Source organism: Leptosomus discolor, chromosome 7 (genome assembly GCF_034619465.1).
Source record: "Leptosomus discolor isolate bLepDis1 chromosome 7, bLepDis1.hap2, whole genome shotgun sequence".
NCBI classification, from domain to species: domain Eukaryota; kingdom Metazoa; phylum Chordata; class Aves; order Leptosomiformes; family Leptosomidae; genus Leptosomus; species Leptosomus discolor.
Genome location: NC_141397.1, coordinates 50,170,740 through 50,236,804, shown reverse-complemented (window position 1 = coordinate 50,236,804; position 66,065 = coordinate 50,170,740). Strand labels below are relative to the sequence as shown.

The following is a 66,065-nucleotide window of genomic DNA, read 5'->3' as shown; positions in this document are numbered from 1 at the left end:
TGGCCATTTTAGTGTTAAAGGTCTGAATCTGTCCTGCTCTCACACTTACCCTACCAGTCATGGAATTAGGTGATTAAGTACGCTGGTGTGGGTTAACAGTTGTGAGCCCTGCTCTGCACAGAAAGTTTTCTAGTAGTGATCCGAAGGTAACCTCCCTTCATATCCCTTTTTACCAAATAAAACTATGTGCACATGCAGTGCAAGATGGAGAAGAGGATGAGAAAAAAACCCTCAAAGGCAGTGTTTACCTTCTAAATGTTTCTAAGCTTGAAAACATATTCTACTACTGATTCAGTCATGAGATTTTCTTGCTTTCTTGCTTGTGTCAGGGACACTGCTCAGAACCTCAGCTTTCCTGGTAACTGTATTTAACTGTTCATTTAACGATAGTATTTTTACTTTCCACGCCTTGTTTTTATTGGCTGCCACCTCTTTTTCCCTGTAAAAGGTTTTCTTGTCAAGAGGCAAAATAGTTAGTTATTGCAAATCCGTATGATATTTTGACCAACCAGAGAGGCACTAAATTAAGTAAGAACTGTGGCTCTTAGCTTTTCCTCACCTTTCCTGCAGTTGCTTTTTCACACAATGCCTGATGAAAAGTAGAATTTGGAAAGCTCTCTACAAGGGGACCTTAGCAGCAGCAAAATAATGGCCAGCCCATCTCCTTTCTTTCTCTCTCGAATCCAGCACTCCAGAAACGCTGCCAGAAGTTGGTCTGGGGCCATTTGGGATTCCTCATTTAGATCATACAGGAAGTAGGAAATAAGACTAATTTAATGGCAATTTTGTTATAAATCAAACTAAATTGCTAAAAAGACCTACCTGTCAAAATTAGGTTTTAGCAGACAGCAGTTTCTATTTACCTTATACAAGTCAGCTGGAGAGAATGAGATCATTGTGGACAGGCAGAACAGTCATAAAACTCCCAGAGCATAGGCAGGAAAAGAAACTTCAACCAAAACCATCCCAGTAACAGAATATGAAATCTGATGTCTTCCCATAGGGGAATACTTGTGGGACATGCTTCTCTGCTCCAGCCGTTTTCCCAAATTGCCTCTCTAGGAGTCTGCATTCAGCTTCTGAAATCACAAAAAAAGTAGGCTTTAGGGTAACTCTTGTAAAACACATACTGACCTCCCTTCCTCTATTGGTCATACACGTGACACACTTCAGTCTGTTTAATACCACAGGCTTATTTCAGAGGAACATTTTTTACATTACGATAGTTTGTTGACACAAACACAAACACTCCCATAGACTCCCAGCTTCAGACAATTTCATAAACACATAGTTCCTATTAATCCCCCAGTAAATGTTTAAAAATATTTTTCTTTTTGTCAGTTTTCTTGAATGTCAATTCCTTTTCCATTATATTCTTTTCTGCATCCCTAAACTATAACAAAAGCAAGACTTTAAATTAGTCATTATGATTAATTGTCCATTTCAACACCTCTCATTTGAGGCTCTGGGAAGCATTTTATAGTTTATTGGGTGATGGGACTAAAATCTTTACAAGATCAACCCTGATCAGCAGGGTTTACAATATACACTCTGCAGGATTTAATTCTCATTTTCTTGTGCCTATATAAATCACATAAAAATGAATGCAGTGAAAGCAAAAAATGGGGATCAGACCTTTGCGTCCACCAGAAGCAGTGACAGAAGTCTGAAGCATCTGGTTTAAGGCAGGGTCATCGGGATTTATTCTCTTATGATGCTCACTGACTTCCGTAGTGCAGGGTAGAACCTTGAGGCTGGAGCAATCATGTCATAAATGCCAAAGGATGGACCACAGACTAAAACTTAGCATGGCTTTTCATGGGCACTCATGTCTTGCTGCTCAACCTCAGTAAAGGAATGTAACTCTCCTTGTAATTTCAAAGCCACTCATTCAATCTTTTGAGTAATTATGGGATGACAGCTGATTATACCCTGGAAATGCTTGCTAACAGTATTAATCTTTTGCTCATATGGGCTGTTTATAGCTGTAATTATAAATGAGTGAATGAAGCAAACTGTAATTCCTGATTGGGTGGCTTAGGAAAGAAACTATGACTATAGCACAAAGGATTCACTCAGCACTCAATAATAAAAGGTGCTGAGCATCCGCTGAAACCAGTGGGGTCCCAGCACCCCTGAGGAGTGCTCAGCACATCTCAGCAACAGGCTGGATCACCCCCACAATAACAAGACTGGGGTGGCAAATCAAAGACATGTTCTTATTGAATTTGAGGATAAATTAAAGGGAGGCAACCCAAGAGAAAATATTTTCAGACAGTAAGAGCAGAATTTCAGGAACATTTAGCCTGATTCCTTGGAAATAAAATATCTATGGAAGATTTCTTATTAGTGTTGAAGTACTTAAGAGGCCCTTATTAAAGGCTCACATACACATACTATGTCAGGCAATTTAACACATATTTTAATGCCATATTATTGCCAGATGTGTCTTCACTTTCATATTGACGTATTTTTGCAAAAAATACACATACCTATTTTTTTTGGTTCTAGTTTAGTTCTAGTGTTTCATTGGCTTGATGTCAAAACAGCCACAAGCATCTAAACAAAACATAACTGAAGAACATTTTTTCCTATTACCAAAAAGGGATTTTTTAAGCTTTCTATTACTTTGGAATGTTAATTTCTATTAGTATTATTCTATAATCACAAACTTCTATTTTCAGCTACGCCTGACTTATGTAAAATACTGACACATGTTGAATTCATAATTCAGAACCAGTATTTTCTTTTTTGGAATTACACAAGGTAAATCATTTAACTGGAAAAAAAAAGTATGACTTACTAACTCAAAGGTGTTTTACTAAGCTAATCTCAAAGCTAAACTCAGGGTTACTCCTTTGATACAATAAACTAGATCAGTGATATAACCACATGAAGCCAAAAACTTCGTTTTAATTCTACAGTTTGTATGCACTTGACCTAGGCAGGGAGATTAAAGGGCTATGGTATTACCTCTGTAACACAAAGAGAGGACAAATTTTATGAAACTAGAAAAATATTTGAGGGGACAAGCTAGGATAGAATGGGACAGGAATTAATTCATTCTTCATAACAAATGACTAATGACTGTTAGTATTGAAAATACATGGGGAATGACTGACTTTTGCCTGGACAAAATAGACTTTTAAGTGTTATATGTCAAATTCATTATCTGCTAGAAAACTCTTTATGATCTTTATTGAGCTAAGGGTCTTAGGATCCTTGCATGAATTTTTTTTTTTTAATTCTTGGAATACTGTTGCTGGTGAATTGTTGACAATTTCTTCTGTCCCATGGCTTTCCACAGACCAATCCTGTTATTTTGCTTTTCTTTTGATTTTATTACTGTATAATGAACAATTTCAGTGTTGCAAGATTAGGGAAGGAAGTTCATGTAACCAACACTGCTCCATTTTATCATCTGTGGAGAGGTATTCTAGCAGGGCTTGAAAATAAAAAAAAAGAGATTTTGAGGCCTAGATGCAAGGTGGGGTGAGTTCAAGGACAGGCACAGCACAGCAGCAGCACAGACTGTGTTCTTCTTAAAGACAGTAAAATGAAGAGTAATTAGAGGATGTGAAAAAGATCTCTTATAAGAAGCTTCTGTAATTTGGAAAGCAGATTCCTACAACGGGACCTAGTTCTCGCTGCCTGCAGTGACAGGCTGGTGATGCAATGAACTATGTCTGTTTCCATTCCACGTGGCAACAGCTATATGCATTTTGAAATATAAAATTGTTGGTGGTTTGGGGAAGTTGCCAACCCCATGATGATTTCCTACAGACAATTAGGAAAGAGATGGGGAAAAGGAGGTAGGAATAAGCAGATACAGACAGGGAGTTACCAAGACTACAAAAGAACTATCTAGACATCTGAGGAAAAGGCACTGAAGGGATGGAGATTACTAACAATTCAAGAAGCTGTAGTCTCCTGCAGAGGTCCTGTAGAATTTTGCCCAAATATCTGCCAGCTGAATTCTAGATATTATTGCTGATCTGTTGAAAATGCACTGGGTATGAAAAAAATAGTGAAAATTAGTTTGGCAACTTATTGTGAGGTTACAGAAAATCACTTTTCATAAAGACTTTCTGAAGCAAGGACTGCTTGCAGTTGCTCCCTTTCTGGTTTTGCTCACTATTGCTGGGGTTATAGGACAAGAAAAGTCCTTGGGATTCCATGTTCAGAGCCTCACAACTAACAGTAATGAACTCTCTCCCCTCCTCCATGCTTACTTGACCAAACTGAGTCACTTCCAATGAAGAAATTGCCTTGTTGCAGAGGAAAAGGAAGATTTTATTCTTTATGAATAAGGTTTGATAAAGTTGTAAGTCAAGGGAGCAAATATTGACAACAGCAAGAATATAAGACTGTTTCTTGGGACATTTGTAGGAATTGTTTCTGGAGTTAACCTCTGTGGTATAACATGCATACATGCACATTGTATTACACACTGCCTATGTTATTAAAATGATTTTGATTTGGGGGTAAGTTCCTACTTAGCAGTCCAGAGATTTAACTGTTGAGTACGGTCTAACAGTTGCAACAGCACCAGGAGAGCTGAAGACCCTGCTAACAACCAACTGCCCATTCAGGACTTGAAGTCAGTATTTCTGGACAAAACTAGCATTTCTAATCCAAGTGTCTGTGGAGGCAGGGTGAGACACAGCCCTTGGGCACCACACAGCTGACAGAACTCAGTTCTGAAGTTGCACAAGTATTTTCCCTTCCATCGGCCAGTGTCCGAATGAAGCCTCTGGGGATAGGAGATGTCACGGCCACATCTGTCACTTTGAAAGCAGTGTTTTGGGTAGATTTCAGCTCTGTTTTCTCTCTGCGGGCAAAGCTTGCATTTTTTAAGAATAGTTGAAAATTAAATTAGCTTTCAAGAGACCAAGGAAAATGACAGAAAATGTAAAAGTTTCTAGTCAAAGTCTGGACTTGCACTTACAGGAATGAGCTGTGTTTTAATCATAGTTCTCTCAACTCATTTCCCTCATACATTAGAAATCTGTCTTTGCCAGCTATTTTCTTTTCTTTCATTATTGAATATTTACAGCCTTCTTTCATTAATTCTTTTCATTCTTCCCTGCTGCTGTTTACATGTACTTTTTGATAACAAAATGCCTCTTAGGGTTTCTCTCAGATGCTCCCTGCTCTACTGGTTTCCACGTAACAGTGCTGTTTCAGGACCTGTGTACTAGTCTCTGGTGAAACTAGCTGCTGCTTCTGACAGGAGTGAGGTGGCAAGCTGTGATTTCTCAAAGCACTGTGTGTGTATGTGACACTCAGCTGCTGATTTTACTCTCAGTTCTCAGGGCTGAAGCTTCGTCTGCTTCCCACCCCCTCCGTGGGAGCCGTGACATCATCTGCATGGTATTTTGAAATGATGCCCAACAGTCCTGTCTTCTCCCCTCACTTTATTGAAGTAGTCTGTCACTTCTTTCATGCTTGATGGTATTAAGCGTGCTCTACATGTCTCTTGTGATTTAATTCCTTCTCGATGAGTTCTTATTTTTTTCAGCTCTTAAATTAAACTTTCTTTGTATCTCCGAGTACAAGTGCTACTGTTAAGCGTGTTCTGGATTTGAGGTGCAGTTCAATCTGTTGAGGACCTCTTTTGAAATGCTTTTTACCTGTTTTCTACCTTAAAACTATAGCTGTAATATAGTAACTATGTTTTCCATTTTCATTTTTCATAGGCGAAATTTCTTATTCAACATCTTGAATTTGTTTTTAAAAAAACATGAAGCTAGAACTACTTGCAGTACCATTGCAGTGATAGCATTGCTTGCTTTCAGCTAACGCAGTCTATGTACCTATGTAGGTTGATCAGCAGCAGTAGTGCTGGTTCTTGGAAGAGTGAGCAGAGGCTGTTCATGGATGCGCGCATAAACCTGGTCATACTGTCTGCATGCAAAAGATATTTGTTCTCTGGCGAAACTCTGTGTGCCTGACAGAGGTGGCAGGAGAAAGTAGGTAGTGAGTAATTGCCCAAGAACTGGAGGGTCTTTTCCGTTTCTCCTATATTTGGGAACCACAGCTTCATCATTGCAGGAATGCATTTTCAGTATTTCCCAACTGCTGCTTTCCTAGGCCTTCTCTCTTTTGGGAGCTCCTTGGGACCAAGGGCCCAGTCTTCTTTGTTTTGCTCTGCTTCCCTCTTTGCTGTGTGTGCGCTGTCTGGTCCAGAATGAGCTCTCCTAATTAACCTTAAAAAGCGTCTGGGCACCTAATGCAGGCTCTGGTTTCTGCTCTGGGTTCCAAATAAAAGCATGCAGTTCTTACAGTTGCAGTAGCCAAGGTCAAGTTTTCCCTTCTTTCCCCCTTTTCTCTTTCCAATGTGGCTCCAAAAAAAGCACATCTGTTAGGTGCATAGAGATGTTTAGGATAAAAAAATGAAGTGTCTATTTGATGACTAAATAGGTGGATCTCAAATAGATGAATCCTGCTTTCAGCACTAATTTTTGTTTTGGATTATGCCTTTGCTTCTCAAATAATATTTCCAAGGTGTAAATCCATACTGACTCCAATAGGCTGCCATTTGCTTTTATAATGTTACATGACTTTTAAATATTTAAGCTATTGTTTACAGTATTTTTTCGAATATACTCTGTATCTCAATAGGAAAAAGAGTGGAGGTGGGCCCGTACATCTCCTTTGTCATCACCGTGCTTGCCTTCAGGAATTTAGTGATTTGTTTGGTGTTCCATTAGTGATAACAGTGTAATAGTTCTGTGTGTCCAGATCAGGCAAACAAACTCTGTTCCTTTATGGAAATCGGAATGATAGAATGATGGAGCGTTTGACAGGTGTGCCGTTGACAAGCAGATGGGATGCGCAGCGCGGTCCCGATGCCCACAGCAGTACGCCCATACACGGAAGGGCTGGATTGTTTTCTGTTGGCTCATGGAGTAACGGCTTCAGTCCCTCACCATCTCCCGAACACCATTACATTTTCAGGAATACCTTTACCGGGACGTAATGTTGGCCAACGAAAGTGGGAAGCGAGTACAACTCCCCGTGCGGCCAGCACCGTCGAGAACGTTTCCAGGAGCGGGTCGCTACCGCCAGCTCGGCCCCGCACCCGCGCAGCCACTGAGCGCGGACACACCGCGCTGGGCCCAGCCAGACTGGACCCGCGGCCACGGCTGGGCCCCCGCTCCCGAGCGCGCCGCCCGCCCCGGACCGCTCCACCCCCGCGGCGGCGCCCGGCCCGGCGCAGCGCCGCGCACCTACGGAGGCGGCCGGCGGGGGCGGGGGCCGGGGCGGGGCTTGGCCGCCCGCCCCTCCCCCGGCCGCGGCGGCGGCGGCGGCAGCAGCAGCGTGCGCCGGGGCGCGGCGGCCACAAGCGGCTCCTGTTGCGCCGCCGGGTGCTCTCGCTGCCCGGGTCCTCCCACCGCCGTATAAAGCCTGGGGCAGGCGGCAGCGCCCTTCGCTCCTGCCCGCAGCGGAGGAGGAGCGGCACCCCGGGTGCGCCGGCTCCCCAGGCACCGGGTTTTCCCCGCGTTTTCCACCCCCCGCCCCCTTTCCCCCCGCTCTCGGGGGCTGGCGGCGCGGGGAGCGGCGGCAGGCCGGCGGGTGCGGAGGGGGAAGATGGCGTGGAGCGGCGCCCGGCCGCCGCGCCGCCTCCTGCTACTGCTGGTGGCCCTGGCGCTGCCGGCGGCGGCGGAGCGGCGCCCCGGGCCCGCAGGTGAGGCGCGAGGCGGTGCGGGGGTTGGGGATGCGATGGCGGAGCCCCGCGGCGCGGTCCCGCCGGCTGCGGGAGGTGCGTTGGGGCGCGGTGAGGGCGGCCGCGGCGGGGATGCGCTGCCGGCCGGGCGGTACCGGCGCCTTTGTGCCTCCCGGCTCGGTAACATCCGCCGGCAGGGGAATACCCTCCCGTCGCCTGTGCGATGTCTGGGAACCGCCGCTTTCCCGATTTATTTTATTTTATTTTTTTTTTTTTCCCATCCCCCTTCTCAGCCCCGCACTTTAAAATGCCGCGCTGGGTGCCGGTGCGGGGGGAAGCTGCGACGCCGGCCAGGACAGGGCTCCCCACGTCGCTGTCGAGCGGAACCGCTCGGCTGAAAGTGCTTTAACCTGCCGGAGTGAGTCATGCAGAAGTAGATGCATAACCCCTCTCGAAAAAGATTCCTTAATGGGAAGTGAGTCTCCCTATCCCCCCCCCCCCCCCCTTCCTTCCGTTTCTCTGAGACAAGGTGTTGATGAACATGTTTTTCCAAGGCTGGGAAAAGCGTACCGTCATTCGCTTCTTCCCTAGGCTGTAGCGACGGATGATGAAGTTTCCTGCTTCACGCAAAAGTCATTGAGTGTCCCTTCCCGACCCGCAGAGACTTGCTTGCTTTTTGCTCGTTGTGTTTTAGTCACTCGGTTTTTTTTAGTCACTTAAGCTTTAAGGACCCAGAAGACAGGAAGAAATCTTATCTTCAGTGTGTAAAATAAAAGAATGCTTACAGGAAATTGCCTCAGAGAGAGGTGTCCAAGCACATGTATGTACAACTCTATGCCAAAACATATTTCTTGCTCTCATAGAGTTTTAGAATCTTCTGATTTCTATTCTACGCATAGAAAGATATTTCATGCCACTAGATCATTACCACATGAAATCCAAAATAGTTTAATTTCTTGGCTTGTTTACTCAAGAGTGTAATCAAGTTATTTTTAATAATTAGCTTAATTTTCTTCTGGTGTGCAGAAGGAAGCTCCTTTTTTTGAGAAGCAAGTTTTGTCAGCAAGTTCTAATTTTGATAGCAAAACTGCTGACTTGGTTGATAGCTAGTGTCAAAAAAAAAAAAAAAAAAAAGTGGATGAATACCAGACTCTACTCAATGAGCTTCTCGCGTCCACTTTTCTTAATGCTTTGCTGCTTTTAGTGGTTCAGAGGATTTCACTGAAGGTTGTGGTGTGCACTGTAGTTTGCAGTCTGTCGGGTGTGTGTGAGCATTGAAGTTCAGCCTTCACTGTCTCTCGGAGGAGCAGCCTACAGGGGCATGTTTTGAGTAAAAAGTTGAGCTCCTATTCCTGTCTTCAGGGCAGGGATATTGCAAGTCATCTCCTTTGGAAATCCGTTATTGCAATCACAGTTCTAGTTTCTCAAACATACCTATTCAAATGATTCTTTTTCTTTAACCATGTACTTGAGATGTGGGATCTCAAGCTGATAAAAGCTAATAGCTGGCATGGTAAGGAATTTTCTTTAATCCTGATGGTGTTCAAAGGTGTGAAAAGAAAAGACTGTGTAGTCCAGGCAGCACTGTATGATTCAGCAAACCAAAACTAGACTGCTATGTTTATATAAATAATAAAAATGGTGCCACACAAATTACAGCGCTAGAAAGGGCTGATACATTTATATATAGGTGTTCACACAGGAAGATCTTGATTCTTTTTAATTTAAACGTGAGTAGTCTGAATTGTAGCAGTCTCTGCTGAGTTCAAACCACTGCTTGGGTAGTTTCGTGACCTCAGACACTGCCTGCTGTGTTACTTGTTTTTATTCCAGGTTTAACCCTTAAATGTTTTCCTTGAGCCTGTGCTGTATTGCTTGAAGAGAGGCAGACCTTACTGTGCCTTCAGTTCTAGAAGTCTGTTTTTTAATTTCTAGTCTCTTGATACTTTGTACGAGTCTGTGTAAAGCAGCAGGCAAAGATGTGATTTGCCTGTCAGATTTTAAAGCGGTCCATTAGCATTACTTGCTTCAGAAATAAGCTGTAACAAGAGTGTCTGAAACAGACTGCCAAGCTGCATCTTTATTTCTTAGTAAGACTTTACTGCTTTACTCAGAAAGGCTTGGAAAAGTTCTAGCAAGAGAACTGCCTGTTGCACAGCCATGGTTACTTGAGCAATGAGGGATCAGTGCAGCCCTGTGGCAAACCATGTTTGCAGAAATCCCTCCTGTGCTCCTTTGCCTCAGCTTTGTGTTTCAAACGATCAGAGAAGAGCACCGTTGAGCTCTGAAATACTGACTCCTGTATGGTGAAGGTACAATACTTTCTGCATTAAAAAGAATGTGTTAAAATATTCCTGTTGTACCATACTTGCTGCGTGCGTGTTGTTTACCATGTAATGCAGTCCGGGGCGTGTGGAGGGTGAGTGGAAAAGACATTTGTCATCACACTAGAAGCAGACCCTGCTGTTGGTGACAGACGTGAATGATGTTACCACCTAAAATGTTTCATGAATCAGCTGTTTGCATGGGAGATGGCCTTTGAGTCTGTTCCTCAGAGCGGCTGGGGGCACTTGGCTGGCTGGAGCGCAGCTGTGCTGAGGCGTTGGGCCGCCGGTTGTGGTGGTGGCAAGCGGGCAGGTTTTGAGGTGGGCCCCATGGTTCATTGCTGTTTGTGTGTGCTTCCCGAATGTGAGGGGTGGGTTGGGACGATGTTTGTCATGGAGAGGGCCTCAGCAGCGTGGGTGGGTTTCTAAAGCCAGCCCGGCTGGGAGGTGCGGGCAGCCTGGCAGGCTGTGGGAGCAGTCTGAGTCAGCAGGCTTTCATCCATGCCAGCATCCATCAAATACTGGTCACAAATGCGTCAAGCAGCAGTTGCTGACTGCTCTAGCTATGCAAGGACTTACTTGGAGTTACAGCATGTACTGTTGCCATTTCTGACTTTTTTGGGCTCAGCCAAAATGGTCTCTGTGAGTGACCATGAGTGATCAGTAAACCTTTCATTCTGACATGCCTGTGGTGCACCAACAAGGGAATTTGGTCATTCAGCCACCTTGACATACTTAGTAGAAGTGCTGAAAGACTTGGCCTTCTTGGTGGAGGAGAGGCTGTAAGTACAGCGCTCCATGGCTGCCTCCATCTCTCTGTCTGATTTTTTGTTTTTTGCTTCTCTACTGATGCTAATTTTGTCCTTTCTGGTCACCACAGTATCTAAAAACGCTGCATAAACCTACGTTTGGGAAAAACCTCCTCTAGGTCTCTTGGGAGCCTTGTGCCCTTTTTCTGAGGACTGTACAAGAAAGCTGCCACCTGCTTCTCATAGGTAGAGAGTGACGTACCCAGGACCTGACTCAGCAGGAGGCAGCGCTTGGGTTACCTGTGTCCCGAGGGTACCATAATCCTAGCTCCCCAGGGGATATTTCAGAGTGCATGTAGCGTTTGGGTACACTGCTTCATACGGGTAATGATCACTCATGTAGATCTCTTTAGGCTCCAGCTTTGAAATAAATGGTGAATAACAAATGAAACAGTGTGTAGTGGCGGGTGTGTTTGTTTGGAAATTAGTTAAAAGTATGTGAATGTGGCTGTGGAGGTGCAAAGCAGCAAAGCTGTTCTTTCATCACATATTTTTCTTTTGAAAATACTTGTCCTTGAAGTCACCCAAAGTTGGCAGTCTGAGTTCTTCATAGCACCTCGTTTAGAGGTGGCAGAATGCCAGTTGCTGTTGCAAAATTTAAAAAAAAAAAAATTTTAGAGGTTTTTTTTTCACCAGGCTTTTCATTTTTTCCTTAGGTGAATCTCAGCTGTGGAAGTAGACCACAGTGGTGGATGTGACATCGCTTCTTTCTGTGATATGCAGTGCAGTTGGAGAAGATCACTGCAACTTTGACTGTAAAGTGCATTTCTAATTAAAATCAGAAAAAGTAAAGCAGTTGTGACCGTTATCATCAGCACTTGATGCTGTAAATTACAGCGTAAAGGTACAGTGGAATGATGACCATGGTTATCTGAGCCAGGGAGGTTTTGTGTGAAATGTGTTCCTGTTGAGGATCTAAACTTAGATTATTTCTCAAAGTTCTCTTTACGTTGGTGGCATATGCTGGAGAGTAGTGATTTATGTTGGAATTCTTGGCTTTTTCCTCTCACTGCTGCTTACTTAAGCAAAAGTGACTCAGTCTCTTCTTGGGGAAGTGTTTAGTTTGTCTGTTGAATTAGCACTATTGCATTGTGTAATAAAAAGCAGTATCTTTCCATTTGTGTAGAGCTGCTAGTCTGAAATGGAATTACTTGACATGCTGCTCAAATTTCTTTGTCATGAAGAGTAAGTATGGTTGCAAAAAGGGCATTTTTGTTTTCATTTATAATGCCAGGTTTTTTTCTAGTTTTTGAGAGACCAGTTGCAAGGCAAACAAATTTGAAAGTAAAATATATTTTTGTTGCCTCTTAATTTAAACATAGGGTGTGGTTGGCCAGCACAAAACACAACTTGACCAAACAAATCAGTAGCAGGAATGTGTCTGTATGTGTGGGAATGTTGTAGCTCTAGAGAATAAATGACACTTAATCATCAAGGAATACGTGCTTGCAAGCACAGCCTGACAGCACAAGTGACTTTAGGTGGTTTAATAGAACTGCTTCTAGAGTATTTCCTTAAGGTGAACTCAGTTTTCGAAATATGGATTTTACTGGTCATGAGGAGACTATGTAGAGTTGATATTTCATCCCAGATATATTTTTTTTTTTTTTCTCCAAGAGCTAGAATTCCTTTTACAATTTGTAGTAGAAGGTAAAACAAGCAAATGACAAGTCCACTAAAGAAACAGGGTAAATCTTTTATTTGATGATGAGAGTAATGTCGTCTTCATGTTCTCAGTGTGTGTATATACCAGTGTGCCTTTTTTAAGATAATAGTTGAGTGATACTGGTTCCAATGGAGCAGTGAGACTGCAGAAACTTAGGTATCTACTAATTGTTCAAATATTTAGATTATTGACAAAATGTACAGTTGACATTTTTTATAATTTCACTCTGTTTCTGCTTGAACCAAAATTAAAGATACTGTGGACTACTGTATAATTTCTTTTAAAACACATGACTACTTTTATAGCAGGGTGCAAACTAATTACAGACCAGTTTTTTAATAGTTTAAGGCTAAACAGTAGAACTCTACCTTGGCTTAAAACATTACATTCAAATTTATAGGACAATTCTGAAGAACCCCCCTTTATTTTAGTGGTTGGCTCACCAGCTCTATGGTCTGCCCTTTGAAAGTATTCTAGGGTTCCTTTTTGGGCAAGTTGCAAATCTGTTGATCCACTGTGGACTTTCTTAGCAAATAGACATGGGGGGGAAAAAAAAAAGGCAGGTGAGGTGTCCTTTTTGATGGTAGTACTGATTCTTGCAATGTAACTGCAAGTATGTTTTTGAAGCTGACATGTATGCAGTATTTGTAGTTAATGCAAACAAACTGTAAGGAAAAAAGATGGAAAAATGCTAAACAAAAATAGGTTTGGCATTTAAGTGCCATTCCTCTGAGAATTAATTCTGTGGTTGTGGGTGTGGTAATGTACTGAATGAGCTCATTAGGGGTTCTTGCTGAAATCAACTGTGCAGAAAAGAATCAGTATCTAATAGAACTGCTTTTGTAATTTTTTTTACTTTTTTCGAAAAAGTAGAAATGGATTGTTTACCTTTATTATTTGTAGTTCACATGAAACTTTTAATACAGCAAAAGTGTTTTGTTTGGCTGTCCTCATAAGAAATTTACTAATTCTGTTTTACATCACTGTAAAGCTGTTGTACATGTTAGATCAGAACCAGGCCCATAAACTTAGTAACTGAAGTTGCTCGGTCAACTGTTTGATGTTAAAAGCATCTTTGAATATACATCATATATGATGTCTCATGGTGTCTTGTGTCAAAAGTAGGACAGAAGTTTTTGGTGCTATTTCATGGTTTGAAGGACTGAGTTGTTCAAGGCAGGGCACTACCTGTATCTCACAAGTGTGGAGTTTAAGTTGCTTTTTTGCACAGAAAAGGAACTTTGAAAAGTTTGGGTTTTTCCTTTTTCCAGGGTTGCTTGGCCTGTGTTTCTGTTTGGAGAAATTTACATGTCCGATATATGGACATAAGGCCAGATGTGAAGCTGTAGGGCAGCTTTTTCAAATGAACTGAGTAATCAGGGTGGGAGCGTCTGCTGACATCATGAACCATGGTGCAGGTGTGAAGGACAGTTTAGAGTCTTCAGGACGGCTCCAGTTCTAGCTCCAGTTTCTCTTTTTTTTTTAAGCAAAGTCTAGTCTAAGGAGAAACTTTATTGCAGATCTTAACTACTGAGTTTCATTGATGGATTGATTAGCTGTCGGAAAATGGACTTTAACAATGCCTGGTGCTGTGTGTGACTGCTTCTGTTTAAACAGCTGGATTTGCTAAACAACAGCTTAAGAAGCAGCATTTCTAGATACATATTTATGAGAGAGACAGAGAGGGCAAGGCTACAAAAAGGCAGAAGCTGAGTAAACTTTCTCACTTAGACAGCTGATGTTAATTGTATCCTGCTCTCAGTTGCACAGCCCTGATGACAGTTTATAGCAGGGCCATCCAATTGGCATGTTCAAGCAAGACCCAGCCTGTGCCATGACACCATCCACTCCCACTCTCAAGAAGATTTTTGTGGTTTGATTGCTATCTGGGCACTAATAAACAGCTGTAACCAGATCTGTTCCTCACTTGTCAGGAAGTTAGGCAGCTCTTGTTGGAGGAGTTGCTTCATGCATGGCAATGATGTCATTTACAAACAGTTAATTTTGATTTTTTTCTTATCTGAGAACTAGGGAACGTGTCATGTCTTTCCTTTACTAAAGAATAACTGATTCAGTAAACAGGGTCTCGTCCAAGTTCACTGCAGCTGGTGGAGAAACTCTTTACTGCTGCTTGTATCTGGTTTGATTCAGCTATCAAAACGAGGAAATCTTGTGTTAGAGTGAGTGCAAGCCTGTGCATCGGCCAGTGCTGCACCCAGGGCTGACACGGGTGATTGATGAGTGCACATACAGGTCTTAATGAGCTCTTGTTGACCGTTTATTCAGTACTACTAAATTAAAAGAAAGTAAATCAAGAGCTGAGACAGAATCAGTTTTCAAATGTTTTCTGAAATCAGTTATGTATTAATTTTGGGAGTAATTGCTTATCTTTGTCTGAAAGTACGTGTACGTATACATGCATCTACAGAAAGATAGTTACAGAGATAGAGTCTGTGGGTGGCAGGGTTTTTTAATTTATTTTTAGCACTGGCTTTATTCAACAGTTGGTCATTTCCATGTAGACATTTTAGATGCTGTACCTATGTAACATCAGAAATTATGTAAAAGACAGGCAGTAAGCAGCACCCCAGCAAGCTTGCCATTTCAGTCAGCATGCATGGAAGAGGGAATTGCCTGTTCATAACCCTGTGGGTTGCAGATTAAAGCACAAGAAAATTTCTTTGCATGAGAAGCCTTCAGTATTTTCATAACAAACTTTAGATTCTGAAATGCACAGTTGCTACAGCATTGTTCACCTCTTTGTGCGTGAATTTAGATTGCAGATGGTGTTTAACAGTAATGGGACTCTTGAATGGTAAATTTATTTCTAAGTCTGGGAAAACTTCAGTTTGGATTCAGTTAGTAGAAAACAAAACAAAACAAATTTTAGTATCCTGTCTAGGGGCTGTGTGTTAGCAAGTGCTAATCTAGCATAAATTCTATATTACGAGAAAATTCAGAGCAGCTTTTGCTTAATATAAGCATGTATTTCTGCTAACCCGTCGTCTTTGTTCCTTTAATAGACAGAGGGAGAATCCTGTAATGGGCAATGCTTGCTATGGCTAAGGAAGTTGCAACCGTACCACCTATTCAAAAGTAACTGAAACTGGGAAATTATACATTTTTTATTTCTTTCCCTAGACAGCTTTTGAAAACTTCCTGCCTTTGCTAGTTCCATTTGCTGGCTCAGGACAGCATTGGGAGTTTTGATACCAGTAGCTATTGCTCTCTTACTTCAGCAAGGTCTACAAATAACCTGAAGGAGCACAGGAAGGATTATCCGCAGGCAGCCCATGGACTGAGTGATCCCTGATAACCATAAATGCCAGTTGTGGTCATAAACTGTTTGCATCAGTTTAAAGGCAAGAGTATTTTGTTTATTCCTGCAGGTTGAACCATTTTGAGGATCAGGTGGTAGCAGAGGTGATACCTGTGTACCTACATTAGTTCTGCAATAACTATGCTTATACCATCAAAAGACAGACTTCTATTTACTTTGTTTTAATTTGTCTGGTTTAAAGTGGAGAAGGTACAAGTCTGCTATTAGCTGGCCAAGAAACATTCTTACTTTTTGGAAATTACGTAAATAATGTTTGTACTGCTCTTTGTATTTTGCAGTAAGACATGTAGGTATTGAAGTGCAGTGATTGACAGCAGGTTTGTGATACAGAGGAAAACACAGCAAACTTTCAGGAGAACTCTGTACAGGAAGGTCTGCTTCTTCAAAATCGGGCCTTTAAAATTTATTTGAAGCATTGGTTCTTAGAAATCCATCTCTCTCACACAAGAATGTGTATTGGTATAGAAATCCAGTATGTACTATATGTTTAGCAACCCATGGCTGTTCTTAACTTGCTATCGGTTAATTCTGGTATCATCTTTTATTTTAAATCTTATGACTTTCCAATCTTCCATGAGTTTTTCAAGCATATTTTGTCTCCCCTCCAAGGATATTTTTTCTAACAGCAATCCAACCATGCTATTGAACTGCAGAGGATCTGATCTTACAAGGTGATCATGGCTACAGTTACTGGGACTTTGAAACCAATCTGCCTCTCTGGGAAGCTGTAAGCTGTGGGATGAGTGAAGGCATGCAGCAAAATATTCCATGTGAAACAGAAGTTGACTGTATAATATAAAGATTGGATTAAAAAAACCCCATAACTTCCAAATACGAAGTAGTATTGTTTATGCGTCAGTCATCTTTCCTCCTCCTGGAGAGTAATGCACGTTTGCTTCCTGAGAAAAGATGATGACCATGTTTGCTATTTCAGCACATTGTCGTATTTCTAAAGAATCCTGGGGGAAAATAAACAGCTGTTGGATGGCTCTGTCTTTTCCCTTTTTGTGCCAAAAGTTTTATTTGACCAGAAATTCTTCCGTTAGCTTACTACTTTCTTTGACCATATGTATGTCATATAAACTGACACTGGCTAAATATGTATGTTTAGAGTTTGTTTTTCACATTGTGTACTGAAGACTGTCTACTGCTGGATTACGTTAACTGAGTATATGTATATAGGTATAACTTATAATCATGGTTACAGTGCATATGATGGGTTTTTCCTGTCTCCAGCTTTTTGACGTCTTTTCAGAGTGTGTGGATTTTGAAAAGTTTTATTTGATGTAGAATCTTAAGTTTAGGCTGTAACTCCTCTTTATAGGGAAAAAAAATCAATTTTCCTTTTGAGGAGTCTAATATTACCTTCTGGAGTGATAGGTGAAACATTATGTTGAGTTAAAAATCTGTATTTTGAAAGTGCTCTTTGATATTTCAGCTTTTAGTTGGCTTAACAATTCCTTGGGTTTTGATCCCAAAAGAACCCAACCCAGTCTGAGTCCATATAAATAGGGAAGGGAAGTTGTTGCTGGCATCGTCGGTGACCCTCTAGTTATGTACAGAGCTTCAGCATGGCTCAGAAGTATGTGGAAGAATTGATTTTGTGAAGTCATCAAAACTATGTGCAGAGAGATTTGTTTGTTATGACTGTATTGACTCCATATAGTATTGTGTAGCCTAATAATCCATTTCAGGTTTTTGAATGCTTTCTTTGCTATTATGGGCTTAAATTTCATGCTGCATTCACTTTAAAAGCTCTTTCACAGTTTTGTAATTAGTTGGGAAGTCAGGCTGTGATGATGTTCAGTTTTATGGAGGAAACGGCAATTGAGCCTATAAATAACATTTTCCAACAGCCATTTTTTTTGGATCTCACTGTTTCATCTTGTTCAGAAGATATTGTAGAGTATTTTACATTTTCTAGGATATCTTCCAGAAATAGAACTCATCTGTTAGAGAAATTACAGGAGGTTAGTTGTATGGTATTCCTAAATAGTGTTTAAAATTTTATTCTTCTAAAATTTACCAGTTTTATCATGAAGTTATGAGAAACTCTAGATCTTGAATCAGAGTTGTTGGTCATGCCTTGACATACTGTAAGCTGACCTGCACACAGCTCAACCTGCACTATTATTTGCTAACTGAAATGTGTTATGCTTAATATGCTTATCAGGGCAATGTTATTAAAATGGCATGTTCTCCAAACCAGGCTGGTGACATACTGGAAAGCACCCACCAGGAGCTTCTGGTGTGCAAGCAGCTATGCTGAGGGCAGAGCTGAGGACTGTGATTATTTTTTTTTTTTTTTTTTCCTCCAGGCACAGAAATATTTCTCTTTTAGGGGGGAGCAGAGTGGATGGGAAGGTCAAGGAAACTGCTAATTACTTTTGTTTCTAAATCAGGCTACTGTCTCAGAACATGGATTTTATTGATGGAGTGTGTACTTTAGGTGAGATGTGTAAGGAAGGAAAATAGAACTTGTTGAGGACAATTCCTCTAGTTCATCTTCTCACTAGGCTGAGTAAAGAAGTTGGAAGGGAAAGTGGCATGGCCAAGTCAGGACTCATAAATTTGAGATGATTATACATGGGATAGGTTGCCTGCCTTGGAAATAAACAGGCGTACTGAAAACTTTAATCCAAACCCAAGCAAGCTTCCCCCCCCCCCCCCCCCCTTTTTTCTTTTTCCTTTTTTTTTTTTTTAACAATTAAACTGTGGAAACAATAAATAATAACAGAAATGCAGTCAGAAGCCTGCAGTTAGTTGGGGCTGTTTACTGTCACTCTGACAGTTACTTCTCAGTTCAGCTTGCTTTTGAACATTCCACATTACAGTGCTCTTGAAGTGTGACAGGAGGAATCCGGGATGAAAACACCTTTTCAGTTTTGTTGTGCTTTAGTGTCTCTCAAATGAAGAAGCATGCACCCATGTGGTGTAAGGGCAAGCTAAATCCAGTCTGTGGCTGGGTTTTTTTTTGTTTGTTTATTTGTGTGGTGTGGGGTTTTTTTTTGTTGTTTGGTGGGGTGTTTTTTTTTTGGGGGGGAACTGTACCCTGTTGGTCTCCCACATATCTAGAGATGCATGAGACATAATAATAGGTACAATTACATAGCTTGCTTTGTGGGCTCAGATGTATCCATGTGCCTCTTCCAGGTACCTGCCCAGCCTATACCTTAGTTTAAGGTCGTGCACATCACTGCCAAGGTTACCACCTGACCTTTCTTTGGTGGTGTGTATGGTTTTTTTTGTTTGTTTGTTTGGTTTTGTGTTTTTGTTTTTTTTTTTTTTTTTTAAATCCACGGAGGTATTCCGAGTATGCTTGGAGTTCCCAAGCTTTTTACTTGATCTCTAGCAACTTGTTTATTTGCTTGCTGGAAACCTTTGAATTATTTTGCAATTGTACATACCTTTCCTCATTTAATGGGGAGGTAATGAACAGTTGTTACTCTGTTGAGCAGTTCTGGATGGGAGGTAATCTGCAAACGGGAAGGTAGACTGTGTTTTATGTAGACACCAGAACACAGATAAAACCAAATTCTAGGAACCAAACTTAATTTGTTTACTATTATAAACCACGAGTTTTAAAGATAGAGATAGATTTTAATGACATAATGTGGTACCACAGGCAGATGTCCTTTGATCTTGCAGCTAACTCCTACTCCTGAGAAGCCCATGGTTCCTGAATCCAAGGACTAAATGTCATCTCCCATGTGGCTGTGAGCAATATCCTCAGTTTTGGCTGCTCTGAAGCTACTGTACTGGTGCCCACAACCCCTGGTAGAAATTATGTAGTAATCTCTGTCAGTGTTTATTCAAGATAAATAAGAACCATGTGGGTGTGTGAGGAATGACTGCAGTTCTTTGCATACTTCTTTGCCAAGGTACAAGGAGAGAAGTTGCTGCTTCTAAAAGCAACCCTGCCATGGCAACTCCTGGTTGAGACCTCGCCAGGCAAGTCACTAAAGACAAAGGCTCTGGTTTATAGTTCTTATTTCTGGAAATAAATACTTATGATGCAGTTAGATCCCTGATGGTCGCAGTACAAAAGATTGAGTAAAAGTGTGAGATGATTTGATAAACTTTCGTTGGATTTTCTGATATGTTGCATGTGCTTTATATGCAGTGTTGTCTTTCACAACTTGAGTGTTAAAGGATTTCCTAATTTGCATGTAAAAATGAATTTTATTTGTCAGTGGATATACTTTTCTTGGCCAAATGTGTGCTCTCAGGCTTGTTTTCAAAACAGAACATCTGTTTTGTGAATGTGTCTATCGGAAAGCTGACTGGAATAATTGCACTCTAGTAACTGCAGCACCCTCATAGCTGGCATGAAGCTGTTCAGAGATTGTGTTGTGTTTTTTTTTTTTTTTTTTTTTCCCATGACTTCCTGTTGAACTTCAGTATAGGATTTGCACTTCCTTTTTACACGAACTGGCTTGACTTGTGGAAATAAATGCCAAGCTTGGTAATCCCCTCCAGTGACTGCCAAGATGCCTCTGGCAGGCTGCGTGCTGGGGGGGCCCAGCCCGCCCAGGCAGCCTGTACCCTGTGTGGCATCCCAGTGCCCTGCAAGTGTGGAGGGCTGCGACCACCTGCTGTGTTCTTGGTTTCATGTATGTTTGCATTTTAAGGATGCTGTTACTGTTTTTGGAAAATGCTACTGAGAGTGGGTATTTGTCCCCTCGTGTGAGGGGCATGGTCAGACTTAAGAAACTGGATAGCTCAAGTCTGTCTGTAAGACCATACAGCAGAACTCAGGGTGGACACCTGGGTGGAGGGCAGGGCAGGGGTTTGTGCCAAAGTGGATAGTGAAGCAGGAACAGTGTCTAGCTGCAGCTAGAATTCATTGTGGGGTTTTTGGAAGATGGAGAATTTTGCGGCTTGCTCACTGGGCAGTACTGGGCCACATTGGTGACTTGGGGTCTAAGTAATTGCAGACAACTTTCTGCTGCTATGCCTAGGTCTTTGTTGCACAGCTGGAGCCCTGGAGCTGGCACAGCAGTGCTGCTGGGGGCTCTGGGCTAGTCACTCAACCTCTCTATGTGACATTTACTTGCAACTCAGCCTGCGGTAAGGGCTCTGGTACTGCATTGAACCTCTGCACTGGCTGGGCTCTTCGTGGGACAGACCTGCTCTGCACCCAGAGACACAGGGTCGCTGCAGCCAGAATAGAGAGGCTGAGCACATCTTCACATGGAAACGGCACTTGGATAAACTTATTCCCCTGGGATCTGTGGTGTACTTGCACATTGATGTTCCTGTGAGTTCCTGAAAGTCACTTTGGATTTGTGTTACTAGACACAAATGGGACAGGTGTTCTAAGAGGTTGTTGTACCGAAATGTAGCAAAAAAGGAGTACATTTTTCAAAGTGAGTGAAATTAAAGGGTTAAAAAGAAATGAGCAGAAGTATTTGGTGGTCAGAAGCTTGCTCTTCACTCATTTCCACTGAAAGAAACAAGTATCTTCCATGCTATGCTTGGTGGGACTCTGCTAGTAAAACTGGTGCAAGCTGTCACTTAACATGTGAATAAAGTCACAGAAGCCTACAGGAGTTATATTAATATATTTTCAGTGTTTTACTAGCTAGAAGAGACTGGTGCTGCTTTCCTCATTTGGTTAATAATACTCTGTATATATGCTAAGGTAACTGTCATTTAATGATGCACTTTGCATTGTCTGTCCGTACACACTATAGACAGAATAAAAGCATGTTTCCCTGCTCTTTGGTCAGACAGATTACTTCAACAAAAAAAAACAACAACCCGCAAACCAAAAAAACCCACCACACCCCCTGCCAAAAAAACCTCAACAAAATTGTAAGTAGTCTATAAAGAAACTAATTCTAAATGGACTCTAAATGCTATAATTACGTTTCTGCTGCACTTAAAAATTATTTAAGTAACACATGCACCTAAATTTGTGTGGTGCAGCAGAGACATGGAAATAAAGCCTTTTAAACCTCTTCATCTGTAATTTTAAAAATTTGACCATTGGCAAGTATGCTAAAAAGAAAACACTTCCAATGTGAATAACAACTTTATAAAATTAGCTTCCTGTTGTCCTGTGACTGTTTGCAAACCTGACTCAGGCAGCCTGCTTGCTTCATTGGCTGTGAATGTAATACAGGTTCTTTTGGAGTTTCATGTCAGTATAAACTGCATTATTTGTCTGCTCAGCTTTCTCCATTTTATGTAGCTCAGGTTGAAATTCCTTATGATTTGGCACATCGTTCTCCTTCCTCCTATTCCACAAAACTCAAGTAACATACTGGGCTCCATAGTGAATCTTGAAATAGATGTACAATGTGTAGGTGGAATTACTGTGGATTCCATTAAGAGAGTAACAATATCTAATAAAAACCAGTAGATTATTTTTGCTTGCCAGACTGTACTTGTACATTGATTTAATACTTTGTTTGACTTAGTCACTATGGGAAGAATCTGATGCAGCCCACATTTTGTCATTTACATCATGTCAAATACAGATTTTTGAAATCCTTACTGTTAGCATTCCTCAGGAAGGGGTAGGTGTGAAATATGTCTACCCCAAACCATATTCCATGGTTATAGTCAGTGCTTGACTTGTCACCTAGGAAACTTTCAGTTTGGTATGATCAGATTTTTCCAGTTACTTCTAATTTGAAAATACAGTGCTTGAACAAAAAATTAATCATAACTTAATCTGTTCCATAGAGAAAAATCCTATCCTCTGCATTCAGTTTTGTTTTAGTCATAGACTAAGATAACATATTCTTTATTCATTCTGTGGTGACTCCTGTAGAATTACTTTAGATTGCATGACCTTTAGAATAAGTGATTTTGAAAGCATTGAACCATTATTGCTGTGTTTATGTCTGTGAGTCAGTGTGTCTGAACGCATTGCACTGGAATCCTCTGTGGAGGTCCTCCTGCCCTTCTAAGACACACTTATGGGATTTTCTTGTGATTTTTGTCAACAGAAGACGGCTATCACTGAAGTGGAAAAAAGGTGGAGCAATTAGTCTTCTAAAACTGTCTTCCCAAAATTATTTGGTTTTCAAGTTGAATTGATTGAAGCATTACAAGTATTTCCAGCTCCTTCTTTGCTGTGTATAGTATGTATTGTATTGCAGGAGAGCCAGTCTGGTTCAGTAGAGCCGGCAGTTAAAATCTTCACTAGGGCTCTTGAGGAAAATGAGCTCTCCCTGACACTCCCCGCTGCACCCCCCCCCACCACCCCCCCCCCCCAAAAAAAAAAAAAGGCAGCTGAAGGAGGATGTGAGGGAAATCTGCAAAATTGGGAGTGTTGGGGCAGGCAGGTAGAGATGTTGTCTGTAGTTGAAGAACTTGGGCAGTGTCAGATAAAAACTGGGAGGAGCTCTGCTCAAAGCACAGAAGATGGTTTTTCATGGAGTAGGTACTGGGGATGTGGTGCTGTCACTGCTTAAAGGTTATATTGGTTCAAGGAGTGATTAGGTAACAGCAAGGTCATGGAGTGGACTGTTTTGGAATATACAGAAGCCCCATCCAGGTCAGGAAAACCCATAGGCTGAGACTGGTAGAAAAAGCAGAGAAAGCGTTGTATGTGCTCGTCTTATCCTTGTTCTTCCTCACGTACGCCGTTGCAGCTGCTGTTGAGGGTGGACTCACCAGACCACTGTCTGACCTGATAGAAGTGTTCTTGGAAGTGACCTGTTGACTAGGGCTGAATCTAAGTCTTATTTTAGTGGAAAAAATATCGGTGACTCCTGAGACTAGTCTCCATAGTTTGCCTGCTGTGGCTATTTTAGACACTAAATTTCATTAGAACAAGTGTTTTTTTATGTTGCTCTGCAAATTATGTCTGTGGTACAACAGGTATTTTTGTTTGACTGAGCAGAGGTACACCTGAAGTACCCTGGTACTTGGTTGCAGAGCATCATGTGAGTAACTTGCAAGGCACATTTCTTCTGCAAAGTGGGAAGCAGATCATAATCTTGTGTTTTAATTTTGCTGGTGTCAAATAAAACAATGACAAGCGGTGGTTGATGTAAATACATTCAGGATAGGATCTTGGGTGTCAGAGAGCTGCCAAGTCTGGTGGTGGTGGACAAGGCTGAAGGGTTAATAGGAATGTTTTGCACAGCAGCCACTTGTAGCACATGTTACTGTGCCGGTGAAGATAAATGCAGAGGATATTTTTTGCAAAGCAAAGCAACAACAGGCACTGTGTCTGGAATGCTCATTAAACAGAAATAATTTTACTTGTAAGGTTTGATCTCATGAGCTCTGTTTAGAGTGCAGCTGTTGCTTGAACTCAGACCAAATTGGGGAAAAGCAATGTGCTCTGGGATCCAGGCTGGTCTGATTAAATACTTGATGTAGGATAGGGGTACTGTTGTTCTAATGGCTTCAAATTATGTACCTTAATTATGCAGCATATTGCATAGGGTGCTGAATGTTGTTCAATAGTTTAGTCGCGAAGCTGTTTAGTGGGAATTCATGGCCTCATTTGAACTATGTCAAAAGCCCTGGGATATGGAAAGGAAATTGGTTGCATGGTCATTTGCCTGCATGCAGTAAGAGGGCAAAATTAGCACTGCTGTAATTTAGAGACTCAATAAAACCCCCAAACCCTTGCTCTTTTGTCTGTCCAAGGACTTTAAAGCACTAAATGCTGCCTGTTGGGGAACTAGTTTCCATGGTTGGGTTCTTTTGCCCTGTTTTCATGAAGAATATGAACCACTTGCTTTCAGGGGAGTTACTGAAGTTGGGTGAAGTTCTCTGGTACCATTCAGTCTTTTGATAAAAGGTCATAGGATTAGCTCAGACTGAAAAGTAATGTTATTTTTGTTTTGAAGATTCCTTCCTGTCCAGCAGCCAGCTTTGTTTTCATGTCTTGAGCTAGTTGTTTACAGAGTGGATAGATTTCTTTGCTTCCTCATCCTGAAGATGATTTTAAATACAGCACCCTTGTCCATAGCAGTTCTTATTTGATGATGTCTTACACCTATAATATGGCAGTGTATTTGCCTCCTCTCTTTGAGTGACAGTCAGGCAAGTCATGAAGCCGCCTGATCCAGTGCTGTTCAGTGCGTTTTTTGTTTTTGTTATAGACTGTGGCCTGAAAACATTAATACATGTTCCTTCTTTTTTGCCTTCAGATAAACTACTAGTTTTTACTGTAGCAACTAAAGAAACTGATGGCTTTCACCGTTTCATGCAAACTGCAAAGCACTTCAACTACACAGTAAAGGTATTGTATGTTTTCACAGCAAATATTCATACTATGCAGCCTTTAAGACAGAAACAGTTCAATACTAACTGAAGTTGCATTAGTTTCCTTGCATGCCGGGGCAAAGCAAAACAGTTACAGAGCTCGGGGGCAGGTAAGGCACTTGCATGTGGCCCTGCTGCTGTCCCTGTTGCTTATCTGCCTGTCCCCCTCTAAACGACCATGGGAGGGTGCTTCTTCCACTGCCTTAGGAAGTGTTTTACAGGTTAGTAGCTATTGTGATCGGCGTCCTCAGTCACTTACAGGTTCTACCATGATTTATCACACAGCTTTGCTTCTCAGTGTGGCTGATTTTGTTTGCATGAATACTTCTGGAAGCTGCACTGCACTCAGAGGACTTTGGATGTCTCCTTCCTCCTTAAATAAGGCTGAATCCTTGCTGCGGGGAAGGAGGGAGGGTCACAACTGAAAGATTCATTGTTTCCCAGGAACCTGTAATTCTTTGAGAGGACAAAATGTTTCTATCACTCTTGCCAGCCTTTTCTGCCTTGCGCTACATCTCAGTATGTCATGTAGTCTCTGCATGTCACATACTGAGATTGGCCTCTGCATGACCTTGGGAAAAAGGGAGGGCACTAACTTTCTTCTAAACTTTCCCCACAAATTGGTTCTGCAAGGAAAAATCCAGGAATTCAGATAGTATTAGAAATTTTTTTTGCTTACTTGCCACAATGTCTACACTATAAATAGGAAATTATTTGGATCTCTGAAGTTTGACTTCTATCACTGAACTTCGAAGACTGAGAGAACCTTTCTTAATGTGATGATGCTGTACTAAAGCACCTGAGAAGCCTGAGCTCTGGATACGTCTGTTAGCTTTGCAGATTTGTCCAAAACATCAGCAATGCAATTCTTCCATGTTTTATAAGTTGCAAAAACATGATCTTCAAAACCCACAAAAAGTTTAAGGGTTTTTTCTTTTCTTTGAGATGTAATTTGCTATAGAGCCTGGCTAGGGAGGAGTTCTGTTTAGCTGATTTTAGCAGCCAGCTGTATATTGCAGAACTTGTCCTTGCCTTGTATAAAAGTGTTCTGAAGGGATTTCAGAAAGACTGGAAGTTGCAATTTGTATTAGTAATAACCTGATCCACAAAGGTCTTTTATACTTCTTGTGCCTAAAGTGATTATATTGACTTCTAAAGGTCTCGTTCAGAATGTTTTTCTAATACAAATTTTGAAACAATTACTAGCTTTTTTTTTTTGAGACACATTTGAATACATGGTGGTAGCATTTGCTCGATTCTTATTTGGTTAAGAAATGTGTCTCTCATGTTTTTGCAGTGATGTCATTGTGCTGAATGCTGCTTCAGACGTGGAAAACTTATGATGCTGGAAATGCTGGCTTGCTACGCTTTAATGTGTTGCTTCTGCTTTAACATCTGTTTTCAATAAGGGTCTACTTTAAAAAGTCTCTTGTTTTTCGGTACTAGCGAAAAGTGTTGTGTTTCTTTTTTTTTCCTCTTGTTCCAGGTACTTGGAAAAGGTGAAGAGTGGAAAGGTGGTGAGCTGCCTAATTCTATTGGTGGAGGGCAGAAAGTTCGACTTCTGAAAGAAGGCATAGAAAACTATGCTGATCAAGAGGACTTGGTTGTGATGTTTGTTGAATGGTGAGCAAACCTGGCTTGTTGCCTTCACATTTTAGTTTGGGTAGGCATGCAAAAGTAGCTGCTGTGACATGCTGAAAGTTACGTGCTGCTTTTCCTCCTCGCCCTTTATTTGAGAAAGTTTACTTTTTTCTCCATTCATAAAAATAGTAGATTGCTCTTGGAGCAGTCATTAGTTTTTTTAATGGATTTATAGATATAAGAGTAGTTCATAGTTCTGCTGCCTTGAGGGGATAAAAAAATGTTATTGGGAGCTGACAGGCTTTTAGGCAAGTGTTCGTCTTCTCCCTGTTCAGCTGTGGTGGGAGCAGGACATGGCTGCAGGCTGGGAGTGTGGAATGGGGTGGGGGGGACGACACACAAAAGCAGGTCCGGAAATAAAGTGGCCAGCAGGGACCAGAGCATGATCGTATTCCATGAAGTAACAGCAATATGGAGGAAGCTGGAAAATGGGCCCCTGAGGAAAGCACTTAACAGGAGATCTTCTTTTACATGTTAGAGAACTGAAACAAGAGGCTTGGTGCTAGACATTCCCTTGATGCCTGTGCTGTGTGATGGAAAGGTGAAGAAACAGTGCTGCTGCAGGTGCCAGATTATAGCTCATAGCACAGCTATGCTTGAACATCCTCACTGGAGGGCAGATAGGTTTCTCCCTGTCACAGAGAGCAGGGAGCTCAAGCCTGTTCAAATCTCACTTTTTCCATTGCTTCCCTCTGTTTTTGCCCCCCCTCCTGCCTCTTCTGCTCCTGTGACAAGAGCATGATCAGAGCAGCTAAGAATCAGCTCACAGCAGCTGCCAAAGTCTTCCACGCTAGCATTAGCCAGAGCAGGGTCACAGATCTAAAAGAATCGCTTCAAGAAAGGTATAGGCAAGTCCTGAATCAGAGGCATGTAGCCCCGATTGCAGACAGACAACCTTGGGGAGGTAGCTGAGTGCAAGTTTGGAGAGATTAGTGCATGGGTTTACGTTGCTATTACTTTATTATGTTGGAATGTCTGCTGCAGAATTTTCTTTCAGCTTTTAACCTGCTTTTTTAAATTTATTTTTTAAAATTTGACAGCTGAAGAATTTTGGGGACCCTTTTGCAAGGTAGAGGGTTCAGCAGGACTTGTACAGCAGGTGTCATCATAAGACAAAAAGTGGTCTGACAGTGGTATTTACTGGGAAGTTCATTTGTTGTTTTACCCAAATTAAGAGTTTAGGAAAATCGGAGTCGCCTTTTAAACTGATAGCGAATTTAAAGATGCTACTTAGTTTTCTGTTTTAATTTTACCTCTTGTGCTAAGTAGAAGATAGAGCTACAAAGCCAATATCTAAATTTGGACATCTTAACTAATTTATGAACAAGCTTTGTAAGGGAAACTTACTACACCAAATATTTTCTTTGTACGCTTAATTGACAGTAAAAGTAACAGCGTTTGGAGGTACCAGTTCAGTTTTTGAATTTTCTTACCTACTTGATCAGTTTTGCATTTAAGTGAAAAAAGTATCTTTCCAAAAGTAAATATATTACTTGTTTGATCGTAATGTTGTCCTACTGATTGTGCAGTAACTGAGACTTTTTAAGATTAATTTGCGAGGTTATTTTGTTCTTTACTAAACGCTCAGAAAATCATTTCCCAAATGTTTGCTACTTACATTGAATTTCTTTGTTTTCAAATGTATTATCCTGATTCACCTGTAAAACTTGCAAATTTTTTATCAGAATTGAGTATAGGTCAAATTCTTCTCTAGCATAATTTATTCCCTTGAGGGGCAGGCTGTCTGCTGGCATGGATGAGGGAGTACAGAGGACCATGTGTAGTGAAGTGCAGCTGCCATAATCTCTCTTGCCATGAAAAATCACAGGATTTAAGGCCTCCCAAGTTCTTGAGGTCCATAATCCCAAGTACATATTGATTTAGAGCTGGCAGAACTGATTCCAGAGAGGAGAAAAAGAATTTGCTGATTCTAACATTATATTTTAATTCTAATGAGCTTTTTAATTTCCAGGAATCCTGGCTTGCAATTTAAATGTTGATCAATGTAGCAGTAAGTCTGGAAAAGACAAGTAGAGTGAACTTCCTTTCTTTTTCAAATGTTTTTCATTATATTCATTGCGAAGCATTTGGAATATTAATCTTGGGGGTAGGGAAAGGAAATGTCTGGTTTACTTACTGTAGCTAGGCAAATAATTTCTACTGAACAGATTACTTAAACTTAGCTTCTTGCCTTTTTTGGGGGGCAGTTTTTTAATATGGCTCACAATTCTGGAAATAGTTTGAACCTCTGTGGACAGCTTGTGTCTAGGTGCAGATAGCAAAGCACTTTGCCTGCAGATGGAACGCTATTTAAATTAGGTTTGTTTTTGCAAGAGCTGACTACTGGTTTACTTTGGACCATTTCAGATTGAACTGGCTAATGGCCAGTGTAGACTGGATAAAATGGTTGATGCTGTGACTGTTCATCCAGAACTCCCACAGCTGTCTATTTGTATCATGGAAGACTTTTGAAGCCTCTCAGGTTTTGTGGTTTTCTGTTTGGTGGTTGTTGTTTGTTTGTTTGTTTGTTTGTTTGTTTTTTCTTAAATATTTGTCAGAACATAAGGCATAATTACATTTTCTACATATCTCAAAATGGTTAAGGTGTGATCCCTGTGGGGATACAGTGTGAATGACAAAATGGCTGTGTAGCTGAACAGTCCACTTAAATAAGATGAGATAAGGGACCTGAATTGTGATTACTAGTGAGTCTTCTCTCATTAGTATTTTGAGCTCTTAACCCGTAGCTCCAATAGTAACGAGTCCTTGTTATAAAAGTTGTGGATGCAAAAATTGCGTGCTCAGTTCTAGAGGACATGAGCCACCATTGCCATTTCCCTGTGTTGCTGGGAGTGCTGGGTGTGTAGCCGAGACGCTTTAATGCTGCAAAAGAGCAGGAGGAATGGTGGATTCCAGCCCCAAGCATCTGCCATCTGGGAGCTTCAGGAAACGGGATTGGAGCTGTGGAAACTTTCTGGGTTGTTTGGTTTTTTTTTGTTTTGTTCGGTTGTTTTTTTTTTTTTGGTTGTTTTTTTTTTTTCCGCTTGCTTTCTACTTAATCAGAAGGATTTATGAAGAATAAATAGAAAAGTATCCGAACTTTTTCAGCTTGCCAAAGCAGCCTGCTTTTTCCTGGATATATCCATGCTTTTCCTTCCCTGTCAAATTTTGAAGCTCTGTTTAACATGAGTTTTGTGCACCACCCATAATAACAGTATAAACTGTCAAGGATAGTCCTGGAACATGTTTTGTGTAGGAGTTGAGTGCTGGATAGACTGAACATAATCTGACATAGCAGGTAAGCAAGGCAAATGATGGATTTATAGGTTTTAGTTTGACTCTAGAAGTTTTCCTGTTGCCTGGAGAGAAAAGAAGAAGCCTCATAAAGCAGCTGATGGCAAGACTGGCAATAAGGGGTGGAAAGCTGGTGGACATTGTGCCTGGGAGGAGGTGTGGTGGCAGTAAGTCACACCTTGACAAAACAGAGGGCCATGAAAATTAGTGGAAAATGTAGGTCTGTGCTGGATTCATACTCTTGCATAATATCCATTAGGCTGTAAAATTTACAATAATCAATAATGCAGTTTGGCAGCTCTGTACTGTGCTTTGTATTATGAACTGTGCTGTATTAAGTAGCATATTCCTTTCACAAGCAGAGCCTGTGGCTAGCCCAGCATGTTGCTCAACTTTGGCTTTCTTTTACAGAATGACAGTCCTTGGAAGCAATGTTCTAGGGGTGTTTGGTTCCTTCCCACAGCTGTAAGTCATTGCAGCAGCAGCACTAACCTGATCAAAGAGGAGAAGCACAGCCTGCCATAAACTATTAAGTTAAAGCCTCAGACAAATCTCTGTTTTTGTCTGTCTTTGACTTGTCTCCTGTTTCTTGCTTGTTCATCAGGCTCATTCTGGCTTTGAATCGGGCTACGCCAATTGAGTGGAAAAGGGAGGGAAATGTATTAGTGTATATTTGGGCAGAAACAGGCAGTTTTTACAAAACTGGGGAAGCTCCAAAGTGTACAATATCTTTTTCATACCTCCTTCTGCCAAAGTTACGGAAAAACAAAGCAGAGTGTTCAGAAAGCCACTTACTTTATATAGACTACATAATACACTTCCTCTCCAGGGTTCATACTTTGCTCTGCAGTGGAAATTTTTTCTTTTACATTTGTAAACCAGCTGTTGTTTAGTTCTGTTAGGCCAATTGCATGAAATCCCCTTTGAACAAAAGACTTTTTAAGTAATTTCAGAATTGTAATAAAGTACCACCACAAGTCATTGATGTTGATCTGTTGGCACTATTGCTGGGTAATACATTGGAATGCAAATTCTGTGTACTGCAGGTGGGGGTCCTGCTGATCTTATCTCAGCTAAAAGACTCTGCAAGAACAAAATCTTTGTCAAGGTTAGCCCTTTGGATTTTTGGTAGCTGTACCATTCCTTTGCTCTATATCAGGGCTGATGATTTTCAGTTACTAACGTAGATGTGTGGAGTAAGAATATACCTGCGTTCAGATAAGGAAGCTGTGAGGCTGAGATGCTGCCATTAAATCCAGATATTCTGCATCTTCAGCCAGTGACTAATCTATGACATGATTCCAATCTTAATGTCATGCTTTCATATTATGTAGAATTTTAGAACCTTGAAATGGTTTGCATGTTTGTATGTAGATCTCAAGTACAAACCAAGGAACCTTATACTCTGAATAATTCCATCACTTACACATATTTTGTATAAATTTCCCTGTGCTCCCCCCAGGGCATTGTTTTAGATACGGTTCAATAACAAGAAACCACTAAGCTTGTGACATTACATTCTTACATGACCTTTGCCAAACCCTTGCATGCTTCTTTCTGGTTTGGGGTAGTGTTAACCTTTGGCTGTGGGTAACAGCTATTTTTAGAGATGAGCCCTCCAGCTTTATGTCTTTGTCCTCAATAGGAGTTTGGAGTCAAATTTGATGAATACGTAAAGGCATGTGAAGTTTTTTGTAAATAGGTATTGTGAAGTATAGAGCCTTCTGAAGTCTTCAGCACATTAGTGAGGTTGAAGGAGAAATCTATGTATTGTCAGGATGCAACACAGTTTAAGTTCATAGGCAACTAGTCTTATTGAGAAATGTGTAAGTGCATTCTTGATAAGACTTTTCGGAAGTCAGTGCCTTTGTGTTTTGGAAAAAGATCATCTAGAGTTTCCTAGTGAGTCTCACCAAAATCATCTTTCAGTCCTACTTTATTTCCTCTGCTAAGTCTTGAATTTTTTGGGGGGGGTTGGTGGTGTTAAACACAAAAAGAGTTTTCTAAAGGGGAATTTTTAATTTTTTTTTTTTTAACTCAAAATACATAAAATGGGAAAATCAATTTCAGGTAGACAAAATCTGAAGTAAAAAGGAATGTACAAAATGTGGAAGGTTAAAAAAAGAAAAAATAGAAGGGGAAATTATTGGATAAATATCATTGAAGATTTTCTCTTAGAAGGATATAGGATTTTTAAATGGTAGTAAAACATGATTTAATGAGTCATTTTTCAGAATAAAAGGTCTGTCTGCATGATTTTTAAAATTTGAATAATCTAACCACTTTTGAATATAGAAGCATTAAAACTGAACTAATCTAATGGATATATTTTCTTTATTTTCAGCTATGATGTTATCTTCGCAGGGGGCCCTGAAGAACTGCTAAAGAAGTTTCAGGAAACTAGTCATAAAGTGGTGTTTGCAGCAGATGGACTAATTTGGCCAGATAAAAGGCTGGCTGACAAGTACCCTGTTGTCCGGAGTGGAAAACGATTCCTGAACTCAGGAGGCAAGTGGGATTCTTAAACATGTTAAACTGAACTTGAACGTGACTTGCTTCTGTTATCAGTTTTATGTATTCTTATGTGGAACTGTTCCTAATTCCCCAAGTATAAGATTAAGGACTGGATTTTCTGTCCTCTTTTTCCCCTCTCCCTCCCCACTTGACTAGCTCCTCTTCTGTGCTGAAGAATAGTTTTCATTCAAACTTAGATAGTATTTGTTGGCAATAACTTGTAAAAAGCCGGTAAATAAAGTAATAGCCTAGCAAGCAACTGTACCTTGCAATGAAATGCTGTGCAGTGATGACCCAATTGCCACTGACTGTTTCTGAAGTTAATTCGATCTCATGTACGAGCCCAGTCAAAGCAGTGCATGATATTTATAGGCACAGTTTAGCTGGGTCACAGAATTGCCTGACTTGACTACCTTGTCCTTGGGGATCTCCACATACAGCATAGATGTGCTACTAGCTCTGCCTGGCCTGTCAGCATGGTTTAAACAGTTCATTCCAAGAGAAGTGCTAGTTACTGCTGTTAATCTCTATGACATGTTAATTCTGGAATCCTCCTTTAAATGGCAGCTTTGGTAATAGTTTTACAGTTGATTTAATACATGCACTGATGCTGGTACTGTTTAACTGCTACAGAGCACGGTTTGTCAGTTCTAGGTACACGGTGCTGGGCAGCGTGAAGATCTGGGGGTGTCCCCCTTCCTTTCCCTCCCTACTTTACCTCACCTATCTGCCCTAGCTTTTTTTTGTTTGTTTGTTTTGGCTTAAACATAATGTATATTGATTTTGAGTTGCATTCTCTTTGTAGTTCTGGCAGTATTAGATTCAGACTTCTCTGCCAGCAAGAAGTGATCGATGAAAATAAAACTTTTTCCACAGACAGGCTTCTTGGAACAGTAATAGCCTAATCTCATGCTTTGAAGTTCTCAGGACTGTCCTAAACAGATCTGTTTCCTTTCTTTTGCCTTAAAATAGCATTAGTATAAAAATAACCCTTAATTTTGAAATCTTTAAAGCAGAACTGGTACATATCACAGGAAGAAAACTGGATTTTGAGACAGGTTATATGAATTTCGTACTTTTCCTTTCTAGGCACCAAACAGTCAGAATGAAGTCCTAGACTGGTAGATGGCATTGGCAAAGTAATGCTTTTTATGGAAATAACTTACGTGTGTGTGATATTGCAGGATTTATTGGTTATGCTCCACATATAAATCGTATTGTGCAGCAATGGAATCTGCAGGATAATGATGATGACCAGCTGTTTTACACCAAAATCTATGTTGACCCCTTGGCAAGGGTAGGTAGTGACTGGCTTTCTCATTCCTTTCTGCTTAAAATAACATGCCACTCCTCATAAAACATCAGGAGATAAAAATAAAAGGAATGCTGCCTCTTTATTCCCGAGTGCCATGTAGACAGTTGTGTGTGTTCTCCAGAGGTTCCTACTGTTGGAGTGATCAACAGGCTTCCAAAGACTCATGACTTGATATATTGTTTCAGGCTGTCTTCAGGTCCAGGCAGATAGTGCTTTGTTGTTAGAAATAGTAGCTCTGAGGTATATGATTGGACACATTCATCTCAATGAGGCTCCCGTGTACTTGGCAGTTTGATGGCTGGAGAATGTGGCATTTTTCCAGGCTGTCACTGAACTACTTGCTGATCCAATGTTTTATGTTTTGGCTTGCTGCCATTTCAGATCCTGCCTGCAGCTGCCTTTGATTCTTCAGCTTTTTGTGCAGATACGTTCGATAAAGCTGCATCATAAATTTATGGTGAAGACCTCCCTGTGCCCTAGCTTAACAAAGTTGTCTGCTGAACAAAGTTCTTTGAGTAGCAGCATTGAAGCATGATAGATGTCAGGGGCATGGTCCTGATGCTGGCTAAAGAGGGCTAAGGAAAGTTAAAAATGTATTGAAGCAAAAAGACTTTTAGAAGCTGATACTGCAGAATTTTGAGGTTGGTTTTGAGTGTTTCTAGGCTTAAGGCAAGTGTGAAGTTTCTGAAATACGTGGTTTTCCATTAAGTTATGCCCGAAACATCAGGCATGTTTAGATACAGGTACAGTAGTAGAATAGAATATTTCAGTCGGAAGGGACCTACAATGATCATCTAGTCCAGCTGCCTAACCGATACAGGGCTGGCCAAAAGTTAAGCATGTTATTAAGGTCATTGGCCAAATGCCTTTTAAACACTTGACAGGCTTGAGGCATTAATCACCTCTCTAGGAAACAGATACCAGTGTTTGACCACCCTCTTGTTAAAAGGCAAACCCAAAGTCCTTAGCTGCTCCTCATAGGACATGCCTTCCAGCCCTTAATGTTTGAATTGATTTTGTGCAAGTTAAGTCAGATGCTAGGTATGCATTTGAAAGGACAGGGTGCAGAGATGTTAAAGCTGACTCTGCACCAAAGTCAGAAGTAGTATAATTAGCTGTCTAAACAGATTACCTTCTAGACAAAAAATGTGTATCTCTGTGCAGTGCACTACTGCGCTGTGATTCAAAACTCCTCCATAGGGCTTAGCTTGGGATATTATGCTATACATTAGTACTAATTCTCTGCATGGTAATGTTCAAAGCTGTAGATTATGTAACAAAATCTTGTAAGAACAAACCAGTATATGTTATCCATATAAGGGTTTTTAAGTGTGTTTTAAAGGTTATATACTTTAATGAACATGTTAAAACTTTTAAACATGGTTCTTTAAGTAACATTCTAGGTAGGATTAATAATATAATATGATGAACATGTTTTAAAACCACTGGTGTTTTCTATTCTGACATAAAACTTAAAAATTTGGCTTTTGTATTTTTGAGTCTGTGAAACACGGTATGTTTTTTTGCATGTTTAAGAGTTCTTAACTTTGTATTATTTTAAGGTAACACACAAATTTTCTTTGGCTTATACTGCCAAATTGTAGTTTCTTTGGAGAGTTATGAGCTTTATCCTTCAGGTTTAGGTAAAGTTTTTGCGCGTGTAAAACTGCTTGCTATACAGTTGCAGAACTCAGGAATATAGAAAAACTTAACAATATAAAATTAAGAATTATGTCTAAGAGCTGAATGTGTAGAGTAGTTTTGCCTGCTTACTTGCTGCTGCTGCTGCAGTATGACTGCAACATTACCGTAAAAACATTGGCCTTCAGAACACTTTTGGTACTTTTATTTCAGGAACGCATTAACATTACTTTGGACCACAAATGTACCATTTTCCAGACCCTAAATGGAGCTGTTGGTAAGTATATGATTTGCACGTTGTGTGTTTTATTAACTGTTATTAACACTTTCTTTGTTCCCTAAACATAAGCTTTTAAAAAAATATTAGGAGGGGTAAACCTGATTACAAGATTAGTTACAGGTCTTTTCAGTCTAATATTAATTGATTTCTCCCATGGATAAAATACTTGCTTTAAAGTAGAAAAAACAGTTTTCAGTAGATGAAGTTAGCAATAAGCACAAAGTTAAGAACCATTTTTCCGTCTGCCTTTCACAGACTTAACAGGAGTAAGATCAGTAATTAAAATTGCATTTTAGATGTTCTTAAGCAAATAGCTATACCTAATGAAATGGAATGTGGCATAACGTAAAATTTCCTTTATTCAAAGGTCAGGAATTTAAATTGAAAAATGGCATCTGTGCAAACTTCCTTTCTTACCTTTAACCTCCAGTTACGGAACAGCTTCTTGTAGTCAGGTCATATATGAAATAACTATTCTCTATAAATAGCATTTGCACAAAATTAGTTTTATTTTTAGAGCAGATTTTATTCAAATAGTGAAAGCTGTTGATGGCAAACTCTGAAGTTTGATGTAGCCTTATGTAGCGTAAAGAGAGTTCAGGACCTAGTTAAGAAATATAAATGAACAAAAGCTTCCAAATAAGTAACATTGGCAATGATACTAACAGCAGGGTATATTGTATCATCAGGGACTTAAAGAACTCTGAAGTTTCCAGCTTTTATTTATAAAGCATTGTTGCTGCATGATCTTTGTTGATTTACAGATGAAGTCCTTTTGAAATTTGAAGAAGGAAAAGTAAGAGCAAGGAATTCAGTATATGACACATTACCAATCACTATTCTTGGAAATGGTCCAACTAAAGTGAGTGACTGTTTTTATTTCTGTGCAAAGATGGCAATTTTAGTAGAGGCAAAAACAATGGTGGAAGAGTCTGAAACAGTCATAGCACACCACCAATGCTCATTTGCTATTAATGTTAATAAGAACTGCGAGGATAAATGCCCTGTTCTAATAGTGCTCTCCATGTTATTCGGCTGTCACTGTAGTTTAATAGTGCTGCTGGAACAACTCACTCTGCTCCCAAATTCGTTGTAGCATGGGGTATTAGAAGCCAGCAAGCTTAATTTGTTGACTGTTACAAAACAGTTCTTGAAGCTAGTGAAGAATTTCTAACCAAGAGTCACAGGCTGGGGTACAAAACAGTAACACATCTGGTCTTACCACAGACCTTGATGTGAGTTTGTGTACACGTATATAAAAAAACCACATGTATACAGGCAAAAATGTGTGTGTGTATATACACACACGCATGGCTAGCTTTTGTTGTATCTTCAGTGTCATTGATCGTTGCCTGCAATGTTCCCGTGTCTCGTGAGCTTTGGGCTCATGGTAGAGCACTATCTGCCTTATGAAATAGCTGTTTTGGAAGATTCTGACCATGTATAAGGATTCAGTGGTCCAGAGGGCCTGGCACGATTTCTCTGGGAGAAGTGGCTATGTTTTGGTCCTATGGCAGTTGCTTTCTTTGTTATATGGCAAAGAAGTGTAAATGTGTATCATTTCTAATAGCCTCTGTTGGCTGAAGGATTAGGCGTGGCTACTTCGTAAGTTCTTCTGAATACATGTTATTTACTGTTGCTCCTTATTTTCATAAAAATGCTTTACAGGAGAAGGAAATAAAGTTTGAAACTCATTATTGTCCCAATGACTACTGCTTCTTAGTTTTTGCACCATATTTAATCTTTGGAATTAGTGAATATAATGATGCTTTTATCTGTTTGGCTTATAAATACTCAGTAGTGGTGAAATATATGACTGATTTCTTTCATGTTACTGGAGTTATTTTTGCCTCAATTAAATCCTCAAGTTATATATCATCACTGGCTTTGCTGACACTTTGCCAATGAAAAGAAAGGTACTGTATTTTACAGTTGGGCAAGCAGTTTAGGTTGGATCTCCTTACACTAAACAAAACTCAATCTCTGCATTGTCGTGAGGAGTTTTAAAAACAAAGAGAAAACTTTCCATATATCACTTTGTCACTGTGATTAGATTCTTCTGTTTTAAACAGAGACTAGAATTACAATAGAATAATAGGATTGGAAAAAGTTTTTACTAGTTAGTGAATAAACTAGCATGAAAGTAATTCCCAGAATTAACTCCAAATAGTAAAAGTTTTTTGTTTATAAGAACCTTCTGTTTTGTATGTAGTCTCTTCATTTTGTAGATTACTAAATAGCATCAGAGACACTTCTTTGAAATGGATACCGAATTATCCTGACATGTAATATTTTTCTTCTTTTTTTTTCTCAAGTGTAATGGCTTTTTTTAAATACTTATTTTTGTAGAGTTACACCTCTGAAATTAAGCTCAAGCAATTCTATTTAAAATCTGTCTAGAATGATTTTCAGTGTGTGTAAACAGACAACCAAATTATGATAAAATGCATATTGAATATTGGACTGGAGTTTTCTATGCAAAATAATATTCTGTCCTTCCAGGTTTTTTTGAGGGCAGTAGAGTAGGAATGAATAGCAGCCTTCCCTCAGACTTTCCCCAGCATAAGGCATCCCTTAACTATTGCAAATGGCAGTAGAGAAGAGTGAAGTTCTGCACAAACTTCCTCTGTAATCCAGGAGGACAGGGCAGCCCAGGCAGCCCATCAACAGAAAAAGTACATATTTTGTTCAGTAACAATTCAAAATGTGTTAAGAAGCTAGATACTGCTTTAAAATGTATCTGTCCGGCTGGCTTCTGAATCTTGGCATAGCTTGTCAAAAATAAATTGTCTGGGCATCTATCTTCTACATTTTCTCTGTGTCTTTCACATGGTCACACTTTGTGTTTTTTTTGTGGAAAGTGTTGATGATTCTTAGATTTGGGAAAAGAATTAAAGTATGGTGTGTGTGGTTTTTTATTTTATTTTATTTTTCCTGAAATCATGCCTAGCAGCTTTTGAGAGCTGAATGATCTATAGTCATACAAGCATTTAGTTGGTAGTTGTTATACTTGCAACAAATTTTTGGTTTGACTGAAACAATATTATATTTAATAATTGCAATATGCAAGAAATGTAGATACTAGGAGAGTATAACCTCTGTTTTGTAAACAAAAAAAAAAGTTTTTACCAGCTATTTTTGTATTATTTTTTTAAAATATTAAAAAAGACAGTAAATTGCCTTTAGGTACAAGAGATTCAATGAGTAAGCCTAAATTCTTTAAAAAGGACAAAATCACTATTTGTATGCACCTTTCATTAATCTGAATTGTTAATTTATTTACCAGATTCACTTGAATTATTTGGGAAACTATATTCCTAATGCTTGGACACGGGAAACTGGTTGCAGTATTTGTGATTTAGACTTACTAGACCTGTCAACAGTAATGGTAAGAATCCTTTTCACTAGAACAAAACCCTTTTGAATGCAGTTGATAGGTATATAGTGATTTTGGAGGCAAAGTGGCTTCAGTATGCAATATTATGTTCAGGACATTTGTTTCTGGTATATGAAACTGTAAAGATGGATTTTTAATTTACTGGAAGTATCAATACTTTTAGAAATGTGTTTATGTATGCATGCATTACTGAAGATGAACCTATCCCCAAAAACCCTCCAGATCCTTACCTCTGTTCACCAAGGGTGAATGAATCATTTTTGAATCATGCAAGATTCAAATGAACAATTAGAATTTTTGGGGAGGTAGAAAAACTCTTTAGATACTTCAGACTTTTAACTACAGACCTACAAAAATCTTGATATGCATCAGTTAACAGGTTCTGTTACACTTAACTATTAGCCTCTACTTGTAACTTGGTTACTGTTGCAACTTCGTGAGAGGTATAGAGAAATAGCCAAAAATGCTTTACCTTGTAAAGGATGATATGGATTTCTGTATTGTATATGCAAATGTGTTTCGGTAGAATAAATCTGATGTAATTGAGATCAGATATTGGTTCAGCCTTTTAAATTCTTATAGGACCAACATACACGTACACACAGCATGTGTGTGTATATCCAATATTTGGGAACTTATTTTAGCTCTTTGACTGCAAGCATGATGTCTTTAATGTCTTTATGAATATTTCAGCTTGTACTCAGTAAATTTTAGGCAGAGTAAATACTAAGATCTACTATGCAGAAGTGTAAGGCTTGTACTTAAAAAACATTCCGATATTCTTAACAGGCTATTTCCAGCAGCTGTCTCATACCTGTTCTGTATTGAAGATTTGAATGAGAACAAGTCTTAGAAGGTCATGTTGAGGATAGCATGAAAGAAGTAGTGGCTTGTTGTCTTTGTAATGAAAGGACAAAGTGAAAGAATTTCTGAACAATAAGTAGCTTATGGACTGGAATATAAATTAAAAAGTTATTGCTGGAATTGTAGTAAGTTTCAGATTCTTTTATATCTTTTTTTAATTTTAATGTTACTTTGAAGATACAAAATTTGAATGGTGTTCTACTGAAATGGTGTTTGCACTCCCAACATAAATTTTACCTGAGGAGAAGTTGTCTATGTTTTTGCTATTAGTGTTGGTAATTAAAAATGGTTGGGGAGCAGTTAAATCTTAAAGCTAGTAATGGGGAGTAACTGGCAATGATTTACTGGATAGCTTCCTCTAGTTTATGTACATCTATTTGGAGCGTGTCTTCCTTACTGTAATTCGTTCTTTGGACTTCATACCTCACTCACTCTGCCAGCAGAAATAACAAGACTTTTCCTTGGCCTCAGAGGAAGTGTTTACTTCAGGCATTTCTAAGCACAATCAATATTTTATTTTCTGAATGCACTTTCTGTTCAGGCCTGGCTGGTTGCTACTTAACAAGAAATCTTCAGTGAAAAGAGCAATACCAGCTCTGTGCCTCTAATCCTTCTTCCCATATTGTTTTATGTAACTTTCTGCATTAATACACTCGTATCTTCTGAGGATTTTGCTTGTTCTTCTCATAAGCAAGTAGAGAATCAGATTTGTTGATACCAATTATATTTTGGGCTTTGAGTTCCTTTAGATGAATTCTGGCGTGAATGTGTTCTTGACTTGATGAGCTTAGGTGTTGTGGATTCAGTGTTTTGGCCTGGGCTTGCCTACAGACCTTGACTTTAGCACAGATAAGCTCCACTGTAGAACAAGGAGCTGCTTTCCATCACAGGCATAGGGATATCCTTCCTTCTGTGAAGGCTGGGGTAGGTGCATCCAAGGCAGAGGTGGGTGGAAGCATTGACATTGTGTAGTTTGGTCAGTGATGGATGAGCAGAAGAGCCCAGGGCACTACCAGGGCTGGTGTGAGTAGGTACTGGGAGCATGGCCTGTGAAGAGTTGAGCTTCAGGGTTACCTGTGAAGGAGCTGGGAGTAGTGTACAGTCTTCTGCTCAGTCCTTGTCCTCTTCACAGAAGCAGGACCTCCTGTGCTCTGATCATGGCTGAGGTGTGGAAACACTCAGTAACTTCTGCTGATGTCAGCAGCCTAGGCCGCCCTCGAATTAGCTGCCTGCTGAGGTCGAAACAGGGTAATAGAAAATAAGTTGAAGAATGCACGTTGACTCAATAAGTGTAGGTTTTTGCCACTTTCATTAAGGTTCTTTCTTCTAAAATCTAAATTAAATTGGGCAACAAGCTTAATCTCCCCAGAGTGACTTCTTAAATTGTAAAGCTTGTAACCAGTGTGGAGACTTCCCAGTGCGGGTGGAAAGAATGGCCTCACTCATCCTCTTGCTTCCCTGGTGACTCTTGTGGCAAGGGTTCCTGGACTTTGCTCTGCATAGTCACGCTGAGACATTGTCCTGTATTTCTTCCAAAAATTGTCTTGTGCTCAACTACTGCTTGTGAAAAAGTAAACTTTAAAAGGCAAATATATGACCTTAGTGAAAATGAGAAAATCTGTCACAGGAAATGTAACAATTTGAGTGTTTTTGCTGAAGCACAACTGGGAAGGACTGAAGCTTCTGACTTGATATACTCAAAATGCTGGTTATTAAAATTGTTCATTGTGACCTAGATTCAGATTATGGGGTGACAACTCTTTATAGTATGGTGAACCAGGGTCTAGACTGATGAACTCTCTGCTTTGAGGAGATGCAGTCTGCAGGAATTTTTAATTTTTTTAAACACTACTTTGCTTCAGTCATACTCCTGAGAATTTTAGTGTAGAGCCAAGTTGTTCACATTTCAGTGTACTGATCACAGAATCACAGAATGGTAGGAGTTGGAAGGGGCCTCTGGAGATCATCTAGTCCAACTGCCCCAACAAAGCAGGTTCACCTAGAGCAGGTCACACAGGAACGTGTCCAGATGGGTTTTGAGTCTCTCCAGAGAAGGAGACTCTACAACCTCCCTGGGCAGTCTGTTCCAGTGCTCTGTCACCCTCAGAGTAAAGAAGTTCCTCTCCATGTTCAAGCAGAACTTCCTGTGTTCCAGCTTGTGTCCATTGCACCTTGTCCTGTCACTGGGCACCACTGAAAAGAGCCTGGCCCCATCCTCTGGACACCTGCCCTTTAGGTATTTATAAGTGTTGATGAGGTTCCCTCTCAGTCTTCTCTTCTCCGAGCTAGAGTCCCAGGTCTCTCAGCCTTTCTTCATATGAGATGCCTCAGCCCCCTCATCATCTTAGTAGCCCTCCACTGGACTCTTCCCAGTAGTTCCCTGTCTCTCTTGAGCGGGGAGGGGGTGAGAGCTGGACACAGTGCTGATGGAGTATTAGTAATTCCTGATTGCCCCTTATAACCTTTGCAGATCCAGCTTGAACCTGCTTCTCTTTGTCCTGGAGGATAACGGGAAATGGCTTAGAATTAGAGAAATATGCAAAATAAATTGTTGCAGCAGTACTAGTATCAGTAGCACATGTGCATGTTCAGCTTAGCAAGCCTGATGGCACACGCTGCTTTTCTCATCACTCGCAATCAGCAGTAGCAGTTACTATGACACCAGCCTCAATGGAGTTGTTGCCAGAGAACATCACGCTTGTTTTTTTTTTTTTTTAAGACATGTCAGTGTACTTGTCTTCATCAGCTGTTTTGAAATTATTAGGATGTCTGCATGAGTATGTATTAGGTTTGCAGATGAAGTTGTAAATAGGAGGTAGTCAGGGTAAACACTGGTGCCTAATGTTTCTGATCTGGTGCACTTGCCAGTATGTTTCTGGATTTCCAGTGTAGACAACGACACTGTAAAATCTCAACATGCGCTGATGATTTATCCAGATGCTTTTCAAGTGGGTGTTGGCTTGCTTAAGGAAAGCTGACTTGCAGCCTTTTATACTTGTATAAGGTTTCTCTCTGAGCCTTGTAGTGGGTTAGACGTTTATACTAATTGTCTCGTTTAGAGGTGGATAAAATATTTGTTTAATCAGTGCCTTTTTTTGTGTAGGAGTTGAGGCCTTTGAAGGTTAAATTTCTTTGTCTCATAGTGTAATAATATATTTTAGGAATGCATAAAAGTGCTGTCGAGGTTTGTTTTAGTAGTTGTGATCTCCATCAGGCACATAGAAACCAGGAAATAATACCAGTGTTCAAAAGATGTGAATTCACGTTAAAATAAGGTGGATAAAACTTTAGTATCCTTGGGTTCAAGGGGAGAAGCACTAGTTAATTGATCAAAGGTCTTTATAAAATTAGTAAGTAGGGAAGTAATGCAGAGCCCACTTACGGTGGTCAGGGGGAAAGTGCATATAAGTGTAAGGAAGGGTATTGCAGTCTTTGGCTTAAAGTACAGCTGAGTAAAATATTTTGTGGTATTTATTCTTTAACTACTTTTAAAAAAACTGGTCTTCCCTATATTTTCTTGTAAATGTAACATATGTATGTATGTTACATTCAAAAAATGCATCTGCCGTGCAGTTCTAGCTGTATTTCCTTAAATACTTTTTTTACTGTTTTAATATTTTAAGTAAGAATTTTAAAAACCTTAATACATTATTTTCTTCTTCCAGTTTCTGTTATTGGAATGCAAGGAATTTTCTAGCAATATAAAATCCATCTTTGCTTATTTAGTGAAAATAGGGGTGCTTTTGAGCTAGTTGGTTTTAGTTGTTTCAGAACTGTGTGTCCTAAGTTACTACAACGTGACATGAGTTGCTTTTTAGTATAACTAATCTTAGAAAGAAGGCAAGTCTTACTGGTTGTGTCAAAATATCATATTTTTTTTAGGAATATCCAAGAGTAAAAATTGGTGTTTTCATTGAACAACCCACTCCTTTCCTACCTAAATTTTTAGACAGACTATTGACTTTGGACTACCCAAAGGAGGCACTTGGTTTCTTCATTCATAATAATGTAAGTATGATGTTACTGTTGTGCAAAGCTTCAATTTTGGAAATTGTCATATGAATGAAAGTGTGTGAGGGAGTATACAGATTCTATATATGTACACAGTTAAACTGCATAGGAAGAGGTAATCATTTAGAATTTAGTATGCAGAAGTGGAAAAAATAAACAAATTAAATGAAATTGTAGCAGTGCTTACTAAAGTCTATTTAAAGAAAATGCTTACATTCTTTCTCTTTTACTCATGAAAAAGATTGTATTTTAAAGTGTATGCTTCTGAGGGAAGTACTGGTTGTCTTAAAGCGAGAGAGTACGATAAGAATAGAGTAGTTCCAGTTTAAAGTGACCTACAATAATCATCTAGGACAACTGCCTGAGCACGTCAGGACTGACTAAAAGTTATAGCATCTAATTAATAACTATAATCCAATAGTTGTCATTGGATTTGCTTTTCATCTTGTTGATACCCCAGTGCATTTATGTTTCTCTTGGTGCTTCTGCTGGGTGCCATGGGAAAGGCTGGTGTGTCCTTGTATATTTTGAATGACAGTACAGGTGAGTTGCTTAGTTGCTTTTTTTGAATATTTTTGGAATGCTTTTTGCTAATTAGCTAATGGTCTAGTGTTCGTGGTATTTCATTTCACCAGTGACTTCAGTATTGCTGTTTTCACGAGTGACATGACAGATCTGTGTAAGGCTTTGGGAAAAAAATGGGGTGGAAGACAAATGGGAGGAAAATATGCTGTTTTTTCACTGGGCCTGCATTACTGTTGATATCCTAGCACAAAAGCCTGAGGAATAGAAGCAGAGCTTGTCTTTAAAGTCTTGTGAGCTTTTGTAAAGGGATGTTAAAGGTATAAATGTGATATGCACTAGGCATGCTAGGTTTCATTGCTTTAGGCAGAAGTCATGTGATATTTGAAATTAATATAAAAGAATGAATAGCTCTTTTTATCATGGGGGGAAGGCCTACCTAATATTTTAATAATTATAATGTCAGCTATAATATGCAAAAGCTACAGACAAGGACATGGGTTGGAAGCATTGCATGCGGCTGAGATATCTTAAATTAGAAGTAAGGTAACTAGAAATTAAACAATCACTGTAACTACATTTTAAAGAAACAATGACTGTGACTGTCCACCTGGGTACAGGTGGCAGCTCCCTCTCTCCGAGTGGAGTGGCATAAAAAAGTCTTGTGTGCCATTGAGGTTGTGGGATGGATTTTGAAGATTGTAAAATATCCTGAAAAAATTATTGCAGAAACAGACTGTGAATCTTGCATCATTGGTCTGGAGGTACAGCTTTGATTTATGTTGCTGATGTGTTGTATTCTTTTGCTAAAATTTTGGACAGAAGATCTTAATTTTGATGACAGATGTACTGGAATATCTTCAAATACTGTTTGCCATCTGTTTGTTTAGGATAGAATACAATGTGTTCTTGGACACTAAGTTTATGATTTCACAGCAGCTTGTACTTTTCATTCACTGTAAACAATGTTAACATGATTACAGGAGGTTTACCATGAAAAGCACATCAAGAAATTCTGGGAAAAAGCCAAGAACATTATCAGAAATATAAAAATTGTTGGACCTGAAGAAAATCTGAGTCAAGCAGAAGCCCGGAACATGGGAATGTAAATTCTAATTTATAAATCTGTTATAATGATGCATAAACTAACATTTTTCCATCTTATATATGTTATTTTGCATCTTGAACACTAACAACTTTATCTCTTAAGATATAAAAGTGGGAGCTTTTATGGCAGAACAAAATCTGGATCTAAGATATGAACTGTTGAGTATTTTATAGTTTTTAATACAAAAAGCTGTTGGTTATTGTGAAAACATCTCTCTGGTTTGGACTACTTCAGTAGTCTGTCATCTTGTCTTCTAATGAAGGCATAGATAATAGTAGACCACAAAGAAATAAAAGGTGTTGGATTATTTTTGTTATAGTTATCTCAAACATGGGTATATGTCAAAACATGATGAGTGCAAACTGTGAAGTTTAAATATTTTTTTAAAAAAGAATGCTATTGAAATAAAAAAGCTGGTACAATACAACAAACTTTTTATTAAAGTTTGTGCAGAAAACTCTGTGTAGCAGTAATTTAAGAAAAAAAAAAAGTGGAAGCAGGTGAAATGTAAATAGAAAATCTGATTGCAGTGCATGTTCTGAAAATGTATTTGTTTGGTTTTATCCAAAACCTTTTCAAGCTAACTTACCTAAGAGTAATATCACAGAATAGAAGTACCTCTACCATTGATATGCCTTTAACAATTGCACTTCTGTTGTCTTAGTCCCCCCCTTTTTTTTTTTTTTTAGATGACATAACCCTTTTTTTACTTAAATGTAAAAGCTTGACCTGGGCATACAGGTGATGTAATATATTTCTTCCTATGGTTCAAAGAGACAGTCACATCCTTTAGAAGTGCTTTAGCAGAAGTTTCTGCTTTCAGGAGAAAAAAAAAAAAAAGTACTTGCAAAGGCAACTCACTCTATCTTATCTTTGGTCTTGCTTTATTTCATTTTCCTTTTGTTCTTACTAGGGAATCCAAATCTTTAACTTTTAAACCTGGCGCTTGCCAGGCATAAATCTGAACTTTGGAGTATGTATCCAGTGTCAGACCTGCCTGTCAAGGAGTCTCTTTAGTGACTGCAGCACTGGCTAGTACCACAGAGCTGCTTGTGGCTCTCCCAGTATGACCATCGGTCAGATTATGAAGTTTTACAGTCCGGGATCTCACCGACACCTTGCTGTGGCCCTTGAGCAGGCTTCACTCTCACATAATTCTTCCACTCTCTTTTTTTCCAAATCTTCCATGAGTGTCAGAGCAAAGAAATTAATTTCAAAAGGTTCTTTTCTTCTGTATTCAGAGGTTAAGAGCATAGCATAGGCTGTTCATGGCATCAACTGAAAGAATGATGGTCTACTCCTGAGTCTCCATGGCATTCTTGGAAACTTGTTTGAAAGGGATTTTATTGTGCTGAAGAAACTGATGTTTGGCTGAGGTCCAAGCCTCTCCCATAGCCTTTCTAGGAAACACTACAAATGTCCAGTGTTAGTGTGAGCAGCCATTCACATGTTTATAAATCATACTTTATTTCCAATAGTTGCTAAAGCAAATATACAATGGTTACAAACTTTTTGAAGCAGTGTATGTTACATGTAACTGAGGTGGAATTTCTGGAGTTGCCTTTTCCTTTGCTGTTACATAGACACCATAAGGCAAAATCTTTAGTGTAATCAATTTCTACACTGTTACTAGGTCTCACCCAAAGATCTTTAAACCTGTCGTCTTTCAATAGAACCTACTGACTTATAATGTGACAGACGTTTTGGTATGATGTATGGTCTTTGCCTGATCTCTGGGTAAAAAATAGTAGTTTAAATGTATATTTGCACAAAGTAATTTCAAACTCCGTAATGTAAGGCAGGGAGATAATGATGCTTGTGATGTGTACCACTAGATACACAACACTGATGTGTTATCCATTGTCTGGATATAATTTGACCCATGTTGCTCCTGCTTTGAAAGGCCTGTTTAATAAAGATTCTGTCCTAAAGAGATACATAGCATATGGAGAAAACGTGAAGTATAATGCATGTAGAATGAGACCATGCCAAAATACTGACTCATTCAGAAAGTATGAGTGTTAGTAGTAGGATCTTTCATGTGAAAAATGTAGATATAATTTGATGGCTCCTCTCAGTTTGACTGAAGCAGTTTCAGTTTGTCTGCTGCTTCTTCTGTATTCCTGGTCTGCTTGGCTGCCCTTATGAACATCACCAGCTTCTCTGGAACAACTGCATCTTACTTTTCCTTAAAGAAAATCTAACTTGAAAGTGTGGAATGTTCATGGCAAAGGCAGTTACTATAAAAAAATTACTTGCTTTTAACTCTTCAGCTGGCTTCCAACATAATAACCTCATTTGTTTCTCACTAGTACTCCAATAGGAATAACTTGATTGATTCTTCAAACCTGTTTAATGGTTTGATTTGCAGAGATGGATATAATCAGTCTTCTGATTAATTTTGTCCTGCATCTTTTTGCATTATTGACTGATAGTTTTGTTCCATCTGCTTCAAACACTTGCTTTCTGTCTCTTTCCAAATTAGCTCGTTTTAGTATCTCTCTTAATTTCCAGTAGATTTTTGGTCTCCTTACTTGCACATTTCACACAAAAAGTCTATTTATCTGAAGCAGCAAAACAAGCTTCTATTAATAGGTGAGAGAGAAAGAGAAGTTATGGTCTGGTTTGTTTTCAGCAGAATACTTTTGAATATATGATGCAGTTGGGTCAATTTTCTCCTTACCTCCCCCCGTCCTCTGCCACCCTTGTTGGCTCAGTAAAAAGAGATAAATCACAATGAGGTTCTCAGTAAATGAGACTCTCTTATGTCAATATAAATGTGGGAAAATAACATTTTTAATTTCACCCATAGCCATACAGCAAACCTCTGTCTACTTTTCTCATTCGCGTAATAAAGAATAATTCAAGCATTTACTCTTTTTGCTGCTTCTTGACATGGCAAGTCCTCTCCTGCACTTGTGAAAGTTGGATAGGTGTTGGAAAAGACCAAATTTGTGCAGTCAGCAAGAACTTAGTACAGTTGAACAGTATTAGCAAACAGGAGTGCACAGCTTTCCTTATTGTGGACTGAAACAGAATAAAAAGGGAGGAAAAGAAAGTAGAATAAAGAGAAGGAAAATTTAGCTGCATGTTGTCTGAGTATTTTCTCTGCACGTATATCACTTAAAACCCCAGAACAGCATTTCCATGTCTCTTTAGTCTTTTGTCTACAAGGAATATATTTGTGTTCTTACAGTTGGTTCTTCTTTTCTTAAAGAAAAAACTCATTTTTGGTTTTGCCTTGTTTGGAAATGAGATTTCAGCCAACTGTTACAGAATTTGTTAGGACATAAAATGTAAAATAACAATATGAAATATATTCAAGAAATAACAGAAAGTGGGGAAATACAGGAATGTATCTCATTCACTTGTCTGAGGTTTCACTTATAAAATGGTTATTTCCCATAATCTTTTCTTTTTTCCCCTCAGTACTTATAGACTTTAGGGTTTCTTTTTTGAGGGGTTGGGTTTTTTTTTTCCTCCCTCAAAAATATGAGTAACAGAACTAGCTAGGATTTTTCCTGAACTTTTTAAAAAATGTAATTTATCTCAACTTTTTTCTGGAAATGTGCATGTTTTAATGAAAGTTTACATTGAAGCTTTCAAAAGTTTCAATAAGAATAGTAGAGAGATCAGAATTAGTTGGAGTTCATTGACCTCACTGTAAGAATTTTGAGCTGAATTTGAGGTCTTGTATGCGTTTCTTGAAAGAGGATATTATGTCATTGTCTTTGAGCTCCTATTGCTATTGATAAATGATGACATGGACACAGGAGGACTCCCTTTCAGTCCTTCCAGTAGGACAAGAATCATGGCTGTGCATGAAGGAAGAGCAGGGAATAAATCTGTGTCTCCCAGATGTGAAGTGATTTCTCTTGGAGACTTGGATTTTCAAGAGCTGCTTTTGAACACTTCAACAGTTTTGGCTTTCGGCCTCAGAGGGAAGAGGAACATTTTGAACTTAGGGTGTTGCTGAAGAAAGACAACTTTGCCATCCGTATCTGATTTCAGTAGCTTTCAGGTGTGTTAACTGTGGTAACCATACTTAAGCCTGAGATGCAAAACTAAACATTAGTGCCATATGTTTTGTGGTTTTTAGTGTTTGGGGTTTTTTTAGTGATGGTTGGTAAGAGTTTCTTTGTACTATTGTGGCTATCTAGAGAGATGCAAAATGTAACCCTGAATGGCAAGCAATGTCACCTAGTCTTTCAGTGAGTGTTGCAGACTTGTATCTGGGACACCTTTTCTTTCAGAGGTCTCTTGAATGGTGTAAGTGCTCTCCCTTTGGGCTCACAATCCACATTTGGAATTGTATTTCCCATCTGTGAGTGGTATAAAAATGATGAATTGCTTAATTGCAAATTCAAACTATGTATCAAAAAATAGATGACTCAATAGTAAAGAAATTGGGTAGACCATATGTCTTACTGCTATAAACTGCTAGCTGTCTGGAATATCTCAGTGGAAAGTATGATGAAAAGAGCAGCAGTGACACTTTTCCTTTTCAGATGAGGTCACTGTTCCAAATGGGCTCACTGTTTGTAAGCAAAGTTAATCATCGTTCTGACTGCAAAATACTTTAAACTGATCTGCTGAGCTTCACTATGCTCTTCCAACAAAAAATCTTGTCTTTCTACTAATTTTTTTAGTCATACACTGAAATGCCTTTGAGTTATGTACAGAAATACAGCTTTCTCTTTAACACGTGGTCTTAGTGTATGAGCAGGTGGAGTTAAAGCAAATAGATTAAAGGGTTTAGCCATTGGATTTGGATCGGGAAGTATATTACTATACATATGAGTATTGCTAGAAAGCACTTTCCACTTGTTCCTTGCTGTGAATTGGATATACATAATAAATAGTTTCACACATAAACTGGGATTTCTACGTCTGAGGAGGCTAGCATACAGTAAAAAGGTAGTACTTTAAAGCATGAGAATATCCAGGGTTACTTCTGTTTCCTCGGGAAAGCTACTTGGCAACATTGAAAGCCTAAAGAAAAGATGCAGGAATTTCTTAAGAGTAGGCTTGCTTTATTAATTTTAACAGAAGCTTTTTCAACTCCTTTTTTCTGTATATCTGAAACTTGAAGTGTTTTGTGGAGATTTTTGTTAGTGACCTTAAAGTGCAAAGGCAAAACTTACACTTCACGTTTGACACTGTGAATTGTCTCTGGAAATTATGCTTTACACGTGAAGTTTTGCCATTTGGTGATCCAGTCTTCAGTGCTATATAGAAAGAAATGGGGAGGTAGGAAGTGAGCCAAAGTATGGTCAGAATAGTAGCTTTGATTTTTTGGCCTTTTTATATGTGTGTACACACACATATAACAAATATATATTTAATATAAATAAACATATTTAATATTCTTGGTTACAGAGGCTGAAGTTAGAGGTTTCATATTATAGGTGATTTGTACTACAGCTGAATTTCCAGACTATTTAAGGCAGTAGTGCTTTCAAAAAGTTCTTAATAGATTATTGAATGACTGAGTGTGACTTAGACCAAAACTTTAGATTTAGTATTGTGTGTTTTGTACTACTATGTTAATGAAGAACAGAAGGTTTTTCGACACTAAACACATTGGCCCAGTTTTAATAGAATTCTCTGGTTCTGGATTTGGTGGAGAGGAAATTTCAAAACATATGGTCCTTCAACTTTTGCCCTTATGTAATCAATTTTCCAGTCATGTTTGCCTACAACTAAATATAAATCTGTTCCATTTGGTTTTTTCACTTTTTCATAAGTAAAAACGTTAATTCTGTTCGTATTTTTGTTAGCAGCAAAATGTTTAGCTGCTTTTGGGGAGGTAGTGGCCAATGTTGTGACTGGAACCTTGGACTAACATTGAGTTTGGTCTCTCAGGTTTAGTTTCCTCATTAATAGAATGAGGATAAAGGAGCTGAATGTTTTTGGAAGAAATTTAACATCTAATGTCAAGTGCAATATAAAGTCAGGTTACTATTAATAATTGTAATTATGTTAATCATAAAGCTACGTGTGAATTCCGTTCAGTAGCTGTAAAGTTTTGAACAGCATAGGCTAGTAGTGGAAAATGCCATAAAGGCTTAATTGCTGCGGTGTTACGGCCAAAATAAAACCTACTGGTTTCAATTCGGGCAATTATGTGAGAAAGTGCTGATAAAGGAATTGCTGTCATAAAAAATATGTATACATAAGATAAAAGACTGCCAGTGAAGGATATGTCAGTTAAGGCAAAACCAGAGACTGACCAAAGACTTAAACTAAGGTGTGTGTCTAAGCATGGTGACTTCAGCAGTAGTGGGAAGACTATTTCTGATGTTTTGGTATCTTTAAAAATTTGGCTCAAATTGTTACTACATCTTTAGTGGTTGAGTTTGAAGAGAAAGGATTGCTTAGATTTATGGGAAAAATAAAAGCTTTATCTTCTACTGTAATTCCAACAAAGTCTACCTCTAAAGTTGTTTGAGCAGAAGAAAGTTTGAACAAAAAAACCCCAAAAGGTGTTGATAAGTAATAAACCTTATGGGAGGTAGACTAAATGCTGGTTGAAGTGCTGTGCTAGGTAGTGGAGGGGAACAGAGGAGGAGCAGGCGGGAAGCCATGCCAGCAGTTGCCTTGACTTATATGTAGCCTGTCACATCCACCATTCATCAGATTTTCTGAAGTGACAAAGATCTCTTCTGTTGCAGAAACAGTCACAAACAATCAAATCAAGTGGAACTTAAATGAAAATAGTGTTTATAGACATTTTAAAGCAAGAAAGTAAAATAATTTTAATATTTCAAGCTGTTAAGATGGAAATAATGCAAGTTCTGCTGATAATAGTGGGGAAAATAGTCAAAATTGGTAATATCACCTGCATGATAGAAAGCTACTGCTGTAGTGTGACTTGAGGAAATTGTTCCACTTTCTAGTAGATCAAATATACTTTAGGGGAATCTCCTACTATTCTGTTGGCGTAGGAAAGCTGAATTTGCTGTACTGGATCTTGGCCTGGCAAGTGTACCCTGACAGAAATGTACAAATATAGTCTGTGTAGCTTACTTTAGTCTTTTTGGTAGAATGTGTCTTCTGCTTAGTGGAAGCTTTCTCTTGAAGGTATGGGAATCTATGCAAATAATTTATTCTTCTGAGATCAACTGATAGAGATAGTGCATGGGACAAATTAAAATCCTTTTTCTTATTTCCATTCACCTGCTGTGCAGTTCTTTTCTATTTCTCTTTACCAACTATGTTATTTTTGTAGGTCACAAAAAGACTAACAAAAGGTCTTTAAATACATATTTCTTTATACTTTTTGTCTTGCACTCCCCGTAAGGTTTCAATTGCTATTCAGATCAGCAGATCATAAGAGTAGCATCTGTGCCCAAAGACAGTGTTACAGCCACATGCAGTCACTTACTAGAGAAGCTTACTTAATAAGCTCATACTTCACTATAAAGTGTACTGATGTCCAGGTATACAAATTAGTGTCTTGTTCCCCCCTGCCCCCATTTTCCATTAGGACAGCACATACTCTTGCTGAACTTGGTAAAGGTTAGAGATAACTTAGCTTATTAAAAGAAAAATGTAAGGCATCTATGTTTTTAAATCTTCTTTTCACTTATCGCACTACTGTAATCTAAAGACACCTTTCTTTTACAATACTACAGTGCAGAGGGCTTTTACTGCAATCTATGAGTAGAGCACTGTTGTGGTTTGGGCTTTGAGGGTTTTGTTTTGTTGTTTGTGAACCTTCTCTGGACATGTGCAAGTTAACCATTCTTTTGTCTTTTTAGGGACCTTTGTCGTCAGGATAAAGCATGTGAATATTACTTCAGCATAGATGCAGATGTCGTGCTGACAAACCCGAAAACTCTAAGAATACTGATAGAACAGAACAGGTGTAGTATAACTCTTGATTTTATAGAATTTCTTCTAGCTTGAAAGGATTCTCTGGGGCCCATCCAGTGAAAAGATGATCCCATCTGTTCTTGCAGAGTTAGATCCTCTGTTTACCCGTGGTATTTGATTGCCATAGTTCATAATGGGCTTGGAGGCCAACAGTTCACAAAGCATTTTGTTCCTGTCAAACAGCAATTCCTGATGTGAATTTCAAATGCTTCAGAGCTCTTGTGAAGAGAATGGCATGGTGTAAGCAGGTTTTATGAAATTAAGATTTCATTGCCTCATGATTTCAAAGTTGGTCACACACAAAATGTTAAATATTGCAGTATTATTACTTTCTTTTAAAATTATAGATGTAATAAAATAGTGGGAAGGTATTGGAGCTGAAGCAGCTGTAGTGACCAGTTTCTCCTTGTATTAGTGTGATCTCTTAAGTTGTACAAAGCTGTAACTTCAGCAGCAGCAACTTTCAGCAAACTAGGCCTGCTATGAATGCTGTGCATTCCACTCCTGCCAATTTGTAAATTGCTCTGTTAGGTCCGTAGGTAGTGTTTGCCTGTTCATAACACATCTGGGAATCTCAGGTGTATCACAGAAAGATAAATTCTCAATGTCTGCTTTGGCCTACTAGTGAGAAGGGTTGGAGCTTAAATAAAGATCTTGCTGCCAGTCCTTTCCATTGTATTTGTCATAATATTTACTGTTGTAGAAAGAGGATAAAAGCCAGGTACGCTAGGTGGAAGAAAGAGCAGCTTTGCAAAATATATCTACCAGTAGGCACCCTCTGAAACAAAGTGCCATTTATTCTTTTTATTCTGGTCAACTTAGATTTCCTCTTTGAGTCCATTAAATTTTGAGTAAACCAAGACTCACTGTGTTTTTATTTTTTTTTTTCCATGTCTGACTTCGTGAGGCTTTTTGTCATTATGCTATGGGCAGTATTTTTTTGCTTGACTGAAAATGAAGGCATCTTCGATTTATAGGAACCTTTGCTTCTCTTACACTGACGTTTCTGTGCAGCGGGTGCTTGGATGCTGTTTCTTCCAGCTTAAGCTCTTCCAAAATTTGACAGTAGTTTGTGTTCTAACTACACTATACTGCAATCTGAGTAAAGCTGGTGTATTTTGTTATATAGTCTATGTATAACAGTTCACATTTTCTTATCCAATATGTCACTTCACAGAAAGATAATTGCTCCACTTGTAACTCGTCATGGGAAGCTTTGGTCCAATTTCTGGGGTGCTTTGAGCCCAGATGGCTATTATGCTCGATCAGAAGATTATGTTGATATTGTCCAAGGGAACAGAGTGTAAGTAATTGTAAGCTAGTTTTTAAAGTCAAGGTACCTGGTGTGGTTATTAGCAACATGTTCTTGCGTTTTCATGCAGTATGGTATTATTCCTGAAGAGCTTAGATTAGTTACATTGTTCAGCTTTTTCTGTTTCATAGGAATGCGTTTGTTATCCCATTTGTTTTTTTCCCATTCACAGCTTGAATAAAGAAGCAAAGTGTTTAACATGATCAGCTGGTATTAGTAATGGCCATAGCCATTAATAGTACCTGTCTGATTGTGTCTGGTTACTCTAGCAGTGCATAATACAGAAAACAGCAAGACCAACAAATAGAAAACCTGAAACTCTGTACCCCAGGAACCTTGATCAAAATAAATTATTATTGCATTCATCAAATGACTTCTTCGTCTCTTTGGGGCAAATATTTAATCAGCTGAACAGCTGTAATTTCTTCACGTGTTTCTTCCTGTATATTATGTAAGATAGATACTAAGGAGTTCTTGAGAAATACTTTTGTCATATAGCCTTTTGGGTTTGTTCTTCACAAATGAACATGATGTAAGTTGTTCTAAGCTTGACTTTCCCATGCGGTGATGATTTTCATTTCCCTGGAAGAAGAAAAAAAAATCTAAACCAGATTGATTGCTTGAATAGGGCTGGCTCATTTTCAGTGGCACTGAAAGATGTGTTCGTGACGTTGGGAGGGAGGAAATCTGCAGAGCAGGCATTGTGACAGCAATGCTTTTTTGTTGCTATTGGCCCAACTCACATAAATACATGCCCTGCTGTGGTTCCTGGGTATTTGTGTGAGGCGGTCAGACCAGCTGTGTGAAGATTCAGTGAAGTTTTTAAGCTCAAAAATCTGTCTTAGAATTACTTTCTCTGTCTGGTAGTGTAGAATAATAAGAGCTTGACTAATTGCCTTTAACTATGGAAACATGAAGTACATTTATAGTTAAAACTCTTTAGAGAATTTGACCTTTCTATTTTTTATAACAATGCTTGATGAAAGTTGAATTACTGCCCGTGCTATGCTTGAGAGATCCACAATGTCCAGCTGTAGTTTTTCAGATGTCTTGGGAACGTTTCAGCTTCATTTCCTTGAAACTTGCTTAGTCTTGTCAGCAAATATAGACACGCTGATTTGATAGAATAAGCAACAAAGTAGTTTTCATGGCTTTAAACTATTTACCTTTTTTTTTTTTTTTAGAGGAGTATGGAATATTCCTTATATGGCTAATATATACTTAATTAAGGGTCAAACTCTTAGATCAGAGATGAAAGAGAAGAACTACTTTATGCGTGATAAGTTGGATCCTGATATGGCTCTCTGCAGGAATGCCAGAGAAATGGTAAGGTCTATCTATAACAGCTTGCTTTTCAATGTACACAGACATCTTTGTGTCCTGCTACACTTGTCTGCTTCACTTAATTGATCTTGGATATTATATTTTTACTTCTAATTCAAAGTACTGGCCAATTTTTGTGACATAGGACACTTTAGCTATATTTCTGTAAATTGTTGAGAACGGAGATTTTTGCATGGCCAGTGCACTGGTGCACTGACTGCATGATGGTTTTTATTTAAATTCACTGAAAATTCCTGTTGAGATTAAAATACCTTCCTTGTTGGCACAATCTCAGCAGATGAAAGAGGGGTCAACTTCTCTGCTGTGTATGACTTCAAACTTACCAATGCATTTAGACTGTCACTATTATGCACGTTTTTATACGTGCAAAACTTCTAGCAGCCTAAGTTGGACTATTTTGCAATTTTATATTTAAGTTGATACATATTTAAACTAATGATGGGCAGCATTGATACAAAAAGCCTAAGTGATTTATGAAAACGTAGGAATCTTCTTAGGGAGAATGAATTACTCATTAATTTTTCTAGATAGATTAAACTGTATCAGAAATCTGTTACTTGCATTAAGCTGTAAGTAATGAGAGAAAACTTATTTGTACTTTAAAATTATGAATATGTAAATCCACATTTCTACTGATACTTACATTAGTTTCAGCACAGAAACAAATAAGACCTAAACCAGACCTATTTCCAGACACTGTAGCATTGAAAAATAATTTTGCTGAATTGAACAAGAAAAGTTGGCAAGTATTAATTTTTTTTTTATTCCCTCATAACAAGGCATGATCTTCGTTGTACTGATTCTTCAGAACATCCCCATCCAATTCTGTTGTATTCCAACCTTCTCAGCATCAGTTATTGCAAACCTGTGCTACCCGTGCGCTCGTTAAACTAATATGACTGGCTCATCAGAGAATTGCTTTCTCTTTTCCTCTTCCTCAGTCTGTGCTGTGAGATGGTCTGGTACATGCTTGGTTTTGTATTGCAGCAGATAAGAAGGGGCTGGTGGAAACAGCTTTGACATGTGTATTATGAGCTTTGCTTGGAGATGCATGTTGTCTGTAAAGGCATATCAGCTTTTGATCAAAGGCTGCTACTTCCCTAACATAACTGTGGAAACTTAATAGTAGTTGGAAAAAGAGAAAGAGGTTATGTATCGGAAAACTGATGTGATGATTCTCCTTCATTTTAGACTTTACAAAGGGAAAAAGACTCCCCTTCTTCGGAAACATTCCATATGCTCAGACCCCCAAAGGTGTTGCTTTATTTTTTTTATTCATTAGTTGTTACATGCAGTATTATTCTACCACAGGAAGATACTTCTCCTCTGTCCACTTACTCTAACGAAATACTGCTCTAGCTTTCTCTTCAGCCTTCTAAGGTTCAAGTTTTTGCCAGTGACAAGTTCTTCATGACTAGTTCAAAGCACCTTAGAGAGGCTCCTCATTTCCTCAGGGAGGTTTCTCAGTGCCTCTGAGGTCAAGGTGTGCTGAAGCTGTGCTTCCGTAGCTAAAATTGCTTTAGCAGTCCTAGGAAGGACTAAAGCTCACTAGCAGGTCTGCTAGGCTTCCTTAGTGACCACATAGGGCAGTTGCAAAATTGTTGTCACTTTAAGCTGTTTTTCTTGACCCAGACCCTCCTTATTTTCTCTGCTGCAGCTATTTTGTGATTTGGCGAGTGCCCAAAACTGGGCTTGTGTTTAACATGATCATTATCTTTCTAACAGTTTAACTCTTTTTTCAGACAAAAACATAGAAGTACCAAAGTATCCAAACAGTAAAGTCTTTATCTGCTGCAAATCCAAAAGTCACAAACACTTCCAAAATGAAGTTTTAGTCTGAAAAACAGGAAACTAAAAAAACCCACAGAACCTAAGTTTCTTTTTTAAAAAGACTATTTTCTGCTACTGTTTCTAATTTAAGAGAGTTTTGTTAATATCTTCTGTTAGTAGCTTGATAATAAAGCTGTATCTTACCACACCTGATATCTTGCACACTCTTTGCAATGTTTGCTTAAGTGAGTATACTTCAAAGTGCTCAGCCATTTTTGTACCCTGATCTGGATACTCTTATACGCTGTGTTTGCCAATATCTTTTTATTTCAGGCCTATTCACCAGAAGGATCATGTAGCGAATACTCTGAAATACTTGTTCTGACTTCCATTAGCCCTTTTATTGTTAGCTTATTCTTTCTTTCAGATTTTAATCAGAAACTAAACCCTAGATTTTGGTTTTCTTGTATGAGTATTTTCAGTTTGAGAACAGGTGCTTCGTGTGTTTGCTTAGATTTTCTGGAAAACAGAACAACCAATCACTTCTCTGTTTTTTTCCTTTCTATACTTGTATGTCGGTGTATGTTACAAACAACGTATGTTTTGGTTTAATGTGCTTAGAAAATCAATTCAACCAGATGCTTGTAGACAAGACGTTATGAACACTAGTTGGTGATTGGAATCAACCATTTGAAAATTAAAGATGCTAAAGAAACAGCATATGTATAGTATGTATGTGTAAGTGTGTGATATATTTTGTGGAAGTGCAGGCATAAACACTTTTTTAAAAGATAATTTTTGCTAAGATGGACAGTTTGCTAATGACATTTTCTCTACTTGGTATAGGGTGTTTTCATGTACATTACGAACAGACATGAGTTTGGAAGACTTATTTCGACAGCCAATTACAATACCTCCCACTACAACAATGACCTCTGGCAGATATTTGAAAATCCTGTGGTATGCATGTAACTATTGATGAAACAGTTACTTTATTTGAAAAACTTGTGAAGCGTGTGCATTATAAAGGGCTTGGAATTTAAAGACTCTACATGGAGAATGTTTTGTTATGCACTAAATACTGGTTGTGTACTAAAAGATGTTCTTTACCACCCATTTAACCAAATGACAGTATGTCATATCAGCAAGCCAAATGATGACCAGGGTAAGGATTTGGAGATGTGGCCCTGATGTAACAGGTTTCATGATTTTTGATATGATGAGAATTAGTTTGTTTTTGAGTATAAGAAATTGTTTGAGTGTTTCCAGTGCTTTCAGTAGAGCAAATGAATAAAATAAAAATTCTTTTTTTGTCACTTACAAATTAATGTCTTCTGTTTTAATGTTTTAAAATCATGTTTTTAGGACTGGAAGGAAACCTATATAAATCCCAACTACTCAAAGATCTTCACTGATAATATAGTAGAACAGGTGTGTATAAGTAGTTTTCTCAAAATTTGTGGAACTGACTGATAATAAATTGGCATACAGTAACTATTTCCATGCAAATGTTATTTTGGTCTGTGATGCAACAGCTTTTTGATGTTTAGGATCAGAACTGAATTTTTGCAATTTGGAAAACTAGATGAGAGGAGCCAGAAAAATAGTTGCTAGATTGCTCAGAATAATGTAGTTGTCCAAGTAATTGCCTTTTCCAAAGTACAGATGTATTTAGCTTATTGAAGTAGCTAGTACCACTAGTAGAAGGCCTAATAAAATTTCTGTAGCAGATTGCTGTGTTTTCTGGTATCTAGTAAAGGCAATTTAATCTATACGCTTTCCTTGGGGTGTGCCTTTCCCTAGATTCCAAACGTCTGTCAGCCATGAATCCAAGGTAAGCCTTTTGGTAGATACAAAGAGGTCATTGCTTTCATGCAACTGGTCTGGACGGAGCACTGCTAAGATTGTAATTGGTGTACCACTGTTGGATGATCTGTTCTGTAACAATTAGGGATAGTGATTTAATGAACATTGCTTCCTGAAGAACCTAGGATAAATTGTTTTTGTGTTTAAAACAATGTTAAGTTTTTTAAACTGTTTTTCTTGATAGCTTGTAATGTAGAAGATATACTTAAATAACTGTTGTTATTTAAAGCAACTAAGGCACAGAATATGTGAATACAGTGATGCAGGTATTAATGCTGGGTCGTGGCTTACAAGGTCCCTCATAGTTTTTGCTTCATTCTGTGAGAATGTGCTTATGGATCAAGACAAAACTTAATTATTTAAATGTATTTGAATTATGGCTTAGATAAGAACAGCTGATATTCTTTAGTGACCAAGAAAAGTGAAGATATCTTTTTATAGCTGTTGAAAATAAGACAGCTGTTAAAGCTTAACTCCACTGAGATGAATGTAGTTTTTTAAATTTATTTTTTCTTTTTCTTTTGTAGCCATGTCCAGATGTGTTCTGGTTTCCCATATTTTCTGACACTGCCTGTGATGAATTGGTAGAAGAAATGGAACATTTTGGGCAATGGTCTGGTGGAAAACACCAAGTAAGTGTCAACCTATATAAATATGACCTTAATGAGTGAGTACTTTTGTAATAAGTTGTCACAGTGTACTGCAACAAACAAACATTCCAACAATTGCCAATGACTGAAGACATCTGCTTCATGGTATAAAATGCTTAGTTTAGTCTACCATGTAGCTCATTGTTACGTAGATTTAGAGACATTCCTCAGTTCACCCTGTGGTGGGTTGACCCTGGCAGGACACCAGGTGCCCACCAAAGCTGCTCTATCACTCCCCTCTGAAACTGGACAGGGAAGAGGGAAATATAACAAAAGGCTCACGGGTCGAGATAAGGACAGGGAGAGATCAGTTACTGTCATGGGCAAAACAGACTCGACTTGAGGAAATTAGTTAAATTTATTACAAATCAGATCGGAGTAGGATAATGAGAAATACAAGCAGATCTTAAAACACCTTCCCCCACCCCTCCCTTCTTCCTGGGCTTAACTTTACTCCCAATTTTCTTTCCCTTCTCTTCCCCAGCGGTGCAGGGGGATGGGGAATGGGGGTTGTGGTCAGTTCATCACGCACTCTCTGCTACTCCTCCTTCCTCCTCAGGGGGAGGACTCCTCACACTCTTCCCCTGCTCCAGTGTGGGGTTCCTCCCACAGGAGACAGTCCTTCATGAACTTCTCCAATGTGAGTCTTCCATAGCTCTTCACGAGCCGCTTCAGTGCAACTCCCTTCCATGGGGTGCAGCACCTCCAGAACAGACTGCTCCCCCATGGGTTCCCCATGGGGTCACCAGTCCTGTCAGAAAACCTGCTCCAGTGTGAGCTCCTCTCTCCACAGGGCCACAGGTCCTTCCAGGAGTGTGCTCCAGGGTGGGCTTCCCACAGGGTCACAGCCTCCTTTGGGCATCTACCTGCTTCAGCGTGGGGTACTCTGCAGGCTGCAGATGGATATCTGCTCCACCATTAACCTCCATGGGCTGCAGGGGGACAGCCTGCCTCACCATGGTCTTCACCACAGGTTGCAGGGGAATAGCTGCTCTGGTGCTTGGAGCACCACCTCCCGCTCCTTCTTCACTGACCTTGGTGTCTGCAGAGTTGTTTTTCATGTGTTCTCACTCCTGTTTCTGACTGCAGTTGTGCAGTTTTTTTCCCCCCTTCTTAAATACGTTATCACAGAGATGCTACTGCTGTTGCTCATGGGCTTGGCCTTGGCCAGCAGCAGGTCTGTCTTGGAGCTGGCTAGCATTTGCTCTATCGGACGTAGGGGAAGCTTCTAGCAGCTTCTCACAGAAAACACCCCTGTGGCCCTGCTGCTACCAAAACCTTGCTGCACAAACCCAGTACTGACCTTGAACTAGAAAATTCAGACACTAGCACTGGTGCAGTTGCTGTAGTAGTTACCCAGCAGTTATCCAAGGCTGATACTGGATAGCTTTTCCTAACTGTTCAGAGAAGTTTTATGCGTTTACCCCTTAAATACTAACTTGCCAGGCTCTTCCTCCTAAGCAGTTACTCACAAATGTTATGAGCTATTGTATTTGTGTTTGCAGAAAGTTCAAGGTATCTGTTAATTACCGCTAAAATTGGAGGAGTGTTTGTCATTCACAAGTGTAGAACCTTGGAAATGAGATAAATTTACTTTTACTGTAGGGAAGAGCCTCCAGAAAGGATTTTAACATATTTTTATGTTCAAATTCTGTCAACATGTATTACTATGTCAAGTTGAGGCCTGTACTCTTGATCTGATATAACTTCAGTTGCATCTACATCTCAATAAATAAAACCATTACCCCAGGAAGCTCTTACTTACAGACAACACATCCAAATGTTGACTCACCTTTTAAAAGATTTCTGAGTTTTGCCCATTGATAGCTCAGCATTTTTTTTTCCACAGCAGTTAGCTGTGAACTTAGTGGGGATATGTGAGCTTGCTGTACAGTAAAGCATTGCTTTATTGCAGTTTTGTGATTCTGCAGATTTCAAATAAATGTTTGTAGAAGTGCCAGAAGCATTCCATGTCTATATTTCAAGGCTATTTGTGGTGTTTTCATTAGGACAGCCGTATTTCTGGAGGTTATGAAAATGTCCCAACTGATGATATTCATATGAAGCAAATCGGACTGGATAATGAATGGCTGCATTTCATAAGAGAGTTCATTGCACCAGTAACGCTAAAAGTGTTTGCTGGCTATTATACCAAGGTATGAATTTAAAGCTTTTGCAGATAATTACTGCATGGCATGAACTAGTGCGAAGCATTTTATTGAATATACCCTGTTTGGTTTGGTTGGGGAATTTATAGATGATGTAGCAGTAGTTATAGCTGAATGTTGTTGAGTTGTTAACTCAGCCTATACGAAAAAAACCCCAACAGCCCAAAACCTTGTATGTAACTTGAAAGTTCACATGTTGAAGTCCAACTGTATATTTTGTTTCAGGGGTTTGCTTTGTTGAATTTTGTTGTAAAATACAGCCCTGACAGACAACGATCGCTCAGACCTCACCATGATTCCTCTACATTCACAATCAATATTGCTCTCAACAAAGTAGGAGAGGACTTTCAAGTAAGTTGACAACTTACTGTCTTAAATAATGTTGTCCTTTGAGTGACTAATATCTTCCAAACTAGAGCCCAAATGGATATACTTAAAGACTATGTTGAAAAGGAAAAGATGTGCATTGCAAATTGAAATATATTAGTCCTTGCTGTTTTTTGAGGAGTACTGAATTTGTTCGATTGCAAGGTCCAGAACTGTTGATGCTGTCAGGCTGAATTAGTCAAAATGGTTTCAGATTGTGGGGAAGAAGGGGTTTAAAGCAAAGCTTTGGCGATGTTTGCCATTTTATTTTTAACACTTCCGAAATGCTTAATTTCTGTACAGTGGAAACCAGTTTTTCAGAATACTTTAAATAGTCCCAAGTTAACTCAGATGGCTTCTCTTTACAGCTTCTTTAATGATTCTTTTTCAGATCAGATACAGAATGAAAGTTTTGAGCTGTTGTTTCTTTTGTTGTATGGTTTTGTTTTGTGTGGGTGTTTTGGTGTTGGGTTTTTTTGTTTGGTTTTTTTCCTGAGAAGTTATTTTCTGCTCTGATATGTATTCAAGTAAAATAGTCCCCAGAGTATGGAGATAGGCAGGGCAGTGGCAGTAGTAGCCAGCTTTCACTAGTAGGGAAACTTAACCTGTTTTGTTTATAAACCTGTATCATTCACAGGCCTGCTTAACACTTATAAATGTGTTTGTCAAATTCTCTACTTCAGAAAACACACCTTGAAAGCAACAGCCAGAATAATTTATTTAACATTTGTTTAAATACTATCCTGGATAGGGGTGCAGTCATGGATTAAATCCTGTGAACATGGTTTGCTCCTTGCTGGTGTCGTCTACAGTAAAGTTATTGAAGATCTGTTGGTCAGAGTTGCTGCTTGAAGTTGTTATCCAGGGAATGCTAAGGCAAAGCGAGGGGAAATCTTTAACTGCAAATGCATGTTTGTTATGTATTGCTCTGAGGATGACGTCATTTAAACAACCTTGTTAGTATGGATAGTAAAAATAAATAAATAAATAATATTGTAGGTCAACTAATAATAGCAAAAATATTTTAAATTGTGGATAAATAAAAAGCAGCTTACTCTATTAAAACAAAGGTTAATGTTTGGGGCTTTGTTTTGTTTGTGTTTTTACTACAGGGAGGTGGATGTAAATTTCTTAGGTACAACTGCTCCATTGAGTCTCCTAGGAAAGGATGGAGTTTCATGCACCCAGGAAGACTTACTCATTTACATGAAGGACTTCCTATCTTGAATGGCACAAGATACATTGCAGTATCATTTATTGATCCCTAATTTTTTTTCCCCTCTTCAACAGCAGTGTTTGATTCTTTACATAAACATTTATTTATAGATTTCATCTGGAAGATGGTGATAACAGAAACTTTATGTTACTGTTCCTAGACAGCAAAGTTACTTTGGGCTAAAAGAGTGAAAAAAAGAATATGTGCTGAAATTGTTGAAGATTTCTCAATATCTGCTCTGAGCCTTGAGTCATAAAGTAAATGTGTCCTGCTTGTTTTTCCATTCTGCTGTCTTAAAGAGAGGGCAAGAAGGGAAAATGGAAAAGCATTTTATAATGAATCCATTTCTTTGTTGAAAAAAAAATTAAACAACCCTAGATACAAAATTATCGGAAAAATTTATTGTGGTTTTCATTCAGTAAAGTGACATAGCTAAAGCTTTTGTGGTGTGTATATTTGGTACGAACCAATTAAAAACCACAGCATAAAAACAAAATCAAGTGAACCTTCTATACAGTTGTTGGGGATAAGCAATAATTCCGTATGCTAGTATATACTGAAGGGAAAACATCTCAGTAGCCTGTTTTCTTAATTTCTTAATACTGAAATTTACACCTTTAGAAGAAAAAATAAATTAATTGCAGAGATGGAGCGAGGATTAAATAATTTAGCTAAGAAAAAATGGTTTATCATTTGTTTTGAGAACTCATCCTGTTGAAAATTTACTTTTCTTCAGCAAGTGACCTTCATTTAAAATGAGTTATTTTTCTAAACGTGTAACTGCACCCAATTGGTACTAGAAATTTGATTTTTATTTTCAGAACGCTGGTAAAATTTAATAATAGGTTGTTTTATAAAGAGCATTTTCTACTCTTAAAATTACTTGAATTTTGTATCAGGAAAATGAAATGGTGGTAGTATCTCTTTTAAAGCAAAGGGTCTTAACTTGCCGTTTATTTTAAAGAAATAGGTTTTAAATATTCCTACTGTATCTGCTGTTTTGTAATTTAAGGAAACTTGAAGCTAACTGTCTCAAAGTCTACCATGCCAAAATGCACGTGTTGGAAAAACTTGTGAAAAATAAAGGGTAATTTTAAATTAATGTAGCAGCTTTTACTTGACTGTATTAGGTAGTTTCTTTGCCTTTCCATTGTTCTTACAGAAATTATATTTACTGATGAATATTTTTAAAGGAACTGTAGGTACATCTAGAATGGAGGTTTCTCTAAGTGTCAGCTTTTGCCTTATTTGCTTTGTTACTATTGAAGTTTTCTTATGTGAGTTGGTGCCCATGTACCAATCCTTGCATTACACTTTCAGAATGACCCCAGCAGGATGGATGTTTCTTGTTTTCTGTACCAGCCTTCCTGTTTTATATAGAGGCTTTTTGATCTAAACAGTAATTCACTTTTTACCTGCTGATATTTGAAGAAGCTTGATATCACATTTCCTAAACAGAAGCTTTATTTGGAGCTAAAAGGATTGGGAGAGGAGTTAGAAGATTATTCTTTTAATGAAAATAAGCATGTCTACCTATTTCCCTGTTCTGCTGGTTTTAGGAATGTGTTGTAATGTACTTAAAGTTATACTGAAGCAAATATATCAAATGTGGCAACTTCAATCATGTACTAAAATAGTTTGGCTTGAAAAGGAATGTTTTTTCACAGGAAGTTCTTTGCTTTCTTTTAATTTCTCTTTATACTGTCAACCTTTCTCCATTTCAGGCCAATATTTGGGGATTGATATCCCTCAACTTTGTTTCTAGTCATGGAACACCTCTGTCTTAGTGAGTGTCTATAATAGCCTGTGCTTAGGCAAAGTTTACAGATCAGAAAATTTTCAGACCTTCAGAATGAAAGCAGC

General features: G+C 38.9%; 1 protein-coding gene across 1 annotated transcript; it reads left to right on the top strand.

The window, feature by feature from the left end:
- The first annotated feature begins 7,593 nt into the window (after nt 1-7,593).
- Nucleotides 7,594-64,254, top strand: PLOD2 (procollagen-lysine,2-oxoglutarate 5-dioxygenase 2). The gene is made up of 20 exons (XM_086468591.1): nt 7,594-7,849; nt 24,883-25,022; nt 26,532-26,668; nt 32,325-32,488; nt 33,679-33,791; nt 35,664-35,727; nt 36,495-36,592; nt 39,017-39,118; nt 43,874-43,999; nt 45,508-45,629; nt 53,396-53,500; nt 54,688-54,813; nt 56,007-56,148; nt 57,358-57,420; nt 58,783-58,896; nt 59,302-59,367; nt 60,330-60,434; nt 62,462-62,608; nt 62,846-62,971; nt 64,099-64,254. Exons 1-20 carry the CDS (start codon nt 7,594-7,596, stop codon nt 64,252-64,254), a joined length of 2,472 nt encoding a protein of 823 aa, XP_086324717.1.
- The last annotated feature ends 1,811 nt before the right edge of the window (nt 64,255-66,065 follow it).

Bases quoted from the DNA above. Each gene is read 5' to 3' on its own strand.
- PLOD2 (XM_086468591.1), top strand. From the start codon at position 7,594: ATGGCGTGGAGCGGCGCCCGGCCGCCGCGCCGCCTCCTGCTACTGCTG. The intron at 54,814-56,006 runs GTAAGTAATTGT...TTTTTTTTTTAG, and splicing joins ATTGTCCAAGGGAACAGAGT to AGGAGTATGGAATATTCCTT. The intron at 56,149-57,357 runs GTAAGGTCTATC...CCTTCATTTTAG, and splicing joins GCAGGAATGCCAGAGAAATG to ACTTTACAAAGGGAAAAAGA.